The 72,089-nt window shown below is 37.0% G+C and overlaps 2 protein-coding genes across 2 annotated transcripts; one reads left to right on the top strand and one right to left on the bottom strand.

Annotated features, from left to right (window-relative positions):
• Positions 1-32,750: 32,750 nt before the first annotated feature.
• On the bottom strand, positions 32,751-33,514 carry LOC107810822 (uncharacterized). The gene is made up of 2 exons (XM_016635651.1): positions 33,203-33,514; positions 32,751-33,056 (listed from the first exon to the last, which is right to left on the bottom strand). Exons 1-2 carry the CDS (start codon positions 33,512-33,514, stop codon positions 32,751-32,753), a joined length of 618 nt encoding a protein of 205 aa, XP_016491137.1.
• A 16,427-nt stretch (positions 33,515-49,941) lies between these two features.
• LOC107810823 (uncharacterized) lies at positions 49,942-50,598 on the top strand. The gene is made up of 2 exons (XM_016635652.2): positions 49,942-50,152; positions 50,264-50,598. Exons 1-2 carry the CDS (start codon positions 49,942-49,944, stop codon positions 50,596-50,598), a joined length of 546 nt encoding a protein of 181 aa, XP_016491138.1.
• The last annotated feature ends 21,491 nt before the right edge of the window (positions 50,599-72,089 follow it).

Raw genomic sequence — 72,089 nt, 5'->3', positions numbered from 1 at the left:
TTGTGATTAATGAGGTTGTGCTCGAGGATATTCTTGGGGTGTGATAAGTGGGGATTTTGACTACTTATTAACGCCTTTTAGCTTTCGTTTTTGTCCAAAAGTATTTAATTATATTCCCAAAAACTGATGAAATATGCTTAATTGCAGGAGTATTGGAAAATGAGCCACTAAGATAAAATCTAACTTAAGAATGAGTGATCTTAACTCAAGAATAAAAATCAGGCACAAAAGCTCAAGTGCGGACCGCAGATTTTCATCTGCGGCCACAGAATATGAAGGAGATTTAACAGAGTCCTAGTGCAAAGTGCGGACCGCACAATTATTGTGTGGCCGCAGAAGCTATGCAACAGCCAAAGTTCATAGAGTCTTATTTCAAGCTCAAAAAGAAATGCGGACCGCACAATAATTGTGCGGCCGCAGAAGTCAGCTACGCGGCCACACTTCCAAATTGTGTGGTTCGCAGAAGAGCCCTGTGTGGCCACATCAAGAATTGTGCGGATCGCAGAACATGAGAGATGCGGCCACAATCCAGAATTGTGCGGCCGCAGAACCTCCGAAAGGGCATTTTTATCCAAAAATTCCAGCTTTGTATAAATAGACTACTTTCATAAAATTAGGTCAAGTTTTGAATATTGAAAGTGTTGTAGCCGTTTTTCCTTACCTCTTTAGGCAACTTTAGCTTACTTTGGTGATTTAACATTGGATTTTTATCTTTTAATCTTGCAATATGAGTTTTATCATCTTTTCTTCTTTATTTTCTTCTATACCCATTATGATTAGCTAGATTTTTAGCTAGGGTTGTGACCCAACCCTAGTGTGTAAACCTAATGGGTGTTTGATTTATGGCTTGTTTATGGTTGGGTGCTTATTATTTAGCCTTGTTCTTGCTTTTAATTGTAGAATTAATGGTTGCAAACATTAGTTCATGCCTATTTGACTTGGTCTCTACTTGAGAAAGAGAGACTTTGTCTAGAAAAACTTGGCTAACAAGAATTTGGGATAAAATCAAGAGACTGATAGTCCCAATTAAAGGGTTGAACCTAGAGATAGTAAAACCCGACTTGAGCATTTTATCAACTGTTTTGTTCAATACTCATTTGGACTTGAGAAAGCTAAATTGGGCAAAATCACTCTCTCACTGAGAGGTATTGATTGGGTACTTGAGTGTTGATAGCTATAATACACCCCAACTAACAAAACAAGTTTTAAAGTTTATAACCCGTTAGGCAAACACCTAGGTGAAGGTCATAGCCCTAGGCCTTTTTATATATTTAAAAAAATCCAAAAATAATATTCTCTAATTTTATATATTAGAATTGCAATCCTTAGCGTAATTTTAGAAATACAAACAAAACAATATTTGTCGAAGTGCAATCTAGATACTTCACGTGCTCTATCCAAATATATACTACCAATTGCCATCTCAGCTCCCTATGGATTCGATCTCGACTCCTTGTTGGGTATTATTATTGCAATCAACCATTTCATAACCTTGAATTGAGGTGTGAAATTGGACGAGATTATTTTTTGGCATCGTTTCCGGGGAACTAAAAATGGTGTTAGCTATATATTTAGGTGTGTTTTTGGGAATATTTTCTTTTCCTTCCTTGTTACTAACGTGTTGAGAAATTGTAGGTGCAATCATGGCAAACAATGAGCCTCTATAGCAGACCTGGTTCTATTGGAGGCACTGGATGGTTAAACTCCCATCAATCTGCCTGGGATTTTAGTTGAACGCATGAAGAAAATAGTAGACTTCAAGGATGAAAATCATGGGTTGCCATATGGGTTTCTTCTCACAAATGTCTTTGAACGATTTGAGGTCTCCTTGGGGAGAGCAGTTGTGGGAACTCGTAAATAAATATTCTCAATGAACACCTTGGAGGAATATGAGTATGTTGACAAAAAGGGGGAATAGACAGTGATTCCAAAATCTCTCAGCTTATTGATGCCCAGAATGTTGCAAATGGGGAAATTAGGCGGTGGAAAGCGCAGAATGTTATTCTTGAGTCTAAGCTCAATCAGGCCAGTAAGGAACCTGGTTCCAGCAATGCTTGGGGAGAAGAAGTTGCCTACCTAAAAGTTGACAATGTGGAGTTGAGGAACCAAGTGAAGAACCTGAATGAGCAGCTGATCAACGATCAAAGGGTTGTTAATGCTTGCATTGATAGCCTCCTCAAAGCCCTTGCTTCCTAGTCCTTCCCTTCTCCATCCAATGTCCACTATCTTACCCCTTTGCCAGCTATTATTTAATCTTATCGTGTCCTTTTGTTGTCCTTCCCTTTGACTGTGGTACTCTAGTTTTGTTTGACTTGTGTATGTTTGTAATTATGGTATTGCTAGAATATTTTTTTCCCTAACTTAATGAGCACCATCGTCTATTAATGCATGTTATACTCTTGCGTTTTTTTTTAGCTATGTTGTGTGCACACAAGTGGCAAGAGTTAACTTTGCTGGACTTCTTTTTGTATTTATTCGGCTAATTCTTTTTTATAATGCCAAAAAGGGGAAGAAAATTGAATAGGGGAATATGGATATTCTGTAGGGGGAACAATATGGAGATCTGGTTCTAAAGGGGAACTTCAATTCTAAGTTTGTCATTATCAAAAATAGAAAAATTGATGAGTTATGTGCCTTTGTGTTTTGATAATTTAACAAACTTCATATGAGAACCAGATAGGGAAAGGTTTCAACGGGAGTATGGCTATTTTACAGGAGGAACAATATGGAGATCTGGTTCTCGGGGTAACTTCAATTCTAAGTTTGTCATCATCAAAAAAGGGAAAATTGATTAGTTATGCTATCTTGTATTTTGATGATTTGCCAAACGCTCTCGAGGAACCAGATAGGGACCGGATGTGATGAGTTCCCTTGGTCGTCGTATAGTCAATTCTACATTTGTAAAAGTTATTGCACTGTATTGACTGACACTGACAACAGATATGTTACTTAAAAATTGAAAGGGAGGAAACAGGTTCTCAGGGGGAATATGGCTGATTCGTAGAGGGAACAATGTGCAGATCTGGTTCTCAGGGGGAATATCAACTCTAAGTTTGTCATCATCAAAAAAGGAAAAATTGATAAGTTATGTGTCTTTTTGTCACGACCCGAAATTCCTACCTTCGGGACCGTGATGGTGCCTAACATTTCACTTGCTAGGAAAGCCAACGTTAGAATAATATTAGCCATTTCTAAATAATTTTCAATAATTAACAACAAAGAAACCAATGCGGAAGTAAAGTTTAAAATGTAGTGAATAATCCAAAAATTACGGTATCTAAATACCATCTCAGAATTTGGTGTCGCAAGTGCACAAACTTCTGAAATAATACAAATAAAGGTCTGAATAAAATAAAGTTGTCCAGAAACAAACACACAGCTAAAATTAAGTAGACGGGGACTTCAGAATTGCGGACGCTGTGCAGTTATACCTCAAGTCTCCTCTGAATAGCTGAAATCCGAGCAAGTCTATGGTACGTCGCTGGGATCAACTCCGAAATCTGCACAAGAAGTGCAGAGTGTAGTATCAGTACAACCGACCCCATGTACTGGTAAGTGCCGAGCCTAACCTCGACGAAGTAGTGACGAGGGTAAGGCAGGTCACTTACATTAACATGTACGCAATAATAGTGATAACCACAATAATAGAAATAAATCATGTAGCTCATTTTAATAGTTGAAGCCAACTCATAGTCATAATCAATTATTATTTCAATCAATTTTCGTTGCAGCGTACAACCTGCTCCCGTAATATATTCATATTCAATCCTCCAATATATTTATTTTAATCAAGTATATATAGACTTTTAAATAAGTCTGTTGCGGCGTGTAACCCGATCCCCCAATATGGACTTTTAAACAAGTCTATTACAGCATGCAACCCGATCCCCTAATATAGACTTTTAATAAGTCTATTACGACGTGCAATCCGATCCCCCAATATATATATATTTTAATTTCCATTGCGGCGTGCAACCCGCTCCTCCAATATATTCATTTACCAATTCTTATAAAAGAAATTGCCCCAATAAATGCAACAACTAATATGAAATTATAAGACAATAAGCATACAATAATTATGATTTATTTATGAAACAAACAATGATAAGTAGCAATTTATTTTGAAAATCAGGGAGAAAATAGGCAATTTAATATTTAATATGCTAAATATCAAGTAATAATTAAGACACATAAATCAAATAATCATGTCTCCAAAAGCGTCAAATATATTCACAAACAATTCGATATACTCAATACGAATCAGAGGAATTAATTCCATATGAATTTACTAATTTTTTGGATAAAATCCGAAATTCTCTTTAAAACTTGACAGTGGGGCTCACGTATCAAATCTCGAAAAAACTTACGAAATCCGAACACCCATTCCGATACGAGTCCAACCACATAAAATTTATCAAATTCCAATGTCAAATGGACCTTCAAATCTTAAATTTATGTTTTTGAAAGATTTTACAAAAAATCTGATTTTTCGCCCAAAACTTCACGGATTCATGATATAAATGAGTATGGAATTATAAAATATATTCAATATAGGATAAGGAACACTTACCCCCAATATTTTCTCGTGAAAATCGGCTAAGAATCGTCTTACCCGAGCTTAAAAATAGAAAATGGTTGAAAATGGGACGAATCCCATTTTCCACAACTTAAATTCTGTTTTCTCGGATTTTTACCCTTCGCGAACGCGGTCAGTGCCTCGCGTTCGCGAAGCACAAATATGTGCTGTCCAATTTTACTCTTCGCGAACGCGAAGCTTGCCTGGCTTGGCCTTCGCGAACGCGAGCTGCCCTTTGCGAACGCGAAGGCAAATTTCTCTCCGGTCATTTCCCCTTCGCGAACGCGAGGCTTTAATCGCGAACGCGAAGCTTTGTACCTCGACCCTTTGCGAACGCATTCCCTCTGTCGCGAATGCGAAGAAAAAAACATGCCAGTCCAATTTACTCTTCGCGTTCGCGAGAGTACCTTCGCGAACGCGAAGAAGAACACACCAGAAGACTGAGTCTGCAGAAAACTAGATTTTTCTAAGTCCGAAATCATCCCGTAGCCTATCCGAAACTCACCCGAACCCTCGGGGCTCCAAACCAAATATGCACCCAAGTCCTAAAATATCATACGAACTTGCTCGCGCGATCAAATCGCCAAATTAACACCTAGAACTATGAATCGGACACCAAATCAAAGAAAATTTTCAAGAAAATTTTAAAACTTATATTTTTATAACCGGACGTCTGAATCAAGTTAAATCAACTCCGTTTCTCTCTAAATTCGGCAGACAAGTCATAAATATTATAGTAGACCTTTACCGAGCTCCGAAACCAAAATAAGGATCCGGTGTCAATAAATCCAACATCAATAAATTCTTAAAAATTATTAAGCTTTCAAACTTTTAATTTTTCATCAAAATTCTATATCTCGGGCTAGGGACCTCGGAATTCGATTCCGGGCATACGCCCAAGTCCCAAATCACGATACAGACCTACCAGAATTGTCAAAATACTGATTCGAGTTCGTTTGCTCAAAATGTTGATCAAAGTCAACTCAGTTGAGTTTTAAAGCTCTATTTCGCATTTTAATCCATTTTTCACACAAAAACTTTCCGGATAATTATATGGACTGCGCATGCAAGTCGAGAAATGATAAATAGTACTTTTTGAGGTCTTAAAATATATAATTAATTATTAAATTTAAAGATGACACTTTGAGTCATCACATTTTTGTTTTGATAATTTCACAAACTTCATGAGAGAACGAGATAAGGAACCTGAAACAATTAGTTCTTTTGTATTCAAAGTAACTAGTTAGATGTCTGATTTAACTCTCAATGATTTTATTTAAGGGAACAACAAAGGAAACAGTAGAGGGAACATATAGAGATCAGTCCCTCCGTTCACAGTACAGGTCAACTCCTTACAGCTGTTAAAGTCGTTGCACTGTTGCACTGCACACGCAACAGTGCATCAGTCATTTTATGGGACATGCCTTGTACCAGATATTTGCTTACATCATCCCAATGACCACACACACACATATTATGAACATGAGGCAATGGATTTCATTGTCTAACACTTGCAAATCAAAATAAAATATTCTCTCAAGTGCTAGCCACAACCTCTCTCAAGAACAAAGCTGCTGCAACCTCAAGGACCAGATCCAAAGGTTGAAGATATCTTAAGTCCTTAGGTTTGTTGAGTCTTTGCTATTTGTTCTTCATTTGTAATCTTACACTACTTTCAAGAAGTGTCTTTGTAGGACAGATTTAAACCACTGTTTGGTTTAGTTTCTTGACTAGAGTTAGTCAAGGTTTGTTGCTTTGTAATAGAGTTATTACAAAGATGCTTGCAATATAGTTATTGCAAGTAGGTGAAGGATTATGAGTTTGATTCCTAGGTTACAATAGGTTGTAATCTAAAGTTGCTCGGTTCGTGAAGTTGAAAAGTGTAGGTCGTGGTTTTTAATCCCGTGAACTGGGAGTTTTTCACGTAAAATATTGTTGTGTTATTTACTTACAATTGTGTGTGTGTGTTCTGTGAGAACTGTTAGAGAATCGGGTTTTCTATACAGTTTAGTGGACTCTTAGTTTCTATCACTTCCCATGCACTAGTGTAATATTACCGTTAATGAATTAATCGAGATGTACACAAGCTCATTTGAATATTACCGTTAAAAAAAAAGAATTTTAATTTCTCAAAAGACCTCTCTGATTGAGGATTAAAAAAAAGAGAAAATTTCCCTCTCTAATGGTTTGATATAGCTTTAACGTGATTTTCAAATTTCATGTTTATTGCCTCCTTTCTTGATAGGTTGGACTAGATTGCCGCCCGACTTGAGACATTGTAATAGTACAATGACTCGCTTTTCAATAAAAATTTTAACATAGAATTCTTAAGTTCTTTTTTGAAAAGATTCACATTCAATAAATATATAAAAAATATTATAAGTCATAATAGTCAATACTTTAAAATATTTATATAATATTTGACCAAGAATTATAGTCAAATAAAAATATCTTAGACTCTAAAATTGTAAACAAATATATTTTACGAATAAAAATATAATTGAGTTGACTTGGAATGGAATAAGAATAATTGTTTCACTCTCTAAATGGTAATACTACTATCGAAAGTGAAATAAAGCAGTAAAATAGCCCCATCGTTGTTGGATGAACTACACTTTTATGCGGCTGTTCTACTTCTCTAACAGGAAACAAATTGTATGTATGTTTTACTTTAGTCTGTAATCAGTATTTATTTGTTTATTCCACGTATTTTCTTTCTTCGATTCTGCTCTTCACTCAAAACTTTTCCTATAATTTAAAACTAGATTTTCCTAGGAGAAGATTCTTGACTTTTTTGCTTCAGTGGCTTTTGGATTTTGGGTTTGATGAGATTATCTTACGCTAAAATTAAGTATAAAATTCCTTGCCACTCTACTTTTGAATTACTCTATGTTGATTTATTTTTCTTGTTTGAGACATAAAGGATTCTTCAAGTCTGAAATGGAACGTTAATGCATGTAGTTGTTATAATAATTATGCTGTTTTATTGAGTCATCTATTGTATTTTTGCTCCATGTTTTCCCTTTGTATATTTTCCATGGGAAAATTAAAAAGTAGAGATGATTAACCTGGTGTATTTGGTTCTAATTCTTAGGAAGAATGTCTCCATCAGACACAAGCCAGGAATCAATTGTTGATGAAGAAGATATAATTAGCAACTTGCCAAGGGATGTAACAAATTGCATTCTAGGGAAAATGCCTATACGTGAAGCTATAAGAACGAGTGTTTTGTCAAAGAAGTAGAGATTTTGCTACTTAACCATTCAGCAATTAGTATTTGATTACCAGTTTTGTGGAGAAGTTTATGACTATGTCACCAAGAAAAATCGTGGTAGATCTTCTAACTCCGAGCTCAGGTACCAATTCAACGAAATTGTCACCAAGTCTCTTATGCTTCATTCCGGTGTAATAGATAAATTAAAAGTGTGTATTCCTAATTTAAAGTCAACAAAGGTTTCTGATGGCGGTTTACCTGTGGTTCATGGTGTGAACAAATGGATACTATATTTATCTCGGAGGAATATCAATAAATTAACCTTAGTATGCGATAATAATTTAAATTATCGTCATAAGTTACCTCCTTATTTCTTTTCTTGTCAAGACTTGACATTCTTGAAGCTCCAGAATTTTGTTCTGTCGCCTCCGCTAGAGTTTAAAGGCTTTCTAAATCTCTGCCAATTACTACTTACTCGGGTTGACTTTGCCAACAACTGTTTTGAAAGTTTTCTTTCTAGCTGCCCTCTTCTTGAAAGGCTAAGCTTGCGTCGTTGCTCTGGTATTCATCATTTTAATATTAGTGGTACTAATCTTAAGAGGTTGTCCGTCGATGTTGATGATAAGATAAAATCAATCTCCTTAGAGAAGGCTCCTAACTTGTCTGAAGTTTCTATCTATCTGGAGAGAGTTGTAAGAGGCAATCATGTCTCCGATTTGGCTATGTTTGTGGGTAGTTTGCCTAATCTCGAATTACTTTGTCTTGATGGAAAGTGTCTGCAGGTTAGTACTTGTGCATGCCTTTATATTTGTATTCCTATTATCAAGTTTGTATTTTGCCTAACATAAAGTGTTCCTATAATTCTTGAAACTGGTTTTGTTTTTTGATACATCATTCTTTCAGCTCCTAGCTGAACCTCCAGTGCCGACTAAGATATCGAGTTTACTATACTCTCTAAAGATTCTTGAACTCAAAAGTTTAAACTTTATGGACTTAGATCAAGTATCTGGTGTTGTCTGCTTGTTGAGAAGTGCTCCGAATTTGCAACAACTTTATATTGAGGTAAGTCATAACATTTTGGAAACGAATAATCACTTATTAAGTTTCTAATCATCTTCGTGTAGGCTTCTACAATCAAGCTAAACCAAGAACAAGTCTCTGGTTATCTAAAACTCTTGGATTGCACAGATTTTCCCCTTAGGAATCTTCATCTGGCCAAATTAACGAAAATCTCAGGTTTCGATCCTAAGCTTCAGTTTATCACGTTCCTTGTCCGCAGCTCGCCAACACTTGTGACAATGACATCCAGAGCTTGAAGCAGGATAAGCATTGAATATAGATAGGAAGCTAAGCTGCTCCAAACCAACTATCTTAGTATTAGTTTCAGGAAATTGGCAATTGTAACAGAATATTAGTATAACTTTTTAAGTATTCCTACTGCGTGGCTTGTATTGGCTTTTGTTATCGTTCCAATTCCAAATTATAGCATGACAGATTATTTTTAAAAACAATCTTATTCACGTGATCATTGCCCTTCTCAAGCTCTAATTTGCTGCATAAATCACCTGGCTTCCCCCTCATTTTAGAGTCTACCACCAAAATCTTATCCAATGAATGTGTCCTAGGAATTATGCCACTTTCATTCATGCAATAGGCCGAAATTATTTATATATTAATTAACTATTTGAAAGAAGATGAAAAAAAAAATTATTTAGTTGTTATTGGACCAAACACTATTCAACCTTCGAAAATAATATTCACAAAAGGATAAAGAGTCTGGGCCAAGCCCATTCTCCTAGCTGCCAGGTTTGAAGTCACGCTTGGAAACATAAGTAAAAGGGATTTGTTAGTTCTAAGATGCCGAGAGGAGCAGAGTGACGACACTGTAATTAGATAGAAAAAAAAGGCTACAGGGGATTGTGGTGGAGAGGACGACGGCTGTATCAAGAGTTAGGAGTGGACAATTCTTGCAACTCAACATTGGTGCTCAGATTGAGGCCATATGGCCGTTTGGTTGATGTTCTAGGCGTTGCAAAGTTGGGGAACTTTTTATTAGCGAAATAAGTGAGACTTTAAGTTTTGATACTTGTTTTTCTAAAACCCATTATAAAAATGTGTTTTCTCTGCCTGGTCCTGTCCTTATGTTGGGACAAGCGGGCTGTTCGGCAGAATCGATAGTCTTAGACTAGCCACAAATACATTATTTTATAAAAATACAAAAAAAATATTTTATAAGTTGTTTGACTGCATGATACGGCTGTGAGCCATGATGTTGAGTTTGATACTTTGATACGGCTGTGAGCCATAGTGTTGAGTTTGATACTTTGATACGGCTGTGAGCCATAGTGTTGAGTTTGATACTTTGATACGGCTGTGAGCCATGATATTGAGTTTGATACTTTGATACGTCTGTGATCCATAGTTGAGTTTGATATGACTGGGAGCCATGATATTGGGGTATTTTTGTACATCACCCGAGCATTGTGCATGCTTCTTGATACATTTGGGGCATTGTGTATGCTTCAGTGAGCATTGCATATGTTCAGTTACATATTTGAGGCATTATGGTACCGTTGTGGTCTTATAGAGGTGTTGGTTAATTTCTTTCAGTGAAGTTATGACAAGTTCATAGTAGGTAGTAGGTTGAGATACGTGTATTCTTGTTAGTTAATTATTGTTAATACTATATATTATGTTATGGTATAATTATCGTGTTTAGTATATTGTTCTTGTTGTGGTGTGTTTGTATTTTCTAATACTTGTTCCAGAGGTATTTAAAGTGGCGGGTCAAGGATCTTACTGGGCTATATTTACATATAACTCACTCCTTACATGCATCTCTATGCAGATACCGTTGCGGGTAATAGAGTTAGTGGTTGACGAGTCTGTTCGAGTGAGTCCTATTGCTGAGGTGAGTCACTGTATTGTTCGTGGAGGCTTTCGTTTCAGTTTTGTCTAGTTCGTGTTAGTTATTTTCTTTTTCTTTGGGGTTTGCATACCCGTCAGTAAAACTCATTATTACTCTGTTAGATGCTCCATGGTATTAGTGTGAGATTTGAGTTAGAGTTTTATCACAACTCTGTTAGATGCGCGCAAGTGATGTTAGCTAGGTGCCAATCACATCTAAGGTAGTTTGGGACGTGACAATTCAATTAGCCTATACCTTAGAAACGTTCCTGCAGAAGTTCTCTACTTTAACTAATAGGTCGCAGTAATTGCACCAAGTGCGGATTTAACGTGCACTTGAGTTGTGAACAATATTTGATAGAATTTGAATCAGCAATTTATATATTTCACGGTGAAAAAACCATCATGAACTTGAGATTTTAATACGCAAAAGGCAAGGGATTAATATGCTCCAACACGGTTTTATTAGACTGTAGAAGGAATTGCAGGTCAACTATAGAAACAATATATATTATGTGCATATACCTAGTGGAATAGTCAAGCTGTCAAGATGTGCACAAGCTAATTTGAATATCGCGGTTATAAACAACCACACATAAAGTGGTGTTAATTTCTTGAAAACCTCTTTGATTAGGGACGAAGAAATTAAAGAATGAGCTCTATTGGTGGATTTTCAAATTCCATGCACATTGGCTTCTTTCTTGTTATGTTGGACTTGTATTGCCGCGAGACAGACATGGGACAGAGTCATAGTACAATGACTCGCTTATCCAGAATCTAAGTTATAAAATTGAAATCGAATTGTGTTTCAAGAAAAACGAAGATTAGCACTATGAACAACTGTGAGATGCATTCTCCAGCTATACTTGGGATGAAATTGTACAAAAAATAAAGGAATGTTAATTTCTTGAAGACCCCTCTATGTATGTTGCAGAGCAACTAGCCTTTGATTATACTTATGTTGAATGCAGTGCCGGCTCAAGTCCAAAGCTGCCAAAGGCAATGACTTTAGGCCCCAAATATTAATAGTAGCTTTTATGGCTAATATTCTTCAAAACTACTTAGGAGTACTATTTGAAGAAAAAAATTACCTGCTTTTTATACAAAATGAAAAGAGATTTTTTTGGCCATGTGATTAATTAGTTATATTGTCAATTGAATTTTTTTAGAAGAAATTGATTATAAATTTGTTAACAATGTTGCATCTCAAAAGCTAGAACATAGACCCCTCCTCTCTCTCTCTCTCTCTATATATATATATATATATCCATCTTTAAAAGGGGAGTTCATTACTCAAATGGTCACTCAACTATCCAAAATTATTTACTAAAGTCATCTTTCTTTCATTTGTAATAACAAAGTCACTTTTTAAAAAAAACTCCAAGTCACCATTTTATTACCATTCCAATGCAAAAGATATAATTTGAAGGAGGGTATAGCCTAGCCTTCTATATGGATTGAGAATTTGACACATCAAATTCATACAATAAGTACAGAATTGATAGGATTATCTCCACACCAACATGCCGATTGATAATGAAGTTGAGAACTCATGGTGGTTCATACACTATGGTACTTGGTCTTCTTTTCTTGACTCGGAATGCTGAAATTTGCCATCTATCTACATTTAGAAGCCCTTTGACCTGCCGCGGCAATGTATCAAAATAAGTGAAAATATACACTTCCTCTAATTGGTGACTTAGAGAAGCCATCTTGTCCGCAACTTGATTTACTTCTCTAAAATAATGTCTAATACCTATTTCTCAAACTTATGATTGTCAAATACCTATTTTACCTCTAAATTTTCAATGTTTCTCTTCTTTTTATTTTTATTTTTATTTTTAACTTTTTAATATTATGATTTTTTTCTCTTTTTAATTTATATTATGGACTTACCTATATAATACATATATTTTATTTATAAATTAAAAAAATAAAAATAGTATTTAATCATATATAATGTTGGAATAATAAAATACTGAGCATAGTAGAAAACATAAATTAGAAAAATTTATTCGTAATAATAATTTTGATATTAACAACAAAATCATAAAAATTTATTTACACAATTTAGAATGAAAGGAAATAAAAGTTTTAAAATAGATATTCCATGCACGTAATAAAAATTAACTATTTAAAATAAAGGTATTTTATATTAATACATTATATATTCTTGAATATTATGCTCAATTATATTATTATTCCGATATTATATATGCTAGAAATGCAATTTTTTATTTTTTATTATATAAATAAAATTTATTTATTCTATAGATAAGTCCATAATGTAGATTAAAAAGAGAAAAAATTATAATATTAAAAAAGAAGAAGTTAAAAGTTAATAATTTAAAGGGTAAAATAGGTATTTGACAAATAAAAGTTTGAGAAATCTGGTTGAGTGACCTTCTAGTGCTTTAAACATAGTTAAGTGACTTTTTTGTTACAAACAAAAGAAATATGACTTTACTAGATAATTTAGTATAGTTGAGTGACTATTTAAATAATGGATTCCAAAAAGGGAAACAACTTATGTTAACTGTGAGTAAAATTAATTATTCTTCGTAGCTACCTCAAATCTTACTCTATATTTCTTGCTTCCCTCTAGACATTGTTGTCAATTTTTAATGCTAAAAGCTTTGTATTACCAAAACAACATATGTATAGCTACTTCTTGTATTGCTAGTGTATGTCATGTACTTTTTTTACTTAACTGGAAGATGATCCAAGAATGATTTTCCTTTCGTAAAAAGAGTTAATACCCTAAAATTCCAATAAACTATCACGTTTTTGTCAGTTTCATACCCAAACTATTCGGTGTACCCAAGATCTTCCTAAACTATATTGCCCTTTATATTTAAACTCCCTCGTTGTTTACCTGGCATAACGTGTGTACACACTCGCTTGGGAGTGCGTGACAACTGAAAAAAACCATCAAAATAGTCCACTTATATAATATATTGGCTAATTAGCCTAACCCTATTTCGACTTTATTTTTTTAATAAATATTTTCCTTATCCACCTTTCTTCCTCTTTTTTCACCATTCTTCCTTATTTTTTACCTTTATTTTTAATTTTTTCACCTTTTTTCGTCAAGTCTTCATATGGGTTCCCTCTAAAAAATATTCTCCCTCTCTTGTTTTCTCTGAAATAATTTATTATCTTTCTTTTTTTTAGTCTTCTTTCATGACTTACACATATTGTTGAAAATATACCCATTTAAATTTTCTTATTAAACCCAACACCTTGTTGTGGAGTAAAGTTGAATCTCTTAAACCTTGTTTGTGTAATTTAGAATTAGAGAATGTAGTTGTTGGTCGATTAGTTTCTTATTTGTGAAGTTTATTTTATGTAATATAAGATGATTTTTTCATAAATGCAACGCTATATGCCTTTATTTTTTTAAAAAAAAATTTGCTGCAAAGTTGTCACGACACAAAATCTCACATGTCGTGATGGCGCCTAACTCAATACTAGGCAAACCGACAATCCCAATAACGTACCATATCTTTTAAATTTAAAAATATAATAATTAAATTCAGCAGAAGAAATATTACAAATATAAAAAAAAATACTCCCAAAATCCGGTGTCACTGAGTACATGAACATCTAAATGAATACAAAGTTTGACTGATAAAAATCACTGTCTGAAATATAGAACAGTACAATAACTAAACAGGAAGGGAATCAAGTCTGCGGACGTCAAGCAGCTACCTTGATAGTTTCCAACAGAAATAACTCTGAAATCTAATAGTCATCGTATCCGGGAGCACCATGATCTGCACACGAGGTGCAGAGTATAGTATGAGTACAACCAACTCAATAAGTAACAAGACTAACCTCTGGGCTGAAAGTAGTGATGAGCTCCTCAGGTACAGTCCAATACATAAATAATAGTACAGAAATATAGGCATGCTTTCAAGTTCAATATTTAAACTCAATACAAGCAAAATAAATCAATACTTCATGATATGAGGAATGCGCCATCTCAGTGCAAAGACTTCCTATACTACTGGTCACAAATTATTCGGTCACTCGGTACTGTTTATGGCCAATTCAACCCAAGGATATTCCATCCCGTATATATATTCACATCGACTGACAGTCAGTCCCTCAGTACCGTATAAGGCAAATCCATCCCTGGGTAATTTACCCCCACATGTAAATGATACGGACAAGATCCATGTCCAGGAAAAATTTATCACAATATAAATAACTAAGGCAAGTCCATGCCCTGGGAAGTCCATCCCGAATATATATATAATAATTTACGCTCACTGGGGGTGTGTACAGACTCCGGAGCGGCTCGTTCAGCCCAAGCGTGATATAAAGCCTATATGGCCTACTGCGGGCGGGCAGTCCCGATCTGTATAATAATAAAGCCTATAAGGCATGCTGCAGGCGGGCAACCCCGATCCATAAAATAGTAAAGCCTATAAGACCTGTTGTAGGCGGGCAGCCCCGATCTATATAATAGTAAAGCCTATAAGGCCTGCTGCAGGCGGGCAGCCCCGAGCCATATAATAGTAAAGCCTATAAGGTCTGCTGCATGCAGGGCAACCCCGATCCATATAATAATAACGTATAAAGCCATCATGGCCTGCTGTAGGCGGGCAACCCCGTTCCTTATAGTAATCATATATGTAAAGCTAATATGGCATGTTGCGGCGCGCAGCTCGATCCCATAGATATCCTCACAATGGACGAATATGACTGAGTGTGAAATGTATATTTTTGAAATAATTAATTCAACAGCAACACGATCTCATGGGTCCCAAAATATTGGCACGTAGCCTAAACATGATTTTTAATAAAAGCCTCAACTCAATTTCCCTAACAAGTGAAAAAATGTTCAGATATTAACATGATTCTTTAATTTTTACACCTTCACAGAATTTATTCAAGTCACAATTTCAATGGTGCACGTCCACACGCTCGTCAACTATCATGTGCGTCACCTCCAAACAATTCATATAACACAAATTTGGGGATTCATACCCTCAGAACCAAGTTTAGAAGTGTTACTTACCTCAAACCGTGTAATTCTTAACTCTGCTATGCCTTTGCCTCGCAAATTTGCCTCCGAAAATCTCATATCTAGTCACAATTAATTCGATTCAGTCAATACAAATCAAAGGAATTTATTCCATATAAAAATACTAATTTTCCAACAAAATTCGAAATTTAATTCAAAAATCGCCTGTGGGACCCACGTCTCGGAATCTGATGAAACTTACAAAATCCGATAACCCATTCAATTACGAGTTCAACCATACTAATTTCACTCAAATCCGACTCCGAATCGGTATTCAAATCTCAAAAATTCATTTTATAAAATTTCTACAATTTTTCCCAAATTTGCATCTCAAAATACTAATTAAATGATGAAAACGATGAAATATTCATGTATGTTAACCAAGTCTGAGTTAGAATCACTTATCCCGATGAATTTCTTGAAAACTCAACGAAACATCGCCACAAATCGAGCTCTCTAGGTCCCAAAAATGAAATAATACCCTAGGCCTCGGTTATATAGTACATCCTCTGACCTCCCAATGTGCGGTGCGCACATTTTCAAGTGCGGTCGCACATTTCCAAGTTTTTTTGCGGCCTTACTTCATAGCCTCTCCACTACCATATTTCAGTAAATTGGTCATAACTTTCTGTACAAATGTCCAAATGATGATATTTTTACCTTTCTGGAAATTAGACACGAAGGGCTACAACTTCTGTTTTTAATCATCTCCAAATTCCCTGTGGATCAAAAGATATAAGCTTCCAAAGTCAGACTAGCGAACCTGCAGAACACCCTCAAGTGCGACCGCAGACAAAATTATGCGGTCCGCATTTTTCCTCTGCGGTTAGTACTTTTTAATCTGCTGCAACACTCAAAAATGTGCCTCAGCATATGAAATTGTGTGGTCCGCACTTCTAACGTTCCAGAACAGTATCAGAGTGCCGAAATCCTAGACTCGCTCAAAACTCATCCCGAAATTCACCTTAGGCCCCTGATACCTTGACCAAAGATACCATCAAGTCCTAGAACACCATACGAATTTGGGCGAACCCTCAAATCAGCTCAAACAACATTAAAAACACTGATTCCCCACGGATTTAAGCCTAATGAATTTTGAAATTTCCAATTTCTATAAACGACGCCGGAACCTATCAAATCACGTCCGATTGATCTCAAATTTGGCACACAAGTCATAAATAACATATTGGAGCTATAAAAATTTTCAGAACTGGATTCCGACTCCGATATCAAAAAGTCAACCCTCGGTCAAACTTTCCAAAAATTCGACTTTCGTCATTTCAACCCTAATTCCTCTACGGACCTCCAAATAATTTTTCGGACGTGCTCCTAAGTCCAAAATCACCATATAGAGCTATTGGAATCATCAGAATTCAAATCCGAAATTATTTACATATAAGTCAACACTCGGTTAACTTTTCCAACTTAAATTTTTAATTATGATACTAAGTATCTCATTTCACCCCGAAATCCTTCCGAACCCGAACCAACTAACCCGATAAGTTATAAAATAACTGTAAAGCATAAATTGAGCAGTAAATGGGGGAACGAGGTTATACTCAAAACGACCGGTCAGGTCGTTACAAAAGTGAATGTAAATAAGGAATTATTCAATTGGAGTCTATTATAAAGCATAACCACAGTTAAACCTAAAATTAACCCATTACATTAGATACTATTTTGGCCAAAACTCAAAAAATTAATCAGTCATCCGAGAGTAATACATCATAAGTAAATTGCATAAAAAATTTAGTACAAACTATAAGTTAATATTGTTAGACAAACGCACCTCTAAGAATTCAATACGGGGTTTTAATATATAAGGAAATATAGTTCAGGGGGTTTTGGGGACACTAGATAGTTTAAGTAGGTAACTAACAAAAGAATTATAGTTTATAAGGGTTTTAGGCTGGGTTAAATAGCCACGTGTAGTGTCACATAGCACGATTATAGTTAATTAGGAGCGTGTACTAGACGCACCTATAAGAATGCGACGAGGAATTTTTAATATGAAAGACAATATAGTTTAGGATTTTTCGGATACACCGAATAATTTAAGTAGGAAACTGACAAAAATATGATAGTTTAGGGGGGTTTTAAGGTATTAACTCGTCATAAAAAATGATATCCTAGTATATATAATAAACGCAGCAACTAAGTCTAGAATTAGATCGTTTCTATTCTTGATATAGGTATTGGGACCTCATAATTACAACCAAGCACTAATTAATAGCCATTACTGTCAAATGATATCGCTAAAAAGTATAAGCAATAAGTTATCAAATAATAAGTGAGATCATAAAATCAAGAATTTAAGTTACCTATCCTAGCACCAAAGTGCACTAATTACATAGACACGTTTAGCTAGCTAGCTAGTTGAAAGATTGATGTCATGAATAGATCATGACGGTATACCAATTTTCTAAAAGAAATGGATTTTTTTTATAATCACATTTAGGAGTGTACAAAGAAAATTAATAAATCGCACCAAATCGATAATTCGAGTCAAATCTGGAAAAAAAAATGATTGTGGTTTAGTTTGATTTGGTTTGGTGTTAGAAAAAAAACAGACCATAATTGGTATGGTTTAGTTTTAACTAAAAAAGTCAAGTCGAAATCAAATCAACCTGATATTACATTTATACAATTTTTTAAAATATTTTATACATATAAATATTTATTGTAATATAATTTATAAATATTTGTTAGACTTGTTCACAGTTTTATCTTTAAACGTATTATTTAAAGTTTGACTTAACATTCTTGAATGACCCAATAAATCCATAAAGGTAGTAAATCAAATAAAGTTCAAATCAATATAAATGCTAATAAAGAAAATTCAATTCAACACTAGGAATGACAATAGTGTTAGATAGCTATTTTTTAGTATTGCATTGGTTTATAATGAAAATGCATCTAGTTTATCATTGTTTTAGTGCTTAGTTGTCTAATTAATAGTACTTATTAGTTGTACTTATTTTAGCATGACCTATATAGTATTTTTAGATTATGTTAATTTTTATTATGGCTTATTAATTAATAATATTTTTTTTATCCGATTTATTATCTTTATTATTGAATATTTTAGCATAATGCTATGAATCATCTCATAATATTGTATTATTTTCTTGGAAAATACATTATATAGTTGTATCCTACTAGGACTAAAGAAATATTTGGAGCATAAGTTATATATTTTGTGCTACGAAGACTTTATTGGAAACAACCGAAAACCCGGAAAAAAAATCGATAAATCCAAAAAACCCGACTTTATTGGTTTGACTTGGTTTATCTATATTATTATAAAAGTACGAATGTTAAAACGCTAAATGTTGAACGACTAAAATATTTTCAAAATATTTTATGCCCTTTCAAAGCTAAATTAGTTTTAAAAAATATTATCCCAAAATGATGAAATTGTAATACTAATAATCATGTCATACTAATGTTACTTGGACAACAACACCGGATAAAGAATTTGCGCGTCCTATTCCGACTAATTAGAAAACACAAAATAGGAGATATAAATCTAATCAGTTGCGAAATCCACAAGGGATAACTACAAGTGTGTGTTATTCCTCACAGAAAAGCACGAGAAGTAAATCCAAATTTCTAAAAGAAAAAAATTATATAGTGCTGATATAACAAATTTAATTTTAAGGAATATAAATAAAATAATCCAATTCCTTTACTATTATAATAGTATGTTGGGTTTTGGAGTTATTATTAAATATTGAATTAAATAAATAATTTATTTTTGAAAGAGTGCCAAGCAGAGTAATCCAAGCCTCCATAATTTCTACCGGAGGTTAAGAGCACTTGGTTTATATAATCTATACCTCCGTAATTACTATCATTACGGCATTTAATATTCATACTCAAAATTTTCTTGTATCTTTCTAATTAAGTAAATGTCAAAGGTCATTCTTCCATATATTTTTGTAGCTAAATTAGTGGTAAATCCTTGAAATTTTACTTACTGTTAATAAAAGAAAGTTGGAAACATTTAAAAAACTTGCAAAGAAAGAGTATTATTAGTATCAGATAACATCATTCAGAATATCTGTGTGAGAGGTTCTCCTTTTCAAAAAGTCATTGGCTAATTAATTTTTATTTGTTAATATTGTGGTGCCTTGTAATTCGACTAATGTTTTAAACTCGTGAGAAACGATAGTTTATTTGATATATGATACACCTAAACTTAACCTAGGTCTAAATGATAATTTTTCATTATAATGCAGATAAATTAGCAAGGAAAAGTCTATAAAATTACATGCATGCACTATTAAAATTAAATTTTGAAGAAGAACAAGCTTTCAAGACTATATTACTATATTACAACGAATCAATTCGTGTAGAGCATAATTTTTCTTAGCAGATGGACTTGGAGGAACCGATAAACAACTACTTGTAAATGTCAGACAAAGAGCCATAATAATATTAATAACAACAATAAGCAATGTAGCAGCAACAATTTTACCATGGGGTTGCATGACTTCTATAGATTCAATGTATCTGTTTAAAGAGCCGAGACAACCGTGACAAATATGTCAAAGTAGAGTAGTTAGTGCTAAATCAGTTAGAAAAAGCAAAATTGATATTCTAGTATGACACGCCTATGTCGAAGTTTCACTGATCGAAATAAATTGATCGTAGCTTTAGAGAAATAATGTCACGATCCAAAACATACTATAGGTCGTGATGACGTCCATCGTTACCGTTAGACAAACCAACTGTGAACTATCAGGTTAATTGTTCTTTTTATTACTTTCGAAATCATAAAATTTTATTAAGTAAGAAAATTTACACCTTTAAAATCACGAATACATACATAATTAGTATTGCATAAAAATAAAAGGTGATAATAATATGCAAATCCGTAAATATCAACTAGCTAGAATACCTCAGAACCCAGTGTCACAAGTGCACGAACATTTACTAAGGAGTACAATAATAATACAACATCTCTCTGGAATGTAAATAACACATGATAAAGTAAATAGTATGATGGAGACTTTGTGGACTGCGATACATAGACTGGAATGCAGCTCACCATAAAGTCTCATCAGCAGCTGCGCCTACGCGCCAAGATGAGCACCAATTGAACCTGTTAGATCATGCACATTTAGTGCAGAAGTGCAGCATGAGTACAGAAATCAACACGTACCCAGTAAGTATCTAGCTTAACCCTGTAGAAGTAGTGACGAGGGGTCGACTTCGATACTTACTGGAGGTCCAATAAAGCAGTATATAAATCACAAACAGATATGAATTACAACAACAATAATGGGGTAAAACTGTAATTTATATAATCTTCCAAAAATTTCCTTTAAAGATATAAATTTTTCAATCTCGCATTCTATCTCAACACCTCAGATATATCAAGTGCCAGTATCGAACGGATAAGGAATACCATATAAAATGCCAGGCATCCGTGGAAGGATAATCTCGTGAATATTCGGACTGCTAGCGATATAATGCACGATTATGCCGAGGTCGTACGGCCCGATCCAGAATAATGTGTACACTGTCGAGGGTCGACCGGCACGAAACATATATGCATCTATTATACTGCCGAGGCGTTCGACCCGCTCCACAATAAAGGAAGAAACTTATCGAATTACGAGGCACATGCTTACAATACAGCTACAGGAGCATAAAGTGAATATAACCTTTACTGTTTCTCAAATAATTCGCCAACAACTCAGAGTGTTAAAGCTCGGCCTAATATATGTGTATTTCTGATTCAATTTCAATTATAAATTCAATTATTTAAGCTAGCAAATGGAGTTCAAATAATTCAAATATTACATGATAAAATCCTAAGTCTACCCGGACATAAACATGCTTGCGCTACCTACGGAATCTCGTCACCTCGTGCGTATGTAACACCCACAACTAGTAGCACATAATATTCACATCACCTAGGGAGTAGTTTTGTCACGACCCAAAATTCCACCACAGGCGTCGTGATGGCACCTAGTCTCTAAGACTAGGTAAGCCGATTTCAATTATATTTTGAAGCCATTTTTTTTTATAAGTAATCAAAACTAACAGCGGAAATAATTACGATATACAACCTCCCAAGACTGGTAGTACTGAATCACTAACTCTAACTGAATACATAGAATATTCACGAGGACCGAATATACAATACTGTTTGATTACAAGTTAACAGTACAATGAAATGAAAAGACTCCAAGGGATTGCGACGGCCAAGCAGCTCTACCTTGAATCCTTATGATCACGCTTTAACTCTGCTCAAGTCTGATATCTCCAATACCTGACTTTGCACAAAAATATGCAGAAGTGTAGTATGAGTACACCACGATCGGTACCCAGTAAGTATCAAGACTAACCTCAATGGAGTAGAGACGAGGTACAATTAAGACACTCACTAGTCTAATAACCTGTGCAATATAATATACAAAATAATAGGAAATAAATAATAATAAGAGCAACATAAAACAACCAATGATATGCACAGTAAGACAATAAAATCACCATTTAATATCGCTCAACAATTAATAAATATAATTACATCCAGTTAAATCAAGTTCTTCAATTAAATATCTTTCACATATAATTCTTACGAATAAAACTCTTTTTCAAATAAATTTTCGTCGAATAAATATCTTTCAAATATAATTCTTTCATAAAATTCTTCTAGAATAAAAATCCTGTCAAATAAATATTTTAAATATAACTCTTTCGATTAAAGAGTCACCATGTGATACCTCATTTCAAAATCATAAAAATACGGGTCTCAGCCCATTTTCATATTTCCACGGCACCTCATGCCCATAATTAAATCATATTATTTTTCCGACACCTCGTGCCCTCATTTCATATCACAGCTGCACGGACAATTTATGTAATGACCCAACCGGTCATTTTAACTTTTAAAACCCCGTTTTCTAAAATAAAACTTTCTGTAAGTGCTTGTAATGATTTATGACTTGCGGGGATGGTTGGTTCGGGATTTGGAAGTGTTTGAGGTGAAACCGGTACACTTGGTTCCTTAAGTTGGCCTTAAAGTGCTAAGTTTGATTTCGGTCAACATTTTGAGAAAATGACCCCGGAATAGAATTTTGATGATTCCAACAGCTCCGTATGGTGATTTTGGACTTAGGAGCGTGATCGGAATTTTATTTGGAAGTCCGTAGTGAAATTAGGCTTGAAATGGCTAAAATAGAAATTTAAAGTTTGAAAGTTTGACCGGGGAGTTGACTTTTTGATACCGGAGTCGGAATCCAGTTCCGAAATTTTTATCGCTCCATTATGTAATTTATGACTTGTGTGTAAAATTTGAGGTCAATCGGAGTTGATTTGATAGGTTCCGACATCGAATGTAGAAGTTGAAAATTCTAAGTTTCATTAAGCTTGAATTGGAGCATGATTCGTGATTTTAGCATTGTTTAATATTATTTGAGGTTTCAAATAAATTTGTATGATATTTTAGGACTTGTTGGTATATTTGGTTGAGGTCCCGAGGGCCTCGGGTGAGTTTCGGATGGTTAACGGATCAAAAATTTGACTTAAAAAGCTGCTGCAAATTTTCTCTTCTGCTGCATATTCTGGGCTGTGATCGAGCCTCAGATCGTGCCCCAGATCGAACCCAGATATCGAGCCCACGATCGAGGTCTGAGTCGAAGCCAGGGACGAGGCTCAGTATCGAAGCCTCGATCGAAGGCAAGGCTCGAGGGCATAATCGAAGATAAGGCTCGAGGGCTAGGATCGAGACCCATGCTCGATGCCCTGATCGAAGGCTCAAGCTCGATGCCATGATTGAGGATATGATCGAAGGCCCAACCTCGGTGCCCTGATCGAAGCCATAACCGAGGTCCAGGCTCGAGCCTGTGATCGAAACCCCGATCGAGGACCAGTTCCGAAGGCTGCTGGGCAGTTTTATAAAAAAGAGGGCATTCGTCCCATTTGCCATTTTGACGAACTTAAGCTTGAGAAGAGACGACTTTTGGCAAATTTTCAAGGGAAAAATATTGGGGTAAGTGATTATAACTCAGATTTGGTCTACATATACAAGTATATCATTGTTTTCACAATTTAGTTAGTGTTTTGAGATTGAAATTTGAAAAAGTTTAGAAATCTCACAGAAACGAAATTTTGAGATTTCGGTATCGATTCGGAGTCGGATTTGAGTGAAACTGGTATGGTTGGACTCGTAATTGAATGGGTTATCGGATTTCATAACTTTCGCCGGATTCCGAGATGTGGGCCCCGCGGGCGAATTTTTAATTAATTTCGGATCTTTCCTTTAAAATGTAGTATTTTCTTATAGAATTGATTCGTATAATATTTAGTGATTGTATCGAATTATTTTGGCTAGATTCGAGCCAGACGGAGTTGGATAATCGTGGAAAAAGCCTTATAGTGGATTAAATTGGAGCAAGACGAGGTAAATCTCTTGTCTAATCTTGTAAGGGGGAAATTACCTCATAGGTGATTAAAATTAAATAATCGTTGCTAATTGTGGGGGGCTACGTACGCACGTGGTGACGAGAGTCCATGCGTAGCTACTATTAATGCTAAAATCCGGGTAGTTTAGGACTCAAAGCATGCCTTGCTTGTGAAAATTGTATTCTTTGATTTATTTATATTAATTGATATCTATATGAATATATTGTGAATTGTTAGATAAAGATATTAAAGGATGAAAATCTCACAGTCTTGATTGTTTGTTTAAATCAATTAATTGTTAAAAGAAATTGTTCTCTTCCCGAATTTACCTTATAATAAATATACTCTCCTTCCGGAGGCACATAAGAAAATGTCCTCCTTTCTTGTGGAGCGGGCCGAATGCCTCGGCAGGATAGATGCATCTATTGATCGCGTCGCACGTCCCTCGGCAGTGTACACGACACTCTGGATCGGGCCGTACGTCCTCGGCAGAAATAAGCTCGCTTAAATTAATTACTTGCATAAGAAAACTCATATTGGAATTAATTTCCAAAAACTATTGAACCAACAATACTCACGAAATTTCATAAATATTTCAAGTAACAATCATATCAAATTATCATATAAAATAAATTCAACAATAAGGATTTAGGCATGGCAAACAGATGATTTAATAATTTTCCACAATTTCTCAATTTACTACACAATAATGCCTGAGACTTTAATTCAATGAATTTTGCACGTATAATCCCGAGTACATACTCGTCACCTCGCGTACACGGCTTTTCACATTTCACAAATGGCACATAAGACTCAATGCCTAAGGGGTAATTCCCCCACTCGAGGTTAAGCAAGACACTTACCTTTTTTGAAGATAGGCCGATATTCCAAAATAGCCTTCTTACTTGAATTGGCCTCCGGACAGCTCAAATCTATCCAAATTAATTGTATAACTTCATTAAAATTAATCGGAAATAATTTCGGATAATAATACGTCGACTTAAAATTTTGTCCCAAAAAGTCAACAAAAGTCAACGCGGGGCCCGCCCCTCGGAACCCGATATAATTTTCATAAAATCCGAACACCCATTCCGATACGAGTTCAACCATACCAATTTTATCGAATTGTAACAACTCGACCTCCAAATCTTAAATTTTCGTTTTTGGAAGATTTTACAAAAATCTTGATTTCTTCCATTTAAATCCAAATTAAACGATGAATATAATCATAGATTCATGAAATATAATAACTTTAGGATATAGAACACTTACCCAAGTCAAAGTCTTGAAGAACTCCTCCAAAATTGCCCAAAAACCGAGCTCCAAAATCTCAATCGAAAAATGACAAAATGACTATTTTTGGTCCTTAACATTCTGCCCAGTTTCGCACCCTAGACTAATTTTCGCACCTACGTGCTCGCTTTTGCGAGCGAAATCTCGCTTCTGTGAAGACCACTGCCAACAAACACATCGCACATGCGGAATCCTTTCCGCTTCTGCGCATTCGCAGGTGCGATGCAACATCCGCATCTGCACAAACAGCCACTTCTGCACCTTCCTTTCCCGCTTCTGCGCTTCCGCAGGTGCGGGATTTTCTTCGCACCTGCGACCACTTCCATGCCCTTCCATCTTCGCTTCTGCGATGGCTCCCTCGCTTCTGCGTGGTCGCACCTGCGCCCAAAATTCCGCAGGTGCGACTCTAACAGTTGCTGCCATTTTCCAGCAGCTTCTTCCAAGTCTGAATTGCTCTATTAACCTTCCGAAATTTATCCGAGGCCCCCGGGACCTCAACCAATTATACCAACATGTCCCAAAATATAATACGAACTTAGTCGAGGCTTCAAACCACATCAAACAATGCCGAAATTACGAATCGCGCATCGAATCGAATTATAAGTTTTTCAAATCCTCCAACTTCTATATTTTACGCCGAAACGTATCAAATCAATCCGGAATGACTTCAAATTTTGCACACAAGTCAATAATTGACGTAATGGAGCTATTTCCATTTTCGGAATAAAAATTCGACCTCGTTATAAAAAATTCACCCTTCGGTCGAACTTTTCCAAAGTCTTATATTTTCCAACTTTCGCCAAAATATGTCGAATTGTCCTACGAACTTCCAAATCCAAATCCGAACATACGCCTAAGTTCGAAATTATCATACGAAGCTATTGCTATCATCGAAATTCCATTCCGGGATTGTTTGCTCAAAAGTCAACTCCCCGGTCAACTCTTTCCATTTAAGCTTCAAAATGAAAATTTTTCTTTAAATTAAATTCTGAATCGTCCGAAAACCAAACTCGACCACACACGCGGGTCATAATACATATTGCGAAACTTCTCGTGACCTTAAGTCACTGAACGGGGCGTAATTTCTTAAAACGACAAGTCGGGTCGTTACAAGTTTCCCCCTCACAAGATTAGCCAAGAAACTTACCTCGCTCCGAAGTTCCATAATCGGTTCCAATGCCTCTCTAACTCTTCAATTCAAAGCTAAATGATCAGAAACTAGTCAAACAACGTACAAATCAATAAAAAATATACTCCAAATGCGTATAATTTAACAATTTATAATAATTTCCAACTCCGTTTGAAAAGTCAACAAAGTCAACCTTCATGCACACGCGCCGGAATTCCGAGAATTCTTGAAGATAATCATTACCTATAATACAAAGAACACAAATATATAATTTATTTCTAATTTCATGTTCAATTTCTTGGTAAAAATCTAAAAATACCAATTTCTAGGTTTTCTTTTAAAATCCCACAATTCCTACAAAATTCATGTTTAAATTCTTGTAGAATCAATGCAATTAACTAACATTATGTGGGAATTACTTACCTTGCCATAGATGACGAAAATCTCCTCTTGAAGAGCTCCAAAAATCGCCCACCCAAGTGAAAATAAAAGAGAAATGAACCAAATTTCGTATAAAAATCAAGTCTCCCCACGTCCTTCCTCTTTGCGATTGCGGAAATACCTTCGTGACCGCGAAGGCAAAAATCAGCTACCCCAGAAATCCTCTTACGCTTTCGCGATAATGCTTTCGCGATCGCGAAGCCTAACCAGACAAACCTGCAAGAACGCGAGTCAAACCATGCGAATGCGGAGGCAATAAACCCACCCTCAAAAATTACCCTACGTGATCGCATGAGTCCTTCCGCAATCGCATAACACAACTTCCCCAAACATGCCTACCTCCTCAACTCACTGCGTTCGCGACTCAGTCCCCGCAAACGCGAAGAAACACTTGCTCCAGCTACGCGATCGCATTCCCTTTTACGTGATCGCAGTGAACATAACTTCCACCAGTCCAGCTAACCCTTCTTGATCGCATCCTTACTTCCGCAATCGTGATGCACACCAACCACACCAGAAATTAGCAAGGATAAAACAAGGAGAATTGATCTGAAACCATCCTGAAACTCACCTGAGGCCCCCGGGACCCCGTCCAATCAGACCAACCAGTCCCAAAATATTACACGAACCTGCTCGAGGTGTCAAAATCACACCAAACAACATCAAAACTATGAATCGACGATCAAAATCCTTCTTTCAACTTTCAAACATTCAAACTTTGACGAACGCGTCCGATTCATACTTAAACATTCCGGAATGACGCTAAACTTAACATACAAGTCACAAATCACGATACGAACTTATTCCAAGGCTCGAAACCCCAAACGAACATCGGTAACACCAAATTCCACTTCAAACCAAACTTAAGAAATCCAAAAATCTTCAAAATGCTAACTTTTCAAAATAAGCACCGAAATGATCCCGGACCACCCGATACTCAACTCGGACATACGCCCAAGTCCAAAATCATCATACGAACCTATTGGAACTTTCAAATTCCGATTCCGAGGTCATTTACTTAAAAGTCAAACCTTAGTCAACTCTTCCAACTTAAAGCTTCCGAGTTTAGAATTTTCTTTCCAAATTAACTCCGAACTTCCCGAAATTCAATTCTGACTACGCGTACAAGTCATAAAATATGAAATGAAGTAACTCAAGGTCTCAAACCGCCGAACGATGCGCTAGAGCTTAAAATTATGTTTGAGCATCAATAAACCATTTGGTAGAAATGTTACTACTTTGCAAGGTAATTTCTATCAAGACTTACTAGTTTTTCTAATCCAACAAAACAGAAGATTATAGATGCAAGTTTGGCAAAATCATACTTATGGCATCAAATGAAAATAATTAAGCTAATAAAAGAATATGAGATCAACAAAAACATATTCATCATTCTGTAATTTCTTATTTTATGTCGAAAATAAAGAAAAGCATACAAGTGATGATTTGATCATTCTTAGGAAGAAGATTGCTTACATATGAAAATAATTTTACTGTTAAAAAAAAGTGCAAGTAACGTAAAATACATGACAAAATGAGCTACTTAGTCTAACAAAAATGAACATATCAAACAAAACTTAAGGAGAAGTTAATTATGCATAACTAATGATGGGCCAATATGTTTAAAGCACGTGCTTCCAACATTCTATTTTAACTTTCAGAAAGTGAAGGATATTATTTTAAATTCGTTCAAATACATTTGGGATTTTTACTTTCCTATTTGAAACCTTATTACCCTCCTACTCAAGTTTCAATTTAATTATATAAGCATATATAATTTACCAATTCTCGTGTTATTGTTATTGTTGTTACTGTTGTACTCAGTTTTGCTGAGCCGAGGGCTATGCGTTGTTGTGGTATTGACATTGTTTAGATGAAATGTTATGGAATATGGGCACATGTTGTGAAGGTTATTCTATTGTGTTGTTGTGTTTATGGCACGTGATATTGTTAGGAGAATTTGTTCGGGTGTTTTCACGAGGTTTCTGTCGTGCTAATTATTACGATTGATGTTGCAGATGCGGCGTGACAAGGCGGGATATATCTGTGTGTTTGCGCATGTGGCAAGACAAGGTGAAAATATTACTATGAGTGTGCGGCGAGACAAGGCGGGCATTTACTTTATTATTGCACACGTGGCGAGATAAGATGGGCTATATCGGGGATTGAATTGTGATGACTTATGATGGCATGTAGACATTGTTGTTGTTGATATTTATGTAGTAGCGTATCTACCCTTTGTGAGTTAAACTGTGTACATTTTATGGTGATCATTCTTATGTGTCATTCGTTATTTCTACTCTTACTAGTTGACCTGAACTGTAATAGAACACCTGCACAAGTATACACGTAACTAATCACCATTATCGGTTTAAGAAGACTAATTCTGATTTTATTGATCATTCATACATACCCATGTCTACTTGCCTTCTATATGAGAATTGTTCTATTGGCACGTGAGTTATCCGTACAGTTACCAATTGTAATGAGGGCACAAGATGCCAAGTGATTAGGGTTCAGGAATTGGGACCCGTGAATTGTAAATATTTTGAGGTTTGGTACTTCGTGGAGATTAGTGGATAAACCCGTTGTGAATTGGTTATTCTTGCAGAGTTGCTTACCCTACTGTATTGTTGCTTGTCGTGTTCAGCTGCTAATTGTTGTTTCTATTTCTTATTGTAAGTACCGCATTCTACTTGTCACTATGTGTAGTTTTGTAGAGATATCGTACTCTGTTAGTCCTACACTTATACTTGTCAAGGTTATCTAGTCCAGTAGGTGTCTAAACTGTCCCTCGTCACTACTCCACTAAGGTTAGTCTTGATACTTACTAGGTACCACTGTGGTGTGCTCATACTATGCTTCTGCACATTATTTTTGTAGATCTAGGTATTTCGGAGTCAGTCGATTGCTATCTAGCTATACGGATCTTGTTGTGGATACTCAAGGTAAACCTGTTGCTTCGTTCACAGACCTCGGAGTCATCTTCTGATATTGTACTTGCACTGTTTTATCTTTATTTCAAAACAGTTGTATTTGTAAACTTTCTAACAACCTCAGTAGAGCTTATGACTTGTACTGCCGATTTTGGAATTGTAAGTTTTTTATAAAGATTTCTATTTTGAAATTGTCAGATGTTAGTTAGATATTGCTATTATTTCAGTTAATGTTAGGCTTACCTAGTCCCTAAGACTAGGTGCCATCACGATATCCTATGGAGGGAATTTTGGATCATGTTAGTTGTACATATTTATTGTAACAGAGAAGGAAACTGTGCATGTAGACTCTCCAAAACAGGATGCAAAAGTTGGCATACAAGGAGAGCATTTAAATGAGGAGAAGGAGACTATGCCTTTGCAATCTCCCATTCAACAAGAAAATATTATACAACAAGGAGACGATTGCAATGAAGATTATAGTGGTATTATATGTTACAATATAATTGTAGGAAAAAAAACAACAGCTTTCATATAAGTTTCAGTTTTCCCAAAGAACTAATGCAACCAACATACAATGTTGTTCTTTTGTTTTAACTTTTGTAGATGAACCAACCGACTACATCAATGTAGGTGATTCGGACAATGACTCCAGGTTTGGAAAAAAGACAGTAACACTTGATGATTTTGAGCTGCCAGAGAACTTCTCACATATTGTTAAGTTCGACGAGGTAAATGAAGATGAAACAACCCTTGTGCATCAGGGAAGAACAAGGGTTCCTGGAAAGCATGCCAGATCCCCCTTTCTCCCTTATTTCAGTTCTGGGGGAAGCACTTCTGTTGGACCTCCTCCAATTTTCAACATCAAGCATCCATTTACTGGGGTTATTGGCGACGATGTTGATCCTGTCTTGTTGGAAGAATTCAATAAGTAGTTATACTTAAATACCGATACGGTTTCAAAGAGGTTAGATTATACAATCTTTTTAAATTATCGAGTGCATACAATTTATGAATTTTTAACTGAAACTATATAGTAATTGTACTTGCTATGTCTTTAAATAGGAGGAAGGCGCCTTATACTTTAAAAGATAACTATCTCAAGTCGTGGTTTGATCTTGGAGTGGAGAAAGTTGATAAAAGGACTGGTTTTATACTTTGGCACATCTCGGGTAAGTACTCAACAACACGGTACACGCATACCCTGGTAGAATTTAATGATTAGCTGCAGTATTCTATTGTTTTATAGTAGATTTTTTGTTTGAAAATTATAGTTAAATTGTATGAAGCATTGAGAAATAATGAAATCTATTTTTTTTTGCAGCACGTTTATGTTATTTTATACTATTTGAGGAAGAGAGGAAAGTATGGTCCTGAAAACAAAATACGGTTTACAACCACTGACTGTATGTTCAAGACTAGAATGAACAAATTTATGAGAGGTACATTAATGTTCCTGCCGATAAGAAGCTTGTTGTTGTCAAACCCCAAGACGTCATATCATAATACATATTGGGGTATCGATTACTTGTAAATGTTGCATGGGACAAAGTTGATTTTGTGATTATGCCCATAAATATTGTGGAGAAATTTTATTGGTTGTTGGCTATGTTTGACATCACCGATAGGGTTCTATATGTTTATGATTCTATGGTCTCTTCACGAAGTCACAAACTTGTTGAATCTGTTGTCGACAAGTTTGCTATTATGATCCCCCTCTACTTATCATGCACTGGCTTTTATGGCAAGTGTCCAGACATCAACTACAAGAACACAAAGGCATACATTGAAAAAGGTGTTACTGGCCCTCTTAACATTTAGTGGTTGGTCGGTAAGATACCCCAGTAAAAAGAAGGATCATTGTATGTGTTGCTTTTCCTTCTATCTATTTAACCAATCGTATTTTACATTAATGCTAAATATTTTTTCCTATTATTTTTTGCAGTGACTGTGATGTATACGTGGCGGTATTTGCAAAATATGTCAGCATTGGAGAGCTATCGATTTCAAAGGAAGACCTTTCTGATATTGATCGACACCGTAGACGCTATGGAGCGCTCCTTTGGGATTATGCTAGGAAAAAATAAGAGCTTGGTTCAATTAGTGAAAGTGAGGTAACTGGCAGATTAGCAAGAAGAAATGGTGCACCAGTTGTGAACGAGAGAACACAAATCCAGAAAAAGAAGAATTATTTTCCCTTTTCAATAGGAAAATTATAGTTAAAGTGTTTAGTTGTAGCTGGATTGTAGTAAAGTTGTAGACAAATAGTTTATTAAGAAGGAGTCAGCTGCAACTTTTTTGTAGCAGATTTGTGCTACAGTTGTTTTACCTTTTATTTTGTTATTTTATCCAGAATTCTATTACATAGAATAGAAAACATTTGTGCCTTTTTTTTGGTTGAAAGTTGTTAGTACTTGATCTCGATATTGGTAGTATATAATTTCTTTACAGCATAACTACAATTATGTATACAACTACTATACAAAAATACATAATCTATTCAATTATAGCAGTGTTGTTAGGAAAGGCTAAAAAGTAATAAATAAACCCAGTATTGGAACAAAATAACTACAAACTAATTGCATTAAGAGTTGAAATCTGTTTAGCAAATATTCATTATAGGAGACAATTTTTATTCAAATTAGCAACATAATTATACCACAACTATAATTCTTCAGAACAGAATAAATACAACTTCAAATGTCTTAAAGGACAGATTATCATCAACAGTACTCAGTAAAAAAAAATTTAAACTGTATCAACTTTAAATATGATTTGTATCTTTATTTTTGAGGTCTCCCTGACTACCTTTTCCCAGTATGTGGCTTTACAACTTTTTCAGCTATATATTGTGGCACATTCCATTTGCTTTCGTCAGGCAACGGGTCTACTGGTATTTCATAAGTCTGCAGAAGGCTCTCCCTCGTGTAATAAGGAGAACAATAGTTTTCATAAGACTTGTTCTTGTGCCTCAAAGCAGCCAAAGCATGTGCACAAGAAAGTTCATCAAGTTGGAATTGTCCACAACTACGTATCTTGTTTTGAAGGCAAATAATGAAGGGCTTCACACCATCTATCACAGTATGGATATAATCTGTTGAAGTCCTCACCTACAATTTTATTACAAACATACAACAAGTTATCAACAACAGATACAAAATAAAATAACTACAATTATACAACAATATTTCTATAATTAACAGTATATATTTATTTTGATGGAATCAATGATATGATGTTATTGGTTATAGCTTACTCTCATCTTCTGCGATAATGTCTTGTTGTCCTCCAACTCTTCGTTGTATTTTTTTCCAAGGTATGTGAACGTACCCTTTGCATTCAATAACTTTTCATTAGTCCAACGTTCAAGAAGAGTCATCATGTACTTTAATAGTTCTACTATGGGCAGCTCTCTTGCATCTTTGGTTACTATATTCAATGACTCTGCAATGTTTGATGTCATCGTCCACGTTCTGTTCACCGTAGCATGTACCCGAGACCATATGTGATAGCCAATATCGTATATGTATGCTTTAACACGTGTGTCGATCTCTTCAATCTTTGACATTCTTTCATTAAATTCATCAAGCGCGTATGATCGTGTCATGGCAAAGTAAAATTAGCTGAACTTTAGATGACCCTTCTTGAACTTTGACCTTACATTTGTCCAAATATGCCACATGCAAGCATAATGTGGCATGCTAGTATAAACAGTAGATGTTGCCTTCAAGATTCTCTCATTTCGGTCCGAAATAACACACATATTTGATTTTTCACCATATGCATGTTTGAATTGCTCAAAAACCCACCTTCATGATGCGTCATTTTCTGAATCAACAACGGCGTATGCTAGTGGGAATATGCTACCTATCACACGGGTGGCAAAAAGAAATTCAATTTCTGTAATAAAACTTGAAAATATAAAAAATACAATCTCAAAAATAATTTTATAATAATATTTTTATAATTAATCTACATTACCTGTTGCATCCATTGTGCTAGCTGTTAGCATGATTCCCTTATATGCCGACTTCAAGAAGTTGCCATCAACTACTACAACTTGCCTACAATGCTTTCAATCCTTGATAGACGCACTAAGTGCAACTAATGCATACAAGAAATAGTCATTTTCAGTCTTCTCCAATTTCACTACCGACCCTGGATAAGTCTTCTCCAGAATATACAAATAACTCGGCAAGCGACTGTAGAAATCAACAGGATGACCTCTCAAAAATTCCAAAGCCTTTTCCTTTGCTCTCCAAGCTTGCATGTATGTTAAGTTTATACCATGATCCGACAACATGTTAGTTTGTATGTCTTTTGGTGGGTATATTATCTTAGGATCCGCATATTTTGGCATCACCATGCTGCCAACTTCTATACCAGTAGGTTTGCGTTGTATATATGTGTTGTCCATCAAAGAGCATGTGTGCAAGCTGTTGAATTTTCGAACCTTGAACAATGCTGATTCATTTATGCTGGTGGACTTGAAGTGCCAAGTACAATTGTCCCCAACACATACGAGGCAGTAGCTACAGAATAAAAATAATTCAAAAAATATTATGCAAATTATAGCTACAAAATACGAGGTTGTTTATGCACAATAACTTTTCTTAAACAATTTATATACAGAAAAACTACAACTTATGCACAATACGAATTTGACAAATAAAATATTCCTACCTTCTTGCACTAGACCTTTTCACCCTAAATTAAAACTTATTCATGACAGAATAGTGCTTCATTGCACTGATAATTATTTGTTTGTCTTGGTAAACTTGGTCTACTTCAATTATATTTGGCGTATGTTCTGTTATGATGATACTTTCATATTTCACAATTGCCGGAGATGTTTGCATATTAATCAACTTCATTGTTCTTGATACTTCTCCAATTGTGTTACAATTGCTTGACAATTGTACCACGTTAGTATTACAATAATCAGAAGAACGTGCACTCAATTAAAAGTATAGTAATTCAGACCTCTGTATATTCATGTGTTCAGTATTTGACAGAATACTTGTAGAGACATAATAGTTGAACTACATTTGTTATGTAATATTATTGTAGATAATAAATAGTAAAATTGTAGAACACTTGAAATTGAAAAAACATCAGCACTGGAAAAACAGAGCAAACCTGCAATTGTGCTCGCATTCGACATACTGCATTCCAAATCGAAATCACGCATCGTTATACACAGCGGATACACTCCTAAGTTTTTGTTTTCCTTTTTCGTTTCCAAATACACTCGAACTCCCATATCGTTCCGAATTTCCATTGGAGGACAGCGTTCATTGACAGTATATTTGATTTCGATGATTTTTGCGGAGGTATCGATCATTAGATGCTCTGTAATTGCGGAATTCAATTGACTATAATCTGAATCGTCATTGACTACAATTCCGTCAACATCAAAATCTTTATATCTCCCAACGCTATCCCACCGATCATTGAGCTGAAGCATAATCACTAATTTTGACATTATGTCGCGAAATTCAATTCAATTGTAGCTAATTGTTTGCAATTGTTTTCTTCAAGACCTTTGTTTATGGAAAACCAGATAGTAGAAGGATACTACAGATATGTTGCCTTGATTATGGAGCGATGATAACTAGTGAAAATCTGCGTAATAAAAGGATTATACAAATATATTGTCTTGATTATGGTGTGTTGATTGTGTTAGTAAAATCTCTAATTGAAATATAAGCGATCACAAAATTCCGCGTCTAAATAAGGAAGACTATCGCAGAAAGGATTCTAGTTGTTTAAACAATATATATATATATATATATATATATATATATATATATATATATATATATATTGTAGCTAAAACGTGTTTAGGTCGGGTAAATATAAAAACATGGACATTTTTCGTAATAAGGTTTCAAATAATATATAGGAACGAAAAAATTCCAATACATTCGCAGTACGCTTTGTAATGATTAAAGGAAGGGCCCGATAATCCCTAATGTTGAACTATATTTTTTGCAACCTGTTTTCTCACACGGAAGTATATGTTATACTTTCAAGAAGGATATTAGTGTTGAATACAAGAGTTCTGGTCATTATGGAGCAATTAAAGCGAGATAAAGAAACCTAAACTAAATATCATTTCAAAGAAATATTAGGTATGATATGACCAAATTTCACATATATCTACGCTTAAAAACAAATACTATATGATCGAACTAAATCGATCATTTTTGTCGGTTCAATTAGTATTCATCATTTTGAAACAATGTTTATGAAATAACATTGACTTTTAGCGTTTAAAAAATATTCATGCATTTTATCCGCATAAATTGCTTTACATCAGTTATTTATTCTTGTATATAATCTTTTGATAAATTTAATTTATTGGTATATTACATAAATGATTGACTAAAGATTTACGTGCAACGTACGTATGTAGAGATTAGTAGATTTAAAAATCTGACACCTTAATTTGGTTTGGTAATTAAAAAATTCAAACCAGTCCGACCTATATACACCCCTAATCACTCTGAAATACAAAATTCACTAAAAACCCATCAACGAATTTTAGACTTCTTAGCAGAGAGGATTCTAATCGCAGGACTTAGTGATTTGCTAGAATTAAAATCAAATTTCGATTAAAGAAACATCGAAGGAAAATCATAATCAGAGAGGAAATCATAATTCGATGTTTTTTTCTTTCTACATTTCTACCCTAACCTACAAACTAAAAAAATTACTAAAAGGAAAAATATGTATCCTATTTTGCGGTACAGATTTTTTTTCTTTTTATTGAACTTTGACGAATCATACGTAATAAGGAAATTAATCTCGATTTGTCCCCAAAACTTCGGCCAAATTTTAGACTATTTTCAGTTTGAAGAATATATGCGTACTAGATAATTGTTGTTATAATTTTTATTGTCTACTTTAGCATTGTATTTTTCCTTGATAGGTAAAATATGATGTGGTACCTTTGTCTTTCACGTCCCGTAAACCCATAATAATTGCAAGGACTGCTTTAGAGTTTAAACAAATGGAGGATTTTTCTGTGAGGATCTCATTGCAAAATTTAAAAAAGAAAATTATTTACCCCAAAATTGGGTAATAATTAAATTTGTACGCGCTTTAAAGGACACGTAGTTTAATTCAACATGAACAATTAAGAATAATAGATGAATGAATTAAAGATGAAATAAACGATCAAACCGCTCGCAATGTTAAGACCAGGACAAATCTTAGATTGAATAGTGAGCTCGTCCTCGATTGGACCCTCGGTTCAAGCCCAGTTGCGCGACTAAAGAACAGAACAACTCGTTAATTGTAGCTAGAGAACAAAAGTAAATTGTTATTGCCTTGAATTACGTATTACAATGTGTCAGACTAAAAAAAAACTTCTCATTTATATAATAAAAGAGTTTAAATCTTAGTATAAGTCTAAAAAGGTAAAAAAAATCTTCATTTTCCATAATTTGTCGATCCATAATCGACATCAAGCGAGATTCGCGTCGTGATATCCGGTTGAGAGCGAGTATTCTGGCCCTCTATTCATCTGGCATAACCTTTCACCGTGTCTCCCGAGGTCTAGAACTTACACTCAGCCCGGGACGTATCGCTTTACCTTGTCCGATGTCGTAGATACAGTTCACTCTCCCCGAGTCTCCATACGAGAGGTCTCTGACCTCAATTAGAATCTTGTAGATCTGTGCTCCCCCTTCGTTCTCTCATTGAAGAGTCGGGGTAGACATTGCCCCCGATTTTATCCGTACACAGATAGTCCCCTCATTTTTCGGAAGGTAGGTTTATCGAAACAACGGGAAGCGATAAATGAATTCTGATTCCTTCCTTCGCACGTTACAACCGAGGTGACGGGTTGTCACGACCCAAAATCTTACCCGCCATGATAGCGCCTATCTTGATACTAGGCAAGCCGAAAATATCAATAACCCATAATTTCTTTTAAATACTGAAAACATAATAATTAATTTAAGGGGAAAACTCCCACCAATACTGAATATAAATTTACTCCCAAAACCCGGTATCACTGAGTACATGAGCATCTATACATTACAAGTCTGGAAAATCCGGTCTATAATAATCCGGCCAAATACAATAAACAAAAGGATAGGGAAGGAGAGACAAGGTCTGCAAAACATAGTAGGTACCTTGGAATCTCCGGAAAAAAAATCAACTGTGTGAAAGAATCAACACCCGTGGTGTCCGGGATCACCTGGATCTGGACACGAAGTGCAGGGTGTAGCATGAGTACAACCAACTCAATAAGTAACAATAATAAATAAAGAACTGAAAGTAGTGACAAGCTTCACAGCTAAGTCCAAATACTGTAATTTCCAACATAAAAAGGTAGGCATGCTTTCAAGTTCAACATTTAAAACTTCACAGAAATTTCATATCAAGTTTGACTGAAACAGAAAATAATATTTTTCCTAAATTTCTAAAATAGTGATATATGACAGCTGAAATGCAGCAAATAATGAAATCAATGCATCCTCTCAGAGTAACACTCACTCACTCCTCCCATTCACTCCAACCTCACAGTAACTCTTTCCTCACAGTCACTCTTTCCTCACAGTCGCTCATTTCTCACAGTCACTCATCACTCGGCACTCGCACTCAGCACTCTCACTCGGTACTCGTACTCAGTAGGTACCTGCGCTCACTGGGGGTGTGTACAGACTCCGGAGTGGCTCCTTCAGCCCAAGCGCTATATCAAGCCAATCATGGCATATAACAATGAAACATGATGCGATGTACAACCCGATACCATAAATATCTTTACAATTAGGCCTTCGGCCTCACTCATTTATCAACCTCTCCAGTCTCTCGGGCTCAAGATGACATGAAAATCATCCCAAAAATGATAATATGATGCATCAATATATAGCGACAGAGACTGAGATATGATATGAAATGAATGAACATGATTGAGTGTGAAATTACAATTTGAACATATAATTCAACCACAGAAATGACCCCAGTGGGTACCAATAATAACAGCATATGTCTAAGCATAATTTTTAATACGAGTCTCAACTCAATTTTCTCTAGCATGTAGAGAATGTACTCATATCAACAGATTATTCAACTACACAGTTTCATGAAATTTGACCAAGTCACAATTCCTACGGTACGCGTCACCTTAAAACCAATCACACAACATATAATCTGAGGTTGCATACCCTTAGGACCAAATTTAGAACTGTTACTTACCTCAACAAGACGAACGCAATGTCGATCAAGCTAATCAATACTCAGGAAATTTTATTCCGCACGTATCCACCTTTGAATGCCTTCTTGTTTCCTCAATTCAATGCCAACGATCCGAAACTGAAATTCACCCTTTAATGATACTACAACGCTTTACTATACTAAGCAACTTCAATCTACAATATCAACATCCAATGGGACCAACATTAGTAACCACTTCCATAGTTTAGGCCATTTAGATAATTTATCAAATACCTAGTGGGCATACATTTATACATTTCTTAACCATAGAATTAGTTCTTCCAACTACCATTATTTACTAATAATTCATCCCACCATCATTCTTTAATAACTTATAATCCTAACATCACATGTGTGACCAACCATTCTTACCCAACTAACAAAATTCCATCAAATAATCACTTTTCAATTTCTACAATGGGTATTCATTTAAATTGAGAATTTTTGGCTTCCAATCACTATACCATGAGTTTCAATACTTTATTCATACTCATATTTCCATAATAAATCCATACATGTATACATAATACTCTCACACCCAAGAATCTTACTTCTTATGACCTACTTTTAATCCAAATCCCTAAATTGAAAAATAGGGTATGTATCCTTACCTCTTTGATGAAGATCTTGTGATTAGCTTTCTTGATTCTTGGAGATAGGTGCAAGATTGAATGATTAGAATGTTAGGTTTACTCATTCTCTCTCTAAAATGCTCTTACATCTCTCTAAAATATCAGGTTTTAGCTCAAAAATGACTTAATCCCTCTCCCTACCCGGCCTTGGGGGTACTAAATGAGCTCCTACGTGCGCGGCCGCACACCTGGGGCAGAAAGTCTCAAATATGCGCGGCCGCACATCTGGGAGTGCATATAACCCAGGTCAAGTAAAATGGCCATAACATTCCTTATACATATCCAAATTACGAACGGTTTAATGCATTGGAAACTAGATTCAAAGGGCTTTAATCGGATAGGTTATACACCATATAACTCTTCATATCTTGAGAGTTAGGCTCGTTTGAAGTTAGATCTTGTGCAAACTCACTTGAAACTTCATCCCATCATATAATTTTCAACTTAACTTAGCCTTAAGGCTCTTCTTAGACCCTAAACCATTCTTAATGCACCTCATACATAAATTATCATGATAAATTAATTTCATTGAAATTACCAGTCTTGTTAATACCCGGATTGATATAATTAGCACATGCCAATCTTCTTAATGGTCTTAAAACACATAGAAATTTTTCGGGGTGTTACATTCTCTCCCACTTAAGAACATTCGTCCTCGAATATTTTACAAGTCATTATTAGGCACAGTGTTATCCTCTCTTCACCTTAACCATCATCTCTAATCGTTCTTAACTTCATATAGAACTTAGATATTCTTCCAGCATTTCAACTTCTTTAAGGCCCTAAATTTTGGCTAACTCCCAAATTTTTCAGAAATTTCGGTAGAGTGTCCTCTGCAATTGGGCCTAACCACCTGCCAGAGAATCACCAAAACCAGTCCTAACAACATATTCATGAACCAACGACGCATCATAACATTAAAACAATGCCAATCGTGGCCTCACGAATAGTATACTACCAAAAAGGAACACATTTAACATCAGCTATACAGTTGATACATAATTCATATAAGGTAACTCTTAGAATTTTCTTAGAACACAACTTTATAAATACATGACTATTCAAACAAATGAGTTTACTTCTTTTTCATTTCTTCCTCGGCTTCCCAAGTGGCCTCTTCAACCTGTTGGTTTCACCACAACACTTTCAAGGAGGCAATTTCTTTATTTCTCAACTTTCGAACATGCTGGTCTAAAATGACCACTGGCTCCAAAATATAAGTCAAATTACCGTCCAGCTGCACTGTACTGAAATCCAAAATATGAGACGGATCCCCAACATACTTTCGGAGCATGGACACATGGAACACTGGATGAACACCTGATAGACTAGGTGGCAAGGCAAGTTCATAAGCCACCTCTACCGTCTCGCATATAAAGCTTCATATACTGAGGGATCAACTTGCCCTTTTTCCCAAACCTCAACACACCCTTCATGGGCGAAATCTTGAGCATAACCTTCTCCCCAACCATGTAAGCAACATCATGGACCTTCCGGTCGGCATAACTCTTGTGTCTAGACTGCACTGTGCGAAGCCGTTCCTAAATCACTTTGACCTTCTCCAAAGCATCCTGAACCAAATCAGTACCCAATAGTCTAGCCTCACCCGGCTCAAACCAACCCATCGGAGACCGGCACCGTCTCCCATACAAAGCCTCATACGAGGCCATATGAATGCTCGACTGGTAGCTGTTATTGTAAGCAAACTCCGCGAGTGGTAGAAATTGATCCAAAGAACCCCCAAAATCCATGACACAAGCACGTAGCATATCCTCCAACATCTGAATAGTGCGCTCGGACTGTCTGTCCATCTGAGGGTAAAATGTTGTACTCAACTGAACCCGTGTGCCCAATTCTCACTACACTGCTCTCCAAAACTGTGATGTAAACTACGTGCACCGATCTAAAATGATGGACACTGGCACACCGTGTAGACGAACAATCTCACGGATATAAATCTCAGCCAACCGCTTCGAAGAATAATTAGTACCAACTGGAATAAAATGCGCATAATTGGTCAACCGATCCACAATCACCCAAACAACATTAAACTTTCTCAAAGTCTGTGGGAGCCCAACTACGAAGTCCATGGTAATACACTCCTACTTCCACTCCGGAATTTCAAGTCTCTGAAGCAATTCGCCCGGTCTCTGATACTCATACTTCACATGTTGACAATTTAAACACCGAGCTACAAACCCAACTATATCTTTCTGCATTCGCCTCCACCAATAGTGCTGCCTCAAATCCTGATACATCCTTTCAGCACCTGGATGAATGGAGTACCACGAGCTGTGAGCTTCCTAGAGAATCAACTCACGTAAATCATCTACATTAGGCACACATAGCCTACTCTGCATCTATAATACACTATCATCCCCAATGGTGAATTCCTTGGCATCACCGTGCTGAACTGTGTCTTTAAGGACAAGCAAATGGGGATCATCATAATGGCACTCTCTGATGCGATCATATAAAGAAGACCGAGAAACCACACAAGCCAAAACTCGACTCGGCTTGGAAATATCCAATCTAACAAACTGGTTAGCCAAGGCCTGAACATCCAAGGCTAAAGGCCTCTCTACTACCGGTAATTATGCTAAGCCGCCCAAACTCTCCACCTTACAACTCAAGGCATCGGCTACCACATTGGCCTTTCCGGGATGATAGATAATAGTGATTTTCATAATCCTTAAGCAACTCTAACCACCTCCGCTGCCGCAAATTAAGATCCTTCTGTTTAAACAGATGTTGTAGTCTCCGGTGATCGGTATAAACCTCACAATGGACACCGTACAAATAATGCCGCCAAATCTTCAAGGCATGAACAATAGTTGCTAACTCAAGGTCATGGACCGGATAATTCTTCTCATGCTTACGCAACACCCATCATAAAATACCTCAAACATCCGCTAAGTTCGCATTTATTCTCGTGACAGCCAAGCCAACTTTCTCAACAGGATTCAAATTCAAATCTCAACACATACGCCTAGCTGGTAGAAAAGAAACTCTCCACTCAATATTATAAGGAACACACCTACGTAGATTACTCGGCCTGAGATAAACCATCTATTTAGCCTCAAATTGGCATATTGCTATACCCTTTCGCAGCCACAATTACCACAGAATCACTTAATATTTCTGAGTTTGAACACATCAATATGACATGAAGATCTACTTCGCTTCACAATTAAATAGCATGACAGATCCCTCAATGCACTCACAACTCAAGACTGTACGTCACATCAAAACAGGAATCAAGTACCCAATAGCAAACTCTTGAGTCACAAGTAAAATTTATTTGTCTCATTCAATCCATCTGAACACATCCCGCATCCACATCATACTTATCATATAGTCATTCAACCTCTCATCGAGCCACAAACTCCACTCATAGGAATACTACCAAACACATAAGTCCAATTGCATAGGTTCTCACAACCGAAACTACCGAGCTTAATTTGCGGTCTAACTCTGGCTTCAAGTCCTCCAGACTAGCCTATCAACAAAATACAGAATACTTATCTCGAACCTCGTTAATGGAATCACAAGCCAGTGATACACAGCCGATACTGAGCGCTCACATGCGCACACGAATGCGTGGAAAGAATTCAAAGAGTTATGTTTCAAGCTGAATTAATTTCGCACGATAGAATACAAGAAAGTGAAATTTTCCTAAGGTTTCGGCAGCCTCTTGAAGATAAGTACAAACATCTCTGTACCGATCCACAAGACTCTATTAAACCTGCTCATGACTCGTGAGACCTATGTAACCTAAGCTTTGATACCAACTTGTCACGAACCAAAATCTCACACGTCATGATGGCGCCTATCTCGATACTAGGCAAGCCGACAACCTCGATAACCCATAATTTCTTTTAAATACTGAAAACATAATAATTAATTTAAGGGGAAAGCTCCCACGAATACTGAATACAAATTTACTCCCAAACTCCGGTGTCACTGAGTACATGAGCATCTATACATTACAAGTATGGGAAACTCGGTCTATAATAATCCGAGACCAAATACGATAAACAAAAGGATAAGGAAGGAGAGACAAGATCTGCGAAACATAGCAGGTACCTCTGAATCTCCGGGAAAAAAAATCAACTGTATGAAAGAATCAACACCCGCGGTGTCCGGGATCACCTGGATCTGCACACGAAGTGCAGCGTGTAGTATGAGTACAACCAACTCAGTAAGTAACAATAATAAATAAAGAACTGAAAGTAGTGACGAGCTTCACAGCTAAGTCCAAATACTGTAATTTCCAACATGAAAAGGTAGGCATGCTTTCAAGTTCAACATTTAAAATTTCACAAAAATTTCATCTCAAGTTTAACTGAAACAGAAAATAATATTTTTCCGAAATTTCCAAAATAGTGATATATGACAGTTGAAATGTAACAAATAATGAAATCAATGCATTCTCTCAGAGTAACAGTCACTCAGTCCTCCCATTCACACCAACATCACAGTCACTCTTTCCTCACATTCACTCTTTCCTCACAGTCGCTCATTCCACAGAGTCACTCATCACTCGGCACTCGCACCCGGCACTCGCACTCGGCACTCGCACTAAGTAGGTACTTGCGCTCACTGGGGTGTGTACAAACTTCGGAGGTGCTCCTTCAGCCCAAACGTTATATCAAGCCAATCATGGTATATAACAATGAAACATGCCACGGCGTGCAGCCCGATCCCATAAATATCCTCACAATTAGGTCATCAGCCTCACTCAGTCATCAACCTCTCCAGTCTCTCGGGCTCAAGATGTCATGAAAATCATCCAAAAATGATAATATGATGCATCAATATATAGCGACAGAAACTGAGATATGATATGAAATGAATGAACATTACTGAGTGTGAAATTACAATTTGAACATATAATTCAACTACAGAAATGACCCCAGTGGGTTCCAATAATAACAACATATATCTAAGCATGATTTTTAATACAAGTCTCAGCTCAATTTTCTCTAGCACGTAAAAAATGTACTGATATCAACAGATTATTCAACTACACAGTTCCATGAAATTTGACCAAGTCACAATTCCTACGGTGCGCGTCACCTCAAAACCAATCACACAACATATAATCTGAGGCTTCATACCCTTAGGACCAAATTTAGAACTGTTAATTACCTCAACAAGACGAACGCAATGTCGAGCAAGCTAATCAATACTCAAGAAATTCCATTCCGCACGTATCCACCTTTGAGTGCCTTCTTGTTTCCTCAATTCAATGCCAATGATCCGAAACTGAAATTCACCCCTTAATGATACTACAACGATTTACTATACTAAGCAACTTCAATCTACAATATCAACATCCAATGGGACCAACATTAGTAACCAATTCCATAGTTTAGGTCATTTAGACAATTTACCAAACACCTAGTGGGCATACATTTATACATTTCTTAATCATAGAATTAGTTCTTCCAACTACCATCATTTACCAACAATTCATCCCACCATCATTCTTTAACAACTTATAATCCTAACATCACATGTGTGACCAACCATTCTCACCCAACCAACAAAATTCTATCAAATAATCACTTTTCAATTTCTACAATGGGTATTCATTTAAATTGAGAATTTTTGGCTTCCAATCACTATACCATGAGTTCCAATACTTTATTCATACTCAAATTTCCATAATAAATCCATACATGTATACATAATACTCTCACACCCAAGAATCATACTTCTTATGACCTACTTTTAATCCAAATCCCGATATTGAAAACTAGGGTATGGAACCTTACCTCTTTGATGAAGATCTTGTGATTAGCTTCCTTAATTCTTGAAGATTGGTGTAAGATTGGATGATTAGAATGTTAGGTTTACTCATTCTCTCTCTAAAATGATCTTATATCTCTCTAAAATATCAGATTTTAGCTCAAAAATGACTTAACCCCTCTCCTACCCGGCCTTGGGGGTATTAAATGAGCTCTTACGTGCGCGGCCTCGCACTTGAGGCAGAAAGTGTCATATATGCGCGGTCGCTCATCTGGGCGCGCATATGACACAGGTCCAATAATATTGCCATAACTCTCTTTATACATATCCAAATGAAGAACGGTTTGATGCATTGGAAACTAGACTCAAAGAGATTAATCTGATAGGTTATACACCATATAACTCTTCACATCTTGAGATTTATGCTTGTTTGAATTTAGATCTTGTGCAAACTCACTTGAAACTTCATCCCATCATATAATTTTCAACTTGACTTAGCCTTAGGGCTCTTCTTAGACCCTAAACCATTCTTAATGTACCTCATACATATATTATCATGATTAATTTATATCATTCTTGTTCATACCCGAATTGATATAATTAGCACCCGTCAATCTTCTTAATGGTCTTAAAATACTTCAAAATTTTTCGGGGTGTTACACGAGTCAACGAAACATCTCATCAGTCACGTCATTTTAACTTCTGACACGTGTCAGCTGCCGGTTGACTATCTTCAAATGTGAAACATCATGCATTGATTGTCTTTCCTCTATAAAAGCTCGGGCCCTTTTACACTTATCCACTTTCCAATTACAGAACTAATTTGATTGACCCTCAGATTTTCTACGTTCCTTTAACTTTTTACTTCAAAGCTCTATCGAGAATGACTTCAACATCGAAAAGGCCTCCAATCAACAAGATCGAGGCGACGTAGAATGAAGGTACATATGCTCTGTTACTAAGGAGACACTACCCACTGTCCGGGTAGACTGTAACTGGGAGGGAAAGGAGGTGGTCGTCCGCAGGCCCAATGAAGACATCACTACTCACATAGAGGGGTACTAAAGTGTTTACCGATGGTAGGCTAGAATCACGTGTTTTAGTCATAGTTTGTACTCTAATTACTGTATTTTACTTGTGTTTGAGCTTAAATATTAGTGTATTGCACTTATTATGTATTTTGTGCCTTACAGGAAGTGATTTCGAGTTAAAATGATATTCGGGAGGTAAATTGAACAAGTTGGAGCTTTGACGTCTACGTAAAAGCTCAAGGGATTAACCAGGATCGCGTTCAGGGGTCGAGGACTAAGTCACGATGTCAAAACGTGAATAAAAAGAGTAACTATGGAAAACCTCCATTGCCGCGCTGCATGGGGAGGCGCGACAGTGTAATTTATGTTACTTCCTGTCAGAACATGCTCTCTGAACTTCCCCAATATCACCCCGCATGGGGTGGCGCTCTTGTGCATGTTTCTCAGAGTATTTGTCCTGTTTCAACTTGAAAAAGGTAATTTCGCCTGGGCTCACTCCTACAGGGTATAAATACACTAGAAAGTTGTTTTCGATGGGACTTTTGACCTTGGAAGCTTTGGGAGATAATTTGAGGCTACAAGATACAAGATTTCATCATCTTACCATCAATTCAAGATGGGAGTTTGGATTGTAACATTAGATTGATATTTTCTCATTCTTTAATTACATTTGTGATGACTTCCTCCACAATTATGGAGTAGTTTCCTATAGGGTTTGACGGATTTGGTGTGTTGATAAATATTTATGGATTTTAACTCTAGTTCGTGGTTGAATTCGTTTATGGAGTTTTGAATTGTTGCAACTCTATTCATCAGTTTATTTAATCGAAAGATGAATATCTTTGTGATTATCTTTGCATTATTTTGTTTGATTTAATTCGTTGATTCTCTTAAGTAATCGGAAGAGCTTGTTGAATTGTTGATTAAATCAAGTTAGGAGAATATTCGAGAGACGTTTTCCTAAGGACCAATCCATTAACGCATGCTTGCATACTTCACTGTGCTTATATTAGTTCACCTCATAGAGTTAAGATTTAATTGAAGAGGATTCTTGACTACAGTTTTGAACTAATCTTCAAGTGAATTCGTGAGTATTATTAGAATATTAGAATGAATTAAACTAGAGTTAAATCTCAAATAGCTATTTTGTACCTATCCTATCAAACCCTTATTCCTCACATTGATAAGAAACCAATTCTGCGAATCTATAATTCCTTGATGTCAATTGTAAATTGCTTTATTTTAGCAGTTAAACTTAGTTTATAATCATTTAACTCAAGTGTTGAGCCTCCTAAATAGCAGTTAACCCATAAATTACTCGAACATTATTTAAATCCAATCCCTGTGGAGTCGATATTATACTATATTATATTTAATTAGCAAGCATCAATTTCGTGTTGTGTTTTGCGCTCGTCAAATTTTGGCGTCGTTGCCGGGGCTTGGCAATCAATAATGTTCAAATTAGTTTTTGGTACTCATTAAGGAATTTATTTTATTTTATTCTATTTTTCTTTTATTTTATTCACGGGTTTCCTCTTTCGTGTGCAGGCAACAAATTGATATCTCTGGTGTATGACTCGATCTTCTTCAAAGGAATTGATTCCATAAAATCTAGAGGTAGAAAAGAGTCTGCGACAGTTAAGGAAAAAGAAAGAACTCACCGGGAAGTTCTTGGGGAAACCTTCAATCTAAGAATACATGGCTAATAACGGTAAAGATGAGGTAAATTTAGTTGTAAGAGAAGCATCACAGCACAGAGTAGAAGCTACAAGGATAGCAGCTGAGGCAGCCCGTAGAGCTGCTGATGAGACCGTCAACGATGATGGGTGTCGGAGATTAGCAGCTGAAGATTAGTTCGAGAATGTTGTACCCATGCCTGGTAAAGCATTGGGTGATTATGCCAGACTAGTCTACAATTAGGGTATGTCCAGTGTCAGACCTCCACCAGTAGCAGTGAATAATTTTGAGTTGAAGCAAGGCTTGCTTCAAATATCGAGAACAAATGTGTCTTCAGAGGGAAGGTGAATGAGGATCCTAACACTTACTTGATGGATTTTGAGGAAATCATGAACGCCTTCTAGTACAACGGAGTGTCAAAAGATGCAGTATACTTAAGGGAATTCCCCTTTTCACTAAAGGATGATGTGATGCACTGGCTTCGAAGCTTACAACCAGGGTCGATCGGGACATAGGAATATATGAATAAAACTTTTCTCGACAAATACTTCTCAGCTACTAAAACAGTGAAATTCAGAAGGGAAATTCACAACTTCTGCCAAATGGACACTGAAACAGTTTTTGAGGCTTGGGAAAGATTCAAGGAGATGGTGAGAAAGTTTCAGCATAACGGTATTAAATTGTGGATGCAACTCCTGGAGTTTTTGGGATGGACTGATACCTACCTCACGACGAACTCTGAACACTACAGTCGGAGGTCATTTAATGAAGAAGACTCCTGGGAGATTGTGGCGATTCTTGACAAGCTATCTGAAGATGCTAACCAGTAGCCTGCTAAGAGTAATGATAGAAGAAGATCAGTTGGGTTTCATTAAGTAGATTCTAACACAGTAGTGCAAGCCCAACTAGATTCCATGTCCAAAGAGATAAGAAAGTTGACCTTAGCCAAGGTCCGGAGCCAGCCATCACCAGTTTGTGATTTTTGTGAAATGGGCCATCCAACGCACGAGTGTTAGGCCTTAGCTGTAGATGAAGTGGTAAATATTGTGGGAATTGTTTATAGAGGCAACTACCAGAGTGGTAATAATTTTAATTGTATGGGACAGAGGCACCCAGGAGTTTCTTGGAATTCACCAAGTGGTAGCCTGAACTCATGGCAGCAAAATAACTCTAGACCTCAGGGACAAGGAGCTCCAGGCTTTCAAAATCAGCATAGGCAGCAATATCAGCCTACACAGTCTAATCAATCTAGAATGGAAGATCTAATGAAGGCCTTCATCATCAAGACAGATGAGAGGCTTGACACCCATGGTGCAAATATCAAAGAACTGGGCACATCATTTTGAAACCTGGAAAGACGGGTTGGAAACTAGCTACTCTATTGTCTGAGAGGGTTCCAGGAACGCTCCCTGCTGATACTAAAAGAAATCCAAAAGAGACAATAAATGCAGTGTCCTTGAGGAGTGGGCACGAGTTGGAGGATCCTATAGCAAAGGAAAAGGAGGAGCCGATTGGAAAACTGGTAGACATTATGGAAGAGCAGAAAAATAGCAACATTCAAAAAGGTGCGAGGATGGTAGATGATGGTCTGAAGAAGAAGGGGGAGACTAGATCTTAGAAAAAGAAGAAAAAATGGTAATTCGACAAATAATGAGACTGAAGAGAGCAAATACATGCCAGCTCTACATTTTCCCCAAAAGCAAAGAAGAGAGAAGTTAGACAAACAATTCGAGCACTTTCTAGAAGTGTTCAAGCAGGTGCATGTGAATATACCTTTCACAAAGGTTCTTTCTCAAATGCCAGCTTATGCTAAATTCGTGAAGGAGATATTGTCCGAGAAGAGGAAAGTGGAAGAGACATCAGTTGTCAAGCTGACAGAGCATTGTAGTGCCATCTTACAAAATAAGCTCCCTAAAATAAATGGAGATCCAGGGAGTATTACTATACCTTGCTCTTTAGGAAGTACTAAATTTCAAAAATCTTTATGTGAATTAGGTACTTCTAATAATATTATGCCTTTGTCTATTTTCAAGAAATTAGATGGAGATATTGAAGAAAGCAGGTTGATACATGTGTCCTTGCAGCTGGCGGATCATACCACAATCATACCTGAAGGAATAGTGAAAGATGTGTTGGTTCGGGTAGACAAATTTATGTTTCCTGTGGACTTTATTATGGTGAACATGGAGGAAAATAGGGAGGTCCCTCTTATTTTAGTAAGACCATTCTTAGCTACGGGAAGAGCAATTCTAGATCAGGAAAGGCAACCCATGCTCAGAATGGGGGATGAAAGGCTAATCTTCAAGATGGAAGGAGAAAGGGGGGCCTGAAAGAGTAAATTGGAAAGAGTGAAGCTGATAAGTGTGGGGTGTACCCAAAGAAGGCATAAAATAAGCTCTCATCGTGGATGTGTGCACTGGGTCGAGCGTGCAAAGGAGATTCTGACTTCGATTCAGACCCCGACTAGATGAATCAGGAAAGTTTCCTTTACCTCTTGCTTTTTATTTGTATGTCATGTGGATATGCCACCGTTTAAAGTGTGGGGTGGGGAATGTATCTATGTATATGTGTGTTTGTAATCATTTTTTTTATTGAAAAAAAAACCCTACGATGGATCTCCCCGGCTGTCTTCTTGAGGGATTATAGTCAAAGAAAAAAGACTTTAGCCTTTTGTTTGTGTTTTGTTTTCTTAGGTAGTTTAACAATTCCCCTTTGGTTCTTATTTGTGTCGCGGTTCATTTCCAAGGATTTTGCTTGAACGTGGTGTAGTTAGTTTTTCTTTTAGTAGGAGTAGTGAAGTCTTGTGTTAGGTGTTAAAGGGAGATAATTTTTCTGGACTTTGTTGTGCCTTGAGAGCAGTGAGTGCCTGATTTGTGATGCCTAGGCTCAGTTTTTGACTCCTAAATAAGTACCTTGAATTTTGTGATTGTAACATTGCTTACTGCTTTGACTGGAGAGTCGGTATAGATCTGATCCTAAGTGAGTTACGTGTCAATGTGTGTGTGAGATTTTGTTATGTTCTGTGCATGTCAGTTGATGTCTAGAACTTACTTCATGTGTTTCCAAAGTGAAATAGTAGTCTTGTTCAGTCTAGAAAGTGATATAGGCATTTCTTTATTGAGCCAGATATATGCTTTTACCCACCAAATTAATGTGTATATTAGTTAGCTTCGTTGAGCCTTTAATCATATTTCTTTGGCAACCAAACTACAAGCTTGACCCCTTTGTTTGAATTGTCTATATGTTTGAACCTTTTTACCTCTCGTGAGCACTTGAAATAGTTATGAGCCTGTGAAAGAGAAAGTTGAGGTATGGTCGGGTTTTGAGTGGAACTATAGAAAAAGGAGAAAGGTGCGCTAGTTGAAAAATTGTGAGAGCCATTTGTAGAGAATTGAAAAAAAAAAGTTTGATTGAAAAGGGAAAAAAATCAGAACTTAGAAAAGAAAAAATGAATTCCATGCTAGTGGTAGTTCTCATCTTGTTTGTGCTTAAAGATATTAGGAGTTGATGCTATTATGAATGAAGGTTCGGGTTTGGTTCAACATAAGTGTGGGGTTTGAATTGTTAATGTATATATATTAAAGTGCTTAGGGAGGTGTAGTCACTATATCCAAATCTATCCTACTCGTCCCGCAACCTACATTACAACCAAATTAAGTCCTACTTGATCCTTGACTGACCAAGCTCAATTAGTAAAGTATTACACTACGGGCAAGCCTATGGTGTATCTTCTGTGGCATTTGAATTTTAATTCTGAGAGTAAGTGAATTCTTTCTATCTTGAGTTCCTAATTGTTCTTGAACTTTATTGTGTGTAGAACTACTATCTATTATTTGTGTAAGGGCACATGACTTGCAAAGGAAAGGTCATGTCTTTGACCTCTGTGTTAGAGTAAGTGAGCATATTGTGAAAGATGCGTGGTGCTAATGAGTCGAGTCTTGAGGCTGGGATGTTATGATAGGGTGCTTAGTCTGTTTTAAATATTTTTGGCATGATGTGTTAGTGAAGTTGTCTGAAAAGAAGGTCGTCTCTATGTGAAGTGCAATTTGACAGCTCAAGGATGAGTAATGGTTTAAGTATGGGGTGTTGATGGTAGGCTAGAATCACGTGCTTTAGTCATAGTTTGCATTCTAATTACTGCATTTTACTTGTGTTTGACCTTAAATGTTAGTGTATTGCACGTATTATATATTTTATGCCTTACAGGAAGTGATTTCGAGTTAAAAAGATATTCGGGAGCTAATTGAACAAGTTGGAGCTTTGAAGTTAGAGTAAAAGCCTAAGGGATTAAACCGGGATCGCGTTCAAGGGTCGAGGACCAAGTCTGGATGTCAAAATGTGAAGAAAAAGAGTAACTCTAGAAGACCTCTACTACCACATTGCATGGGGCGGGGCATGGGGCGGCGCATGGAGCGGCACGACAATGTATTTCTATTGCTGCCCGTCAGAACATGCTCTCTGAACTTCATCATTAGCGCCCCGCATGGGCCGGCGCAAGGCGCGGCTATGCAATTTTCTCAAAGTATTTGTCCTGTTTCAGCTTGGAAAAGGTAATTTTACCTAGGGCCACTCCTACAGGGTATAAATACATCAAAAAGACATTTTTGAATGGACTTTTGACTTTGGAAGCTTTGGGAGAGAATTGGAGGCTAAGGATCAATCCATTAACGCATGCTTGCATACTTCACTGTGCTTATATTAGTTCACCTCGTCGAGTTAAGATTTAATCAAGAGAGGAGTCTTGACTACACGTTTGAACTAATCCTCGAGTGAATTCCTGAGAATCATTAGAATATTATAGTGAATTAAACTAGAGTTAAATCCCAAATAGCTATCTTGCACCTATCATGTCAAACCTTTATTCCTCACATTGATAAGAAACCAACTCTACAGATCTCTAATTCCTTGCTGTTAATTGTCAATTTCTTTATTTTAGTAGTTAAACTTAGTTTATAATCATTTAACTCAAGTGTTGATCCTCCTGAATAGCAATTAACCCAGAAATTACTCAAACATTGTTTAAATCGAATCCATGTGAAGACGATATTATACTATACTATTTTTTCTTAGCGAGCATTCATTTCGTGTTGTGTTTTGCGCTCGTTATTTACACTTACCCCTTCACGCTCGTCTCAGTGGACCCCATAGTACTCGATTTCTACAAAAGGTACGAGGTCTTCCTTTAGCATCTTCACCCATCCTTTTAGAGGATCTTAATCCTCCTTCGACACTTCGTAAACAACATCGAATCACCTGGGTTCACCCTCGACCATCTACTTCGTCTATACAATCCCTGAATTATTTTAGGGGGGTTGATCAAGCTCGTTCGCCGAGCAGGTAAGGCTCCATTCTCGAGCATTGACGATGACCAAGATCGAGGTTGGCAAGGGAGGTTCATTTGGGTGAAAACCGAAGACATCATCCCCTCCGAATTTCTACTGTTCCCCCAAAAGTGGGACGCATCCCGTAAGTCTTTTTCTTCTCGAATATTTGGCATTCCCTTTTATTCTTTACGCGCATGGAGCAAGCTCTCAAAGGGCAAGTGGGAGGCCCATTCCCATGGTGAGGCTCTTCCATGAATGGTAACACTCATACACTTGACTTATATTTCATTGAGTCTTCTTCCTGCTTATAGGTTTGCACAAGATCACCGAGCCCAGGCCGTTGGATGAGGAAGAGGATTCGCTCTCGCTCGACGAACCCTCTACTTTGGGACAGCTCGGGGCTCCCGCAAAGGAGGATAAAAATAAAAGTAAGAGTAAGTCCTAGGGCTCCCCGGATGCCGAGGTGAATAAAAAGAGGGTGGCCATCCGGTCCAGAAAAACAAACAAAATACCAAGTCCAGGGTACCGGACTCTGATTCCTACTACCGACTCAGGGACTACCTCGAGGATGATGACCTTGAGTTTATTGCTCACGAGTCGACCATCAATGAAGGGGAGCAGGTGGCCACCAGTAAAGGTAACCAAGAGGTTGATCCCCCTCTAGCTCGGGGACCAGAGGGAGAGTTTGTGGCCATGGCCTCCCGAGAAGTTGCTCCTGTCCCCGAAAAAGGTAGCCGGTGTCATTAACATTGCGGAGATATTGTCCTATACTAAGTCCATGCTCGAAGAGGCTCAAGCTGATAAAGAGAAATCAAACAAGGTGGCGTCGGGCCAGATGATGCCCTCAACAAGTTCTTCGATGGCATGGACATAGTCGTGTTGGAGGACTTCTCCGGGCTTAGTCACCTGGAGGTCCCAGAAAAGGATGTGCCATCAGGAGTGGGCGAGCCTAGCTTGAGCCCAAAACTAGTGAAGCAGTTCCCTACCCCGAGTGTGGACCTTGATCGTAAGAGAATGATCATCCTTACTATCCCAGCGTAAGCCCGGGCACTATCCGCTCCGGTGAGCTTGGCCAGCTACCTTCGTTGCCTAGTAACCGAGGAGAAACAGGCAAATATGAATGAGGTAGGCACGTCCAGCCTCTTCAACACGACGCAACAGGCACTGAACCGGGTAAGACATTTATCCTTTATATCTTTCGCGGATTGTTGCTCAGCATATTCTAATGGCCTAATTATTTTTCAGGCTTCAGTGCTTCACCATGAAAGCTTCCTTCGGTCTCGCTTGGAAATCTGTCAGCTCGAGTTCGAGCTCAAAAAGCAGATTCGGAAGGACATGTATAGGGATCTTAGTGAGCAACAAGATAAGGCTCTTAAGGATCTCCCAACTCTCCGGGCCGAGCTGGAAAAGGATTAGAAAGAGGCCTCGTCTGTGAAATGGGAGCACACCGATATGGTCGAGAAGGTAAGGATCTTTAAGGCTAAAAATGAGAAGCTACTCGTGATGACTAACAATGCAACCCCGTATGTCCAAGAGAAGGTAGACTTGATCAACCAACTTCGAGATGAGTTGGACGAGGTCAAGGCCACGACCTAAGCGTCGAAGGGCAGTATGGACCTGCTGGCTTCGGAGAAAGAGTCTACAAAAGAGGAGTTGCCATCGGTCAAGGACCAACTTGGGGTGGAAAGGGGCAAGGCCGATAAGTGGTATCGGCTAAATGATGAACTTCTGGCATAGCTGAATTCAGTCGTCACGGAATGGGATGCCCTCGGCCAAGAATATACTGCGCTGAGGTCCAAATTGGAGGCAACTTTCATCGATTCCTCCGAAGTTGAGGAGATAACCGAGGCCCGCTTAAAGACAAAGACCGAATATATGAAGCGACTATCTTGGAGAGAGACCCTCGAGGTGATTCACGCCTGAGGTTTTGACCTATCGGACCAGATCGAAGAAACCAAAAAACTCGAGGTCGAGGGATAGAACCTCTTTGAGCCTACGGGTCCCGAAGGCTCCGAGGGTTTTGACAGTTCTGGTGATGAGTCGAGCCCCGGTGAAGACTAGACTTAAATGCCTTAGTTCCTTTTTAGTTCTCGCTTGTATATTTTTTTTGTTTATTTCAGGGTCGGTTTACCCCCTTAGCAACACTGTATCTTTACCTTTCAGCATCTACTTACATTTTTTTATTCACGTATTGTTTTTAATGCATTAGCATAAAATCAAATGTAGTCTAGAGCATCCATTATTTGGAGACTCGAATGAGGCCCGATTCCGATAGTAACTCCGGATTACTCGTGGCTTCGAGTCTTCAATAAAATCCAAAGCCTCTAAGATGCTTAAATCGGTAATATTTTTGTCGAGTGTAACATTTTAGTAGGTTTTGATAATACGTAAGAGTCCTACTTTTCTGGGGGTTATCTCCCAGCTTTGTTTATGGCGGTCGTAGCCTTTCCTATTCAGGCACTACCTAAATAAGCTTTGGTGCCTCTGGGATTCGATAGCCCGGGCTGTCCAAATTTTTTATCGGGCTACAGTCCCCGAATAGGGGTAGCGTGTGGGATTTAGGATCTAGGATCGATGAAGCAAAATGCATAGTGATAAAGTATAAGGGAATCATAGATTTCTTTCATTGCTTTATATGCAAGGTACATGATCGGAGGAACATAGGACTTGTGTCGTGGCTAGAGTGGGCTACATGTACACAGTTCGTAAGACCGTTTGACCTTTACAAATGAATCATAATCACCATGCCTTGGCTTTTGACATATAAAACTTTCCCTTCCTAAGAATCCTAACCTAGGGGTGATGGCCCCCAATATTTGAGGCCGAACTTTTGAGGGCTTGGATAACGTTGATCCTGTGCAAATGATCATCAATTTTGATTTAAGGCCAGTCTTAAAAACTAAGGTAGCACATTTACTGTTTTCTCGTTAAAAACCTTGCCGAAAAACCCGTTCGATTCAAGGGAAAAAGAGTACAACACGTGCTTTCAGACCTAATAGTCATATTCGCCCATGGCCGAGTACCTGCATACGTTAACCCGTAATGTAACTAAATTAAAAAGGAATTAGGTCCGTACCTTAGCTGTAGTACCGCTTTAACTGTGCCACGTTCCAGTCGTTTGGTAGTTGTACACCGTTTCCCGAATCGAGTTTATACGAGCCTTTGTCGGTTATTCTGATGACTCGATATGATCCTTCCCAATTCGGGCCCAGATTCCCTTTGTTTGGATTTCTGGTGTGTAGTGTAACCTTCCTCAACACCAAGTCCCCAACTTGAAAATGTTGGAGGTTGGCTCTTCGGTTGTAGTATCTCCCTATTCATTGTTGTTTGGCAGCCAGCTAGACCAGGACGGCCTCCCATCTTTCGTCCCATAATTCCAGGCTCGTGGTCATGGCCTCGCCGTTTGACTCTTCGGTAGTATACTGGAACCTTAAACTCGGTTCCCCTAACTCGGGTGGTATTAAGGTTTTCTCTCCAAATACCAGAGAGAACGGGGTTGCCCAGGTACTTGCCTTAGAAGTCATACGGTATGCCCAAAAGAATTTCAGGCAAGATTTCCTTCCACTTTCCTTTCGAACCTGTCAACATCCTTTTCAGATTTTGGAGTATAGTTTTGTTCGATGATTCTGCTTGCCCGTTCCCACTAGGGTGGTAAGGCGTTGATAATATTTTCTTGATTTTTTGATCTTCAAAAAACTTACTTACCCTATTATCGACGAATTGTTTTCCGTTGTCATAAACGATCTCGGTTGGTATCCCAAATTGACATATTGTGTGATCACATATGAAGTTGATGACTTGTTTCTCTCGGACCTTCTCGAACGTTTGAGCCTCGACCCATTTGGAAAAGTAATCAGTCATGAATAGTATGAATTGAACTTTAACAGGTGCCCATGGCAGGGAACCGACAATGTCCATTCCCCATTTCATAAATGGCCATGGTGACAGGACCGGGTGGAGAATTTCTCCCAATTGATGAAACATTGGGATGATTCTTTGTCACTCGTCGCATTCTCGCACGAAGTCTTTTGCATCCTTTTCTATTTCATTCCAGTAGTAGCCGGCTCTGATTAGCTTCCGAACTAAGGATTCTGCCCTCGAATGATTCCCGCAAGTGCCTTGTGAATTTCTCTCATAGCGTATTTGGTCTCTCTCGACCCTAAGCATCTAGATGGTGGGTCGGAGAAGGATCTCCTAAACAATTCCCCTTCGATTAAGCTAAATCTGGCAACCTTGGTGCGCAGGGCTCTCGATTCCTTGGGATCCGAGGGAAATTATACTGTCTTCAGATAGTCTATGTATTTATTTCTCCAATCCCAAGTCAAACTTGTCAAGTTTACTTCGGCGTGACCTTCTTCTACCCCCAAATTCATCACTTATACCACTGCCCCCAAACCGAATTCATCAGAGTCGACAAACGACCCCAAGTTGGATAGTGCATCGGCCTCACTATTTTGATCTCGGAGTACATGCTGCAAAGTCCATTCCTTGAATTGGTGCAGGGTCACCCGCACCTTCGCATATGTTCTTCCTTAACTTCGAACGTTCCGTTGACTTGATTTACGACGAGGAGAGTCACATTTGGCTTCGATCACTTTGGCCCCAAGGCTCTTAGATAGTCCTAAACCTGTAACCATGGCCTCATACTCGGCTTCATTGTTAGTCAATTTTACAGTTCTAATAGGCTGCCTAAATACGCTTCCTACGAGTGGTTTTAACATGATACCGGTCCCAGACCCCTTCACGTTGGAGGCATCATCCTTGAATAGGGTCAAGATTCCTGAATTAGCCCCCGAGGTAAGCAGTAACTACTTTTCGACTCCAGGTATTAAGGGCGGCATAAAGTCGGCCACGAAGTCTACCAAAATCTGAGATTTTATGGCAGTTGGGGGTCGGTACTTGATATCGTACCCGCTAATCTCTACAGCTTAATTGGCCAACCGGCCCATGAGCTCGGGCTTATGCATAATATTCCTTGGTGAGTAAGAGATTACGACACATATGGGGTGGCATTGAAAGAATAATTTTAGCTTCCGGAAGCGCTTATCAAGGCGAGAGCTAACTTTTCTAGGTGAGGATACCTTTATTCGGCATCGCCTAGGGTTTTACTAACTTAGTAAATAGGAAATTTCGTACCTTCTTCCTCCCGGACTAAGATGCCACTTACCACCACCTCAAAAGCCTACAAGCAGAGGTACAGTTGTTCGTGCACCTTTGGAGTGTGCAGCAGAGGGGGGCTCAACAGGTATCATTTGAGTTCGTTAAAAGCTTGTTGGCTTTCGGCAGTCCAGGAAATATTATTCTTATTTTTCAATAGTGAGAAGAATCGATGGCTCTTATCTGAGGACCTCGAGATGAATCGGCCCAATGCGGCTATACACCGGTCAGCCTTTGCACCGCCTTGACGATGTCCACTATGGTGATGTCCTCTATGACCTTTATTTTGTCGAGGTTGATTTCTATTCCCCAATTAGATACCATGAACTCGAGGAATTTTCCCAAACTGACCCAAAATGTGTACTTCTCCAAGTTTAGCTTCATGTTGTATTTCCTTAGTATGTCGAAGGTTTCCTGCAAATGTTTCAAATGGTCCTCTGATCACAGGGACTTGACCAACATATCGTCAATATAAATTTCCATTGATTTCCCTATTTGTTCTTCGAGCATCCGGTTTACTAGGCGTTAGTAGGTGGCACCCGTATTCTTTAATCCAAACGGCATTATGTTATAGCAATAGGTGCCAAATTTTGTTATGAAAGAAGTCTTTTTTTGACCGCCCAGGTCTATCTGGATTTGGTTGTACCTGGAGTAGGCGTCAAGAAAACTATGTATCTCATGTTCGGTCGTCGCGTCGATCATTCGATTGATGTTAGGCGAAGGAAAAGAATCCTTGGGCATGCTTTTTTAGGTCTTTATAATCCATGCACATCCTTTGTTTATTTATTTTTTAGGTACTACCACTACGTTAGCTAACCAATCTGGTATTTAACTTCTCGGATGGATCCTATTTTTAGAAGTTTGGATACCCCATCCTTGATGAATGCATGTTTGATCTCAGACTGGGGTCTCCTCTTCTGCTTAACCAGATGGAACTTCAGATCCAAACTCATCTTTTGGGTGGTTACCTCCGGTGGGATCCCTGTCATGTCAAGATTGGACCAAGAGAAATAATCGGAGTTAGTTTTAAGAAATCAAGAAGTTTTTTCCTGAGCTCGAGGGTTAACCTCGTGCCCAGGTATACCTTTCGATCTAGTAGATACTCGATTAATATGACTTGCTCTAACTCTTCAACCGTTGATTTGGTTGCGTCGGTGTCATTGGTAGCTATGAATGATCTCGAGACGCTGTAATCGTCCTCGTCGTCTGCTCCTTATTCTTCATGTTTCTCCAGTTCGGCTAATATCGGTATCACTGATTGCTATTTAGTCTCTTCTTTTTTGGTCGGTTTCGTAATCCTCGACGTCAAAACCATGGGCATCAGGATCACTTCATCGACAACAAACATTTCCCTTGTAATCGGCTGTTCTCCGTAAACTGTTTTGACTTCCCCTGGTGTGGGAAATTTTAGCGCTTGGTGCAAGGTCGAAGGTACCGCCCTCATATTGTGGACCCATGGCCTTCCAAATAGAGCATTGTACCTCATATCCCCTTCGATCACGTAGAACTTTGTTTCTTGGATTGTCCCGGAAAAGTTATCTCTCCATTCGTGGTCTCACACGCCATGTTGAATCCGTCTAATACCTGGAATGCTGGTACGATTTGATTCTGTAACCCCAATTACTCTACGACCCTTAATCTGATGATGTTGACCGAGCCACATGCATCAATCAACACACATTTAACCCGAAATTTTATAAATAAGTATAGATATTACCAGTGTGTCATTGTGAGGTTGTACGATACCCTTGGCATCTTTATCTTGAATGAAATGGCTCCCTCTGGAACGTAATCCTAGTTGCGTTTTTCTCTCATAATGTATACTTTAGTGCGCTTCATTGTCGGTCCTTGGGGGACTTCGAACCCCCCCCCCCCCAATGATTATGTAGATCACGTGTTGAGGTTCTTCTTGTTCAACCTGTTTTTGGGCGTCCCTATTTCTGAAGTGATTTTTAGCTCGTTCACTTAGGAACTCTCGGAGGTGCCCAGTGTTGAACAGTCAAGCAACTTCTTCTCTTAGCTATCGGCATTCTTCGGTCCTATGACTGTAAGTGCCATGATACTTACACATTTAGTTAGGGTCTCTCTGGGCTGTGTCAGACTGCAATGGTCGGGGCCACTTGGTCTCTTTGATACGCCCTATGGCCGACACGATGCTTGCAGAGTCTATGTTGATGTTGTATTCCGATAATCTTAGTGCATCCCTACTCTCGAGTGACATGTCGAAACCATTCTTACTCATCAAGCCACATCCACTAGACCCTTGATTGCTTCTCTTCTCATTCCTCGCGGGGTGACGCCCGTAACCATTTCCCCTTTGGTCTGCGTTGTACGATTGATATCGGTCTCGAACCGGTCTTGGATCTTAATCAATGGCTCTCTTGGGTCTATCATTGGTGCTGATGCGGTAAACAGATCCAGACGGTGTCCCGTGTTGGTCGTCCTCGACCCTGATATTCGACTGGTACCTGTTGTGTACATAGACTCAGGTTACCGCCGGGCTCTCCACCAAACATTATTTTAACTATTGGGAGGACACAGAACTTCAGGGATTGAGTCCCTGAGTGAATTCCTGAACGACCCAATCATCTGCAACTGGTGGTAGGTCCATCTATTCCATCTGGAATCTCGACACGAACTCCATGAGCATCTCGTTATCCCTTTCTTTGACCTTGAAAAGATATGACTTTCTGGTCTAAACCTTGATGGCCCCGGCATGGGCCTTTACGAACGCATCAGCAAGCAGAGCAAATGAGTCAATAGAATTATGAGGCAAGTTGTGATACCATATCATCACTCCATTGGACAAAGTTTCCCTAAACTTCTTCAGTAACACTGACTCGATTTCATTATCTTCCAAATGGTTCCCTTTGATCGCGCATGTATAGGAGGCCACATGATCATTCGGATTTGTGGTCCCATCCCATTATATTTGGGAATATCGGGCATACGAAACCTTTTTGGGATCGGCTTTGGTGCCGCGCTCGGAGGAAAGGGCTTCTAGATAACTCTTTTGGAGTCTGGTCCCTTTAATATCGGGGTGCTCCTGGGATCTGATCGACCCTGGAGTTGTATGTTTCCACCTTCATGTCGTTGGACTCAATGTTTTTATCGCCTGACTCCACCCATTTTGTCAACGCCTCGAGCATTTTCATCACCTCTAAGTTACCTCGGGCTCAGCTTCCCCCGGTCTCTCTGTAATTTATTCATCTTTTCACGTGCTTTCCCGGGATTGTTCGGATTCGACCTAGTTGGAGGCGTGGCTTTGATTCTGCAACTGTTCAATTGTCGCTTGTTGAGCCTGCAACATTTCGAAAATCAATCGTAAGCTCACCCCATCACCTTCACCTTCAGGTGCTTCTCGAGCTGTTGGTCGGGGTCCTCCGCGAATACTGTTTTCGAGATCAGTTGGAAAATTGATGTTGATGGCCACCTGCGAGTTAGCATCGATCGGGTCGGCGGCTGGGATGCCATTTGGATCGGTGGAAATCACATCACTACTGGGCAGCACATTATTATTTTCATCGTGAAGGCATGAATCAGCGTCAATGTTCAAGTAATAAAACTGAGAGTTCGACATTTTAAGGTTGACCTGGAATTAAGATTTCAAAGAGCAAGCATAAATTAGGGTGTGTTATGAAGATTCATATCAAATCATCACTATTATCCTTAGCCCCACTGTGGGCGCCAAGCTGTTTATCCCAAAATTAGGTAATAATTAAATTTATACACGGTTTAAAGGATACGTGATTTAATTTAACACAAACAATTAAGAAAAATAGATAAATTAATTAAAGATGAAATAATTTATCAAACCACTCACAATGTTAAGACCATGACTGATCTTAGAATGAATAATGAGCTCGTCCTCGATTGGACCTTCGGTTCAAGCCCAATCGCGAATAAAGAATAGAACAAGTGAGTAATATCGTTAACAGTAGCTAGAGAACAAAAGTAAAAAATTATTGCCTTGAATTGCGTGCTACAATGTGTCAGACTAAAGAAAAACTTTCTCTTTATATAGTAGGAAAATTTCAACCCTAGTATAAGTCTAGAAGGGCGAGTATTCGCATCGTGAGAGATTCGCATGTCGAGCGAGATTCGCATCGTGATATCCGATTGAGGGCGAGTATTACAACCCTCTATCCGTCCTTCATAACCGTTTAATGTGTCTCCCAAGGTATATAACTTATATTTGGTCCTCGACACGTCACTTTTCCATGTCTGATATCAGGTATATTGTTCACTCTCACTAAGTCTCGATACGAGGGGTCTCTGACCTCGATTACAATCTTGTGGATCCGTAATCCCTTTTCGTTCTCTCATCGGAGAGTAGGGGTAGACATTGCCCTCGATTTTACCCATACACAAAAATTTTGGAGCTTTTCTAGTAGAACTCCCAACTAATTTATTGTTAAGTTTTGTAGTTGTATTCTTCGTAAAAATTAGTTGCGCAAGCCACTTTTTTGGTAAGCTATTTGAGTATAGCCATATCTTAAATTGTAATGGTAAAGTAGTCACTAGTGTGGTTAAATTGACATTTTGCCTAAACACGGAACACAATTTCAGCAATGGATACTGAGTTCGAAGCTTTCAAAAGTGGAACCTAGTTGACTATGTTGGAATTTTGTGATCTGCTGAATTTTTAAAACTCACGAATGATTCTTAAATTTTTGAACCTTTACTAGTGTAAAATCCAGGAACGATTCTTGATTTTTGAACCTTATTAGTGTCTCTTGATTTTTGAATTTACATTGTATTTCAGCAATTTTAAATCTTTAGAAGAGCAAAATCTAAAATCAATGGATGATTTCCTATTTTGAACCCTTACTAGTGCAAAATTCATGAATGATTTTTGAGTTTTGAATCTTTAATAGTGCAAAATCCATAAATAATTTCTAATTTATATTGTACTTCACCAATTTTGAACCTTTACCAGTGCAAAATCTAAAATTTATAATAAATTACTGATTTTTGAACCTTTACTAGCAAATTCCAAAAAAATCCAAGAACGATTCATGGTTTCTGAAGCACATTATACTTCATCAATTTTCAAACTTTAAATATAAAATTCAAGATAAATTACTGATTGTTGAACATTTACTAGTGCAAAGTCCAGAAAAATCCACGAATGCTTCATGATTTTGAATTCACATCGTACTTCGGTAATTTTTAATCTTTAAATGTAAATTCTAGGAAAAATTACTCATCTTTAAACCTTTACTAGAGCAAAAATCAGAAAAATCCCTAACAATTCATGTTTTTTGAATTCATATTATACATCAGTAATTTCTAACCTTCAAATACAAAATTCAAGATAAATTACTGTTTTTTTAATATTTACCAATGCAAAATTCAAGAATGATTTATGGCGTTTTAATTCACATTATGATTCGGCAATTTTTAACATTTAAATATAAAATTCAGGATAAATTACTTGTTTTTAAACCTTTACCAGTGAGGAGTCGAGGAACGATTCATGATTTTGAAATTCACATTATACTTAACAATTAAGAGATATTGCTTCATGTCATTCAAACTCCAATAACATTTCCTGTATTTTTAACTTATAAACATTCAAAATCCAGTAGTTTTTTCTGAAGTTGTTCCGTATTTTAAATAGGGTATTATTGTCTAGACTTATTTTTTTGCATTAATAAATAGTTACTTTATCATTATAATTAAAATTATGGCTAAACTTTAATAGGCGGCCTATAAAGTGACTATTTACCAAGATCATTTGTATTCTTTTAAAGGAATAGTGAGAAATCAGCAAATGTAAGAGATATATTCAAAGTTAAACTCGAAGACCATGTTTATTGGGCCAAATTAAAGGGTGGGCATAATGTCGGCCGAACCGTAAATTATAGTTTTTCGGTGTCAGTTTAATCAGCTATTCGTTCGGTGTGCGGTTTATAAATTATTAAATTTTGGTATTCGGTATTCGGTGCGGTTTACGATTTTAGTGTTTCGATTTTCGGTTAAACCGAAAAACCGAAGTTAATAATCGCTGAGTATTAAGAGTTACCTTTCTTATCAGTATCTTTTGATGTCTTGCTTATTCTGATTGTTCTGCTCTTTCTCTGTGCAAACTATGCTACCTTCACGAAGAAGTATTATTCCCATACTCATCTCACTAATGTGTTTAGATTGTCTCTTTCTGTTTTTCGTTCTCATGTGGTGAAGCTCCCATACCCATACTCTTGCTTTCCTTCAACAATTGTACGGTGCTTATGAATCTCAGTGTTTCGTAGTTTTACTCATTTCATGGCGAGTAGTGTCACGATCCCAACTTTTCTCCGTAGAATGTCATGATGATACCTAATCTCTAAGACTAAGTAAGCTTATAAATTATGCGGAAATATGAAATATAAAGTTGCAACTCAAATCTCAACATATGAAATAAATAAAAACTGAAATTAAAAATAGTTACAACTCCCAAAACCAAGTAGAAATAAGTCACAAGCTTCTAAGAGAGATGTTAAGTGTCTCTATACGTCAGAATCTAAAGAGAATAAGGAAAACAACATAATAAGGATAAAATGGGGGGTCCGAGGTCTGCGGATGCCGGCAGATGTACCTTGAAGTCTCTGCGTATATACTAGCTCACTGATACCTAGTCTGGTAGGAACTACCAGGATCTCCACAAAAAAATATGCAGAAGCGTAGTATGAGTACACCACGGCGGTACCCAGTAAGTGGCAAGTCTAACCTCGGTAGAGTAGTGACGAGGTCAGGTCAGGGCCCTACTGGAAATAATAAAAGACATGGAGAAAAGTTTAACAATATAATAATAATGACAATGGAAGTGAATTAAGTAAGGAGTATGTCAAAATTTAACTGCACAGAATAAGCGCAATTACGTCATGGAAGAAAAACAAAAGTTTATATTATTTTTTTTGGGGGGGGTGGGGGGGCAAAATAACCAAAGGCAAATGCAACCATAGAGAAATATCAACAAGGGCACTCCCGAGGTACCGCCTCGCAGTCCCAAATCATAAATAAATCTACGATATTTCTTTTTCTTATATCACCGCGGGAGCCTTCACATTTAGTTTTAAAGAAATTATTTTTTCCGAAATAGCATCCCGCGTTTTAGCCACCCTTATCACACCACATGACTTCTAGTAGTTTCCCTACTAGCCACGCGTATCAAGCCACCCTTATCTCACCGCATGCATTTTAATAACCAGACCTTATACCACCACATGCGTATCAATATCATAATATATCACAATTTGCACCTCAAGTGCCCAAATATTTCAACTTGCCAAAATAAATCAACAACAACATTATTTTTCACAATAAGGAGCTCACGACTCAATCACAATAAATACAAAATCTCACAAAATATTCGGGAGTGAATAATTCAACAGAAATAATATTTCACAAATTTAACACTTTGCATCAATACCAAATTTCTAATATCAAATACTTCATATTAAAAATCATTCAATTAAGATATTCAACCGTCAAATAATGAGCACAGAATAAAAGAAACAAAGTTTCAACTAAACAGGTAAAACAATTAGCAGGAAAAGGTAAGGCACATTTAAAATATAAAAATATACCAATGAAGATGAATATAATCGGATAAAATAATTTAATTAATATGTAATAGAGATCGACACAATTTAAATACATAGCCTTCCATATTTAGCCCGTGTACATACTTATCACATCGCGTACACGGCTTTCAACACATCATAATTTTCATAACAATACAAATCCTAAAGGGAATTTCCCGTGAATTCTCTCTGAAAATCGCCCCAAAACCGTGTTGGAAATGTCCAAAAATGACAAAAGTTCGGAACCATCTGTTTTTGTACACTGCCCAGAGGTTCTGCTTCTGTGGAATTTTTAACCGCATCTACGGTTCCGCTTTTACGGTGAAGCTCCTGCGACTGCGACTGCCTTCGCTTCTGCGGGCAGGGAGTCCGCTTCTGCGGACTCGCTTCTACGACGAGGCTGCCCCTTCCCCTTTTCCGCTTCTGCGATGCATGTGCCACTTCTACGGTCGCGCTTCTGCGAGGCATTGTCCGCTTCTGCGGACCTCACGTTTCTGCGATGCCAGGCTCGCTTCTGTGAGGTTGCACATGCGAGCTAAATTCCGCAGGTGCGATTGCACCAGAAGGCCAAAGTTTTCGGCAGCTGTTTAAGTCCAAATTTCGATCTGTTAACCATCTGAAACTCATCTGAGGCCCCCCGAGACCTCAACCAAGTACACCAACAAGTCCTAAAACATCATACGAACTTTGTCGAAGCCTCAAATCACATTAAACAATGCTAAAAATATAAATCATACCCCAATTCAAGCCTAATGAAACTAAGAAATTCCAACTTCTACATTCGATGCCGAAACCTATCAAATCAAATCTAATTGACCTCAAATTTTGCACACAAGTCATAAATGACATAATGGACCTATTCAAATTTTTAGAATCGGATTCCGACCCCGATATCAAAAAGTCAATTCCCGGGTCAAACTTCCAAACTTAAGTTTCTATTTTAGCCATTTCAAGCCTAATTGAACTACGGACTTCTAAATACTTTTCTGGACACGCTCCTAAGTCCAAAATCACCATACGGAGCTATTGGAATTATCAAAACTCTATTCCGGTGTCGTTTACACATAAGTCAACATCCGGTCAACTATTTCAACTTAAGCTTTCAATCTTGAGATTAAGTGTCTCAATTCATTCAGAAATCTCTCTGGACCTGAACCGACTACCCCGGCAAGTCGCATAACAGCTATAAAGTACAAAATGAGCAGTAAATGGAAGAACGAGGCTACAACTCTCAAAACAACCGATCGGGTCGTTACAAGTAGTAAGTATTACCTGAGGATGAGGGAATTTGTGGATCATAATATGTGCTTTTAGTGCCACAACTGAATTCATCTCCTTTCTGGTTTGTATGCAATAAGTTATCCACCTTGACACTATCAAGGTGGATATCACTGTTAATAACCGTAAAAATCTTGCACTGTTAATAACCGAAAAATTAATTCGAAAATAACCGAACCGAATCTTGAAAAAATTGTACTGAATCGTAAATATTTTGGTTTGGTTTGGTTATTAATATTACAAAACCGAAAATCGATAAACCGGACCGTACTTTTACACTAACCGACCGAGCCAACCACTGCCCACCCCTAGCCAATTTTATGGTAAGAGTCTCCTTTAAAAACTTAATGACCAAAATATCCCTTTTTTGAAAAATTACATAATATGTTCATTTTGAAGATATTATTACTTGGATGTCCTCTCCTTTCATATACCCAAGCTCCACATCAGGTGCTCCCTCTCTTATTTTTCTTTTTTCCTTATTTGTTTTTTCACTTTCTTCTTTTATCCTTTCACTTTCTTTCATTTTTTTCTATTTTGTTGTTATTTTTTTATATTATAATAAAATTTTGTAGTCTTTTCAAAAAACAATTCTTATGTAGCTTTTTTTTTTTGTTCTTTCTAGTAACAATCTCTTACTCTTTTTTACTTTATTTTTTTCTTGTCTTAAATTTTTCTATGATTTTTTACTATATTTATTTATTTTTCTTAATTTTGTTCTTTCAAATAAAATCTCGTCGTCCAAAATATTTATCATTCCTTTTACCTTCTTTTATTTTTCCACTTTATTATTATTTTTTAGTTTTTTCTAATAAAATTCTGCACACTTTTTTATTCATTTCTTTTGCAATTAGTTTTTCTTATTATTTTCCCTTTTTTGGTTTTTTCTAATTGTTGTCCCTTAATCTTTTTCGCTTTATTTTTTTCTTGTCTTAATTATTTTTACTTGTTCTTTGCCATAATTTCTTATTCTTATTAACTTTTTTCTTTCCAATATAGTCTCTTCGTCCAAAGTATTTGTTATTTTCTATCCTTTTAAATTATTATGTTATATCTTGATATTTAATCTTATTTTTTTCATTAAAATTTCTCTGCCAAAACTTTTATCAATCTCTTCCACTTATTTTTTATTTTTTGTTTTTGTTCTTATTATATAAATAGTCGAGTTCTAAAAGTTATAGTGGGACTCTTTCTAGACAATTACTAATCGATTATAGCTATTGAGAGTTACCGTGCTACCTTTTTTTGTTTCTTTTGATTTTTTATTTTCTTATTTGTAGATGAATTTTTTGTTTTCAATTTTCCAAAAGTTTTTTAGGGGTTTTTTAAATCAAAATTTTAACTCTCATTTTTCTCTTTTTGTCTTTCTATTTAAATCAGTGAATTCTAAAATTTGGTATACTATGTTAATCACGGTATACGAATGTGCAATATACCCAAAATACTCAGAATATCATGATTCAATGGTAATCACGGTATATGTCGATGGGTAGTATACCAAGAATATGAGGAAGTAATATCATGGTATAACAATAAGGTGTAGTATACCAAGAATATTAGGCATGTATAATTTAATATACCCAAACAAAGTATACCATTATTCAATACTAATCATGATATACTTGTATTGCATATCAAGAATATTAGGTATATCGTTTAACATCCTCAAACAAAATATAGCATGACTCAACACTGGTATACCAAAAATATTAGAAATAACATTTAACATAAACAAAGTATTGTTATAAAATAAAAGCAACTTAGTAAAACATGAACAAGAAATGTTGTTATGAAATAAAAGCAATTTAGTAAAACATGAACAAGAAATGTTGTTATGAAATAAAAGCAATTTAGTAAAACATGAACAAGAAATGAAGATAGAGAGAAGGAAGAGATTTTCTTCTTCAATTGTGTGTATTTTCTTATCTATTACAAGGCCTTTATATAGGCATGAAAAGTGAAGAAAAATATGTCATTGAATATGTCATTAAGCATAGAAATATGTCATTGAATATGTCATTAAGCATTTGAGAAGATCATGGAGGAAGAGTAGACATCCACCATAATTTGATTTTTCTTATAACACTCCCCCTTCGATGTCCATAGATAATGTGACTCGTTAAAACCTTATTAGGAAAAATCCCTATGGGAAAAAAAATTCTAGTGAAGGAAAAAGAGTACGCATGTTTAGAAATCCGCCTTTTGGTTGCCTCGTTAAAAACCTTGCAAGGAAAACCCAGTGGGACAAAACCTTGTAAGGGAAAAAGAGTACAACGCGTATTAACTCCCCTTGATGAGAGCATCAATTCACATCCTTGAGGCTTCGCATCCTAATCTTATATACTAGTTTCTTGAAGGTTGACGTCGGTAGAGATTTGGTGAACAGATTAGCCATATTATCACTTGAACGGATCTGTTGCACATTGATATCACCATTCTTTTGAAGATCATGTGTGAAAAATAACTTTGGTGAAATTTGCTTGGTCCTATCCCCTTTATAAATCCTCCCTTCAATTGGGCTATGCATGCTGCATTGTCTTCATACAAAATTATGGGTAGTTTGTCACACTTCAAACCACATTTGTCTCGAATAAGATGTATTATAGACCTCAACCATACACATTCTCGACTTGCTTCATGAATAGCAATTATCTCAGTATGATTAGATAAAGTAGCCACGATTGATTACTTAGTCGATCGTCAAGATATGGCAGTGCCTCCATATGTAAACATATAGCCTGTTTGAGATCGAACCTTTTGTGGGTCATATAAATACCCAGCATCGGCATAACCAACAAGATCGGGACTGCAATCATTTTCATAAAATAATCCCATACCGATAGTCCCTTTTAGATACCTCAATATGTGTTTGATTCCATTTCAATGTCTCCTTGTAGGAGCAGAGCTATATCTTGTTAAGACATTAACTGAAAAAGTTATGTCAGACCTTGTAATGTTAGAAAGATACATTAGTGCACCAATTGCACTAAGATATGGTACGTCGGGACCAAGAAGCTCTTCATTATTTTCATGAGGTCGGAATGGATGTGCTTTATCCATATAAAATCGCTTTAAAATCATTTTAGTGTATGTTGATTGATGGACAAAAATTCCATCTTTCATATACTCAATTTGTAGACCAAGACAAAATTTTGTCTTTCCAAGATTTCATTACAAATTCTTTCTTTAGATAGTCTACTACTTTAGGAAGCTCTACTGCTTTAGGAAGCTCCCTAGGAATTCCAATGATATTTAAATCATCAACATACACGGTGATTATAACAAATTTAGATCCAGATCTTTTTATAAAGACACAAGGACAAATTGAATCATTCTTGTACCCTTCTTTCAACAGGTACTCACTCAGGCGATTATACCACATGTGCCCTAATTGTTTCAATCCGTATAAGGATTTTTGAAGATTTATTTAATAAATTACTTGGAAACCTTAATATGCTTCAGAACAATTTAAATCCTTCAATGATTTCCATTATACGCATATCACGTTTTTCTTGTATTGCCAGATTAAAACCTGAAATGGCGACATCCACCACAGGAGAACATGTCTCCATATAATCAATGCCAGGATATTTGCAAATCTTCTTGTGACACAAGTTGTCTTTATGTTTATCGACTTGACCTTCTTCTTTTTTTCGCACAAGAACACATTTATACCTCAACTGGCTTTATACTTTCAGGTGTTGGGACTATCCGTCCAACTTCATATTTTTCATGTGAAATCAATTTTTATTGCGTATTTTTTATTTGGCCAATTATTTATCTGTCCAAATTTCATGACAGATTTGAGCTCAAGATCCTCGTCAATATTAATAATATTGAGCGCTACATTATATTAACAATATCGTCGACGATCATTTTATATCGGTTCTACTATTATTCAATAAAGACATAACTTATTGAGATTTCTTTATCTTATTATTTTCAGGTACCTGAGCCTCTCCCATGAGGTCTTATGAAGTGTTATGTCGTGGTGCTCTTCTAGAGCACTTGCCTCCTTATTATGACCATCTTGAACATTTGCTCCTCTCCTTCTTCAAGGAGTTTTATCTTTGGAACCGATTAGTCTATTATGCTTTATACATGCCATGGACTCTATTCATTATGGACTTTATTTTATTTGGAGCATTAGCAGCTGAATATGACATTTAGCTTTGGGTCAGCAAATACGCCCGGCAATATTTTGTAAATGAATTATCACTTGAACTTCAAGTTCACATTTTCTCGTACGAGGATCTCGATGTACTCATAATAATTCATTACATGTATTACTTTTTCAGCTGCCCATTTTCTCCCTCTATTGTTGGGATCATCAACACATATCCCTAGCCTTATTTGGGAATCTATCTTTGTGTACTGTGGTGGAACAATTAAATCATATAGCACATTCATATTTCTAGATGGAAATTATTTGGTTCCTGACCCTGAACCGATTGTGATAGGGAGAACTTATCATAACTTGGCTAGATGCTTACA

Source organism: Nicotiana tabacum, chromosome 4, assembly GCF_000715075.1.
Source record: "Nicotiana tabacum cultivar K326 chromosome 4, ASM71507v2, whole genome shotgun sequence".
In the NCBI taxonomy this organism is placed as follows: Eukaryota; Viridiplantae; Streptophyta; class Magnoliopsida; order Solanales; family Solanaceae; genus Nicotiana; species Nicotiana tabacum.
Note: the sequence above shows the minus strand (reverse complement) of the source record. Positions and strands in the feature narration are given on the sequence as shown.

Bases quoted from the DNA above. Each gene is read 5' to 3' on its own strand.
- LOC107810823 (XM_016635652.2), top strand. From the start codon at position 49,942: ATGCCAGCTCTACATTTTCCCCAAAAGCAAAGAAGAGAGAAGTTAGAC. The intron at 50,153-50,263 runs GTAGTGCCATCT...TATGTGAATTAG, and splicing joins TGTCAAGCTGACAGAGCATT to GTACTTCTAATAATATTATG.
- LOC107810822 (XM_016635651.1), bottom strand. From the start codon at position 33,514: ATGTCAAAGATTGAAGAGATCGACACACGTGTTAAAGCATACATATAC. The intron at 33,057-33,202 runs GTAAGCTATAAC...ATAAAATTGTAG, and splicing joins CATTATCGCAGAAGATGAGA to GTGAGGACTTCAACAGATTA.